The 72,089-nt window shown below is 38.8% G+C and overlaps 1 protein-coding gene and 5 non-coding genes across 6 annotated transcripts; 5 read left to right on the top strand and 1 right to left on the bottom strand.

Moving 5' to 3' along the window:
* The first annotated feature begins 2,551 nt into the window (after positions 1–2,551).
* Positions 2,552–2,659, top strand: LOC148563935 (small nucleolar RNA R71). The gene has a single exon (XR_015884568.1). It is a non-coding gene; the product is annotated as a small nucleolar RNA R71 (small nucleolar RNA).
* A 6,295-nt stretch (positions 2,660–8,954) lies between these two features.
* Positions 8,955–9,062, top strand: LOC148563934 (small nucleolar RNA R71). The gene has a single exon (XR_015884490.1). It is a non-coding gene; the product is annotated as a small nucleolar RNA R71 (small nucleolar RNA).
* Positions 9,063–15,012: 5,950 nt separating this feature from the next.
* Positions 15,013–15,120, bottom strand: LOC148563933 (small nucleolar RNA R71). Its single transcript, XR_015883963.1, has one exon. It is a non-coding gene; the product is annotated as a small nucleolar RNA R71 (small nucleolar RNA).
* Positions 15,121–32,326: 17,206 nt separating this feature from the next.
* LOC148563932 (small nucleolar RNA R71) lies at positions 32,327–32,434 on the top strand. The gene has a single exon (XR_015883899.1). It is a non-coding gene; the product is annotated as a small nucleolar RNA R71 (small nucleolar RNA).
* Positions 32,435–41,017: 8,583 nt separating this feature from the next.
* Positions 41,018–42,230, top strand: LOC148563931 (uncharacterized). Its single transcript, XM_088486164.1, has 3 exons — positions 41,018–41,184; positions 41,599–41,689; positions 42,036–42,230. The coding sequence occupies exons 1-3, from the start codon at positions 41,018–41,020 to the stop codon at positions 42,228–42,230; spliced, it is 453 nt and encodes a 150-aa protein (XP_088342290.1).
* Positions 42,231–53,271: 11,041 nt separating this feature from the next.
* On the top strand, positions 53,272–53,379 carry LOC148563930 (small nucleolar RNA R71). The gene has a single exon (XR_015885251.1). It is a non-coding gene; the product is annotated as a small nucleolar RNA R71 (small nucleolar RNA).
* Positions 53,380–72,089: the final 18,710 nt, after the last annotated feature.

Below are 72,089 nucleotides of genomic sequence, written 5' to 3'. Positions count from 1 at the left end.
ACCACTGAGCTATAGACCCTTGAGATGAATCTCTCCATCTCCTATGACTCGGAGGTGGAAGCTTTTGTCTTCCCTTTCCTCTTTCTAGAGGTTTCTCTGGCCTTAGGTGCCATTAATGGTTATGGAAAAACAAAAAAAGCTATGCTTTTACCACACCAAACTTAGAATGTTGCTCGCCCTCGAGCAAAAGAAGAAAGAATAGTAGAAGAAGAAGAAGATATGGAGGGATGTATGTATTCGGCTATATGGGTGGGATTGGGTGGGAAAGAGATTTTGAATTTTGAAGGTAGTTGGGGTGTATGGATGTGAGTGGTGAAGAGGTGATGGGGGAGAGATTAAGGTGATTGGTGAAGGGTTCTTGGGAAAGGATGATATAGGATTATGAGGAGGGAAGGTGAGTGGAGGTATGTGGGGATCCTGTGGGGTCCACAGATCTTGAGGTGTCAAGGATTTACATCCCTGCACCAATTAGGCATGTAAAATGCCTTTGCATGCATTTCTGGCGTTTAGACGCCGAAGTGATGCTTGTTCTGGGCGTTCAACGCCCATGTGCAGCATATTTCTGGCGTTGAACGCCAGCTTCATGCTTGTTTCTGGCCTTCAGCGCCAGCTCCATGCTCTGTTTTGGCGTTGAATGCCAGCCAGATGCTCCTTACTGGCGTTTAAACGCTAGTAAGCCCTTCCTCCAGGGTGTTCAATTTTCAATGCTGTTTTTCATTCTGTTTTTGATTTTTCAGTAGTTTTTGTGACTCCACATGATCATCAACCTAATAAAACATGAAATAACAAAGAGAAACTAAAATAAAAATGATTAAATAACATTGGGTTGCCTCCCAACAAGTGCTTCATAATGTCAATAGCTTGACAATGGGCTCTCATGGAGCCTCACAGATGTTCAGAGCATTGTTGAGACTTTCCAACACCAAACTTAGAGTTTGGATATGGGAGTTCAATACCAAACTTAGAGTTTGGCTGAGGCCTCCCAACACCAAACTTAGAGTTTGACTGTGGGGGTTTTAGTTGACTCTGTACTGAGAGAAGCTTTCTATGCTTCCTCTCCATGGTTACAGAAGGAGATTCTTGAGTTTTAAATACAAGGTTGTCTTTATTAAGTTGAAGGATCAATTCTCCTCTGTCCACATCAATCACAGCTCTTGCTGTGGCTAGGAAGGGTCTTCCAAGGATGATGGATTCATCCTCTTCCTTCCCAGTGTCTAGGATTATGAAATTAGCAGAGATGTAAAGGCCTTCAACCTTTACTAACACGTCCTCTACCTGACCATAAGCCTCTTTTCTTGAATTGTCTACCATCTCTAATGAGATTCTAGCAGCTTGCACCTCAAAGATTCCCAGTTTCTCCATTACAGAGAGTGGCATGAGATTTATTCCTGACCCAAGGTCACATAGAGCCTTCTCAAAGGTCATGGTGCCTATGGTGCAAGGTATTAGAAACTTTCCAGGATCCTGTTTCTTCTGAGGCAATCTCAGTTGATCCAATGCATTTAGTTCATTGGTGAACAGGGGAGGTTCATCTCCCCAAGTCTCATTACCAAATAAATTGGCATTAAGCTTCATGATTGCACCAAGGAACTTGGCAACTTGCTCTTCAGTAACATCCTCATTCTCTTCAGAAGAGGAATACTCATCAGAGCTCATGAATGGCATAAGGAGGTTCAATGGAATCTCTATGGTCTCTAGATGAGTCTCAGATTCCTTTGGTTCCTCAGAGGGAAACTCCTTATTGATCACTGGGATTCACGTTCTCCTCCTCTCTTGTGGGTTCAGCCATGATGGTCAATTCAATGGCCTTGCACTCTCCTTTTGCATTTTCTTCTGTATTTCTTGGGAGAGCACTAGGAGGGGTTTCAGTGATCTTCTTACTCAGTTGGCCCACTTGTGCCTCCAAATTTCTAATGGAGGACCTTATTTCATTCATGAAATTTAGTGTGGCCTTAGATAGATTAGAGACTAAATTTGCTAAGCTAGATGGATTCTGCTCAGAATTCTCTGTCTGTTGCTAAGTGGAGGATGGAAAAGGCTTGCTATTGCTAAACCTGTTTCTTCCACCATTATTAAAGCCTTGTTGAGGCTTTTGTTGATCCTTCCATGAGAGATTTGGGTGATTTCTCCATGAGGGATTATAAGTGTTTCCATAGGGTTCACCCATGTAATTCACCTCTGCTATTGCAGGGTTTTCAGGATCATAAGCTTCTTCTTCAGAAGATGCCTCTTGAGTACTGTTGGATGCAGCTTGCATTCTATTCAGACTCTGAGAAATTATATTGACTTGCTGAGTCAATATTTTATTCTGAGCCAATATGGCATTCAGAGTATCAATTTCAAGAACTCCCTTCTTCTGAGGCGTCCCATTACTCACAGGATTCCTCTTAGAAGTGTACATAAACTGGTTATTAGCAACCATGTCAATGAGTTCTTGAGCTTTTGCTGGTGTTTTCTTTAGGTGAATGGATCCACCTGTAGAAGTATCCAATGACATCTTAGCTAATTCAGACAGACCATCATAGAATATATCCAGGATGGTCCATTCTGAAAGCATGTCAGAAGGGCACTTTTTGGTCAGTTGCTCGTATCTCTCCCAAGCTTCATAGAGGGATTCACCTTCTTTCTGTCTGAAGGTTTGAACATCCACTCTAAGCTTACTGAGCTTTTGAGGAGGAAAGAACTTGGCTAAGAAAGCCGTGACCAGCTTATCCCAAGAGTTCAAGCTATCCTTGGATTGAGAGTCTAACCATATTCTAGCTCTGTCTCTCATAGCAAACGGGAAAAACATCAGCCTGTAGACTTCAGGATCTACTCCATTAGTCTTAACAATGTCACATATCTGCAAGAATTCAGTTAAGAACTGAAAAGGATCTTCAGATGGAAGTCCATAAAACTTGCAGTTCTGCTGCATCAGAGAAACTAATTGAGGTTTCAGCTCAAATTTGTTTGCTCCAATGGCAGGGATGGAGATGCTTCTTCCATGTAAATTGGAATTAGGTGCAGTAAAGTCACCAAGCATTCTCCTTGCATTATTATTATTTTTGGCTACCATCTCCTCTTCCTGTTCGAAAATTCCTGTAAGGTTGTCTCTGGATTGTTGTATTTTAGCTTCTCTTAAGTTTCTTTTCAGAGTCCTTTCAGGTTCAGGGTCTGCTTCAACAAGAGTGTTCTTGTCCTTGCTCCTGCTCATGTGAAAAAAAAGAAGAGGACTAAAGATACCGGGTATCCTCTTTACCACAGTATAGAGGTTCCCTTGTGTGAGTAGAAGAAAAGAAGAATAAGAATGTAGAAGAGAAGAATTCGAACTCAGAGGAGAGGAAGGGGTTCAAATTTTGGGTGAAGAGAAGTGTTAGTAGATGAATAAATAAATAGAAGGAGATAAGGGAGAGGGAATTTCGAAAATTAATTTTTGAAAAGAAGTTGATGATTTTCGAAAATTAAAGGAGAATTAAAATTTAAATTAAAATTTAAACAATTAATTAACTAAAAAGATTTTTTTTTGAAAAAGAGGGAGATATTTTCGAAAATTAAAATCAGAGAGCTGGCGTTGAACGCCAGTTTGCGTCATCTAAACTTGGGCAAAGTATGGACTATTATACATTGCTGGAAAGCCCTGGATGTCTACTTTCCAACGCAATTAGAAGCGCGCCATTTTGAGTTCTGTAGCTCTAGAAAATTCACTTTGAGTGCAGCGAGGTCAGAATCCAACAGCATCAGCAGTCCTTCTTCAACCTCTGAATCTGATTTTTGCTCAAGTCCCTCAATTTCAGCCAGAAAATACCTAAAATCACAGAAAAACACACAAACTCATAGTAAAGTCCAGAAATGTAAATTTAACATAAAAACTAATGAAAACATCCCTAAAAGTAACTAGATCCTACTAAAAACATACTAAAAACAATGTCAAAAAGCGTATAAATTATCCGCTCATCACAACACCAAACTTAAATTGTTGCTTGCCCCAAGCAACTGAAAATCAAATAGGATAAAAAGAAGAGAATATACTATAAATTCCAAACTATCAATGAAACATAGCTTCAATCATATGAGCGGGACTTATAGCTTTTTGCCTCTTGAATAGTTTTGACATCTCACTTTATCCATTGAGGTTCAGAATGATTGGCATTTATAGGAACTCAGAGTTCAGATAGTGTTATTGATTCTCCTAGTTCAGTATGATGATTCTTGAACACAGCTATTTTATGAGTCTTGGCCGTGGCCCTAAGCACTTTGTTTTCCAGTATTACCACCGGATACATAAATGCCACAGACACATAATTGGGTGAACCTTTTCAGATTGTGACTCAGCTTTGCTAAAGTCCCCAATTAGAGGTGTCCAGGGTTCTTAAGCACACTCTTTTTTTGCTTTGGACCTTGACTTTAACCGCTTAGTCTCAAGTTTTCACTTGACACCTACACGCCACAAGCACATGGTTAGGGACAGCTTGGTTTAGCCGCTTAGACCAGGATTTTATTCCTTTAGGCCCTCCTATCCACTGATGCTCAAAGCCTTGGGATTCTTTTTATTTGCCCTTGCCTTTTGGTTTTAAGGGTTATTGGCTTTTTGCTCTTGCCTCTTGGTTTTAAGAGCTTTTGGCTTTTTCTGCTTGCTTTTTTTTTCTATATAATTTTATTTTATTTTATTTTTTTTTTCTGCAAGCTTTGTTCTTTGCTGCTTTTTCTTGCTTCAAGAATCATTTTTATGATTTTTCAGATTATCAAATAACATGTCTCCTAGTCATCATTCTTTCAAGAGCCAACATATTTAACATTCTTAAACAACAACTTCAAAAGACATATGCACTGTTCAAGCATACATTCAGAAAACAAGAAGCATTGTCACCACATCAATATAATTAAGCTAAGTTCAAGGATAAATTCGAAACTCATGTACTTCTTGTTCTTTTGAATTAAAACATTTTTCATTTAAGAGAGGTGATGGATTCATAGGACATTCATAACTTTAAGACATAGTTACTAACTACTAATGATCATGTAATGAAGACACAAACATAGATAAGCACATAACATAGAAAACAAAAAGCAGAAGAAATAAGAACAAGGAATGAATCCACCTTAGTGATGGTGGCGTTTCCTTCTTGAGGAACCAATGATGTCCTTGAGCTCTTCTATGTCTCTTCCTTGTCTTTGTTGCTCCTCCCTCATTACTTTTTGATCTTCTCTTATTTCATGAAGGATGATGGAGTGCTCTTGATGTTCCACCCTTAGTTGTACCATATTAGAACTCAATTCTCCTAGGGAGGTGTTGATTTGCTCCCAATAGTTTTGTGGAGGAAAATGCATTTGAGGCATCTCCGGGATCTCATGGTGATGAGCTTCATACGCCTCTTGAGGTCCATGAATGGGCTCTCTTGCTTGCTCCATCTTTTTCTTAGTGATGGGCTTGTCCTCTTTAATGAGGATATCTCCCTCTATGTCAATCCCAGCCGAATTGCATAGGTGGCAAATGAGGTGAGGAAAGGCTAACCTTGCCATAGTGGAGGACTTGTTAGCCACCTTGTAGAGTTCTTGAGGTATAATCTCATGAATTTCCACCTCTTCTCCAATCATGATGCTATGGATCATGATGGCCCGGTCTATAGTAACTTCAGACCGGTTGCTAGTGGAAATGATTGAGCATTGAATGAACTCCAACCATCCTCTAGCTACAGGCTTAAGGTCCAGTCTTCTTAGTTGAACCGGTTTGCCTTTTGAGTCAATTTTCCATTGAGCTCCTTCTACACATATGTCCATAAGGACTTGGTCCAACCTTTGATCAAAGTTGACTCTCCTTGTATAGGGGCGTGCGTTCTCTTCCATGTTTGGCAAGTTGAACGCCAACCTCATATTTTCCGGACTAAAATCTAAGTATTTCCCCCGAACCATTGTAACATAGTTCTTTGGATCCGGGTTCTTACTTTGATCATGGTTCTTGGTTATCCATGCATTGGCATAGAACTCTTGAACCATTAGGATGCCGACTTGTTGGATGGGATTTGTTAGAACTTCCCAACCTCTTCTTTGAATTTCATGTCGGATCTCCGGATACTCATTTCTTTTGAGTTTGAAAGGGACCTCAGGGATCACCTTCTTTTTGGCCACAACATCATAGAAGTGGTCTTGATGGGCTTTGGAGATGAACCTTTCCATCTCTCGTGACTCGGAGGTGGAAGCTTTTGTCTTCCCTTTTCCTTTTCTAGAGGATTCTCCGGTCTTAGGTGCCATCAATGGTAATGGAAAAACAAAAAGCTTATGCTTTTACCACACCAAACTTAGAATTTTGCTCGCCCTCGAGAAAGAGAAGAAAGAATAGATGAAGAAGAAGAAGAAATGGAGGAGAGGGAGAAGGGGTTGTGTTTCGGCCAAGAAGAGAAGAGAGGGTTGTGTTATGTGAAAATGAGGAAGAATGGCGGGTTATATATAGGGATGGGAGGGGGGTGGAGGTTCGGCCATTTAGGGTGGGTTTGGGTGGGAAATTGATTTTGAATTTTAAAGGTAGGTGGAGTTTATGAGGTAGGTTTATGGGGATGAGTGGATGGATGTGAGTGGTGAGGAGGTGATGGGGAAGAGAGATTGAGGTGATTGGTGAAGGGTTTTGGGGAAGAGTGTTTATGGGATTTTGTGAAAGAGAGTGGTGAGGGGTGAGAAGAAGTGAGTGGAGGTAGGTGGGTATTCTGTGGGGTCCACAGATCTTAAGGTGATCCTATGGAGTCCACAGATCCTGAGATGATCCTGTGGGGTCCACAGATCCTGAGGTGTTCAAGGATTTACAACCTTGCACCAAATTAGGCATGTAAAATGCCCTTGCACACAACTCTGGGTGTTCAACGCCAGGTTGGTGCCCATTTTGGGCGTTCAACGCCCATTTGTTGCCCATTTCTGGCGTTGAATGCCAGAACCATGCTTGTTCTGGGCGTTCAGCGCCAGCTCCTCTCCAGGGTGCAATTCTGGCGTTCAGCACCCAGATGATGCCCATTTTGGGCGTTCAGCACCCAGATACAGCCCATTTTGGGCGTTCAGCGCCAGAACCATGCTCTGTTCTGGCGTTGAACGCCAGGCAGATGCTTCCTCCAGGGTGTGATTTTTCTTCTGCTGTTTTTGATTCCGTTTTCAATTTTTATATTTATTTTGTGACTCCTCATGATCATGAACCTACAAAGACATATAACTAAGAAAAAATATAGTTAGATAAATAAAAATTGGGTTGCCTCCCAACAAGCGCTTCTTTAATGTCAATAGCTTGACAGTGGGCTCTCATGGAGCCTTACAGATGTTCAGAGCATTGTTGAGGCTCTCCAACACCAAACTTAGAGTTTGGATATGGGAGTTCAACACCAAACTTAGAGTTTGGTTGTGGCCTCCCAACACTAAACTTAGAGTTTGACTGTGGGGGCTTTGTTTGACTCTGCTTTGAGAGAAGCTTTTTCTGCTTCCTCTCTATGGATGCAGAGAGAGATCCTTGAGTTGTAAGCACAAGGTTGTCCTTATTTAATTGAAGGATCAATTCTCCTCTGTCCACATCAATCACAGCTCTTGCTGTGGCTAAGAAAGGTCTTCCTAGGATGATGGATTCATCCTCTTCCTTTCCAGTATCTAGGACTATGAAATCAGCAGGGATGTAAAGGCCTTCAACCTTTACTAACACGTCCTCTACTTGTCTATAAGCCTGTTTTCTTGAGTTGTCTGCCATCTCTAATGAGATTTTAGCAGCTTGCACCCCATAGATTTCCAGTTTCTCTATTACAGAGAGGGGCATGAGGTTTATCCCTGAACCAAGGTCACACAGAGCCTTAAAGATCATGGTGCCTATGGTACAAGGTATTATGAACTTTCCAGGATCCTGTCTCTTCTGAGGCAATGTCAGTTGATCCAGATCACTTAGTTCATTGGTTGAACAAGGGAGGTTCATCTTCCCAAGTTTCAATACCAAATAATTTGGCATTTAGCTTCATGATTGCACCAAGGAACTTGGCAGCTTGCTCTTTAGTAACATCCTCATTCTCTTCAGAAGAGGAATACTCATCAGAGCTCATGAATGGCATAAGGAGGTTCAATGGAATCTCTATGGTCTCTAGATAAGCCTCAGAGTCCTTTGGTTCCTTAGAGGGAAGCTCCTTATTGATCACTGGACGTCCCAGGAGGTCTTCCTCCTTGGGATTCACATCCTCTCCTTCCCTTACAGGTTCGGCCATGGTAATAAATTCAATGGCCTTGCACTCTCCTTTTGGATTCTCTTCTGTATTGCTTGGGAGAGTACTAGGAGGGATTTCAGTGATCCTTTTACTCAGCTGGCCTACTTGTGCTTCCAAATTTCTAATGGAAGATCTTGTTTCATTCATGAAACTCACAGTGGCCTTAGATAGATCAGAGACTAAATTTGCTAAGCTAGAGGTACTTTATTCAGAGTTCTCTGTCTGTTGCTGAGTGGATGATGGAAAAGGCTTGCTATTGCTAAACCTGTTTCTTCCACCATTATTAAAGCCTTGTTGAGGCCTTTGATCCTTCCATGAGAGATTTGGGTGATTTCTCCATGATGGATTATAGGTGTTTCCATAAGGTTCACCTAAGTAATTCACCTCTGCTATTGCAGGGTTCTCAGGATTATAAGCTTCTTCCTCAGAAGATGCCTCTTGAGTACTGTTGGATGCAGCTTGCATTCCATTCAGACTCTGAGAAATCATATTGACTTGCTGAGTCAATATTTTGTTCTGAGCCAATATGGCATTCAGAGTATCAACTTCAAGAACTCCCTTCTTCATAGGCGTCCCATTACTCACAGGATTCCTCTCAGAAGTGTACATGAACTGGTTATTAGCAACCATGTCAATGAGTTCTTGAGCTTTTGCAGACGTTTTCTTTAGGTGAATGGATCCACCTGCAGAAGTATCCAATGACATCTTTGATAGCTCAGATAAACCATCATAGAAGATATCCAGGATGGTCCATTCTGAAAGCATGTCAGAAGGACACTTTTTGGTCAGCTGCTTGTATCTTTCCCAAGCTTCATAGAGGGATTCACCTTCTTTCTGTCTGAAGGTTTGAACATCAGCTCTAAGCTTGCTCAGCTTTTGAGGAGGAAAGAACTTGGCTAAGAAAGCCGTGACCAGCTTATCTCAAGAGTTCAGGCTGTCTTTGGGTTGAGAGTCCAACCACACTCTAGCTCTGTCTCTTACAGCAAAAGGGAAAAGCATGAGCCTGTAGACTTCAGGATCTACTCTATTAGTCTTAACAGTATCACAGATCTGCAAGAATTCAGTTAAGAACTGAAAAAGATCTTTAGATGAAAGTCCATGAAACTTGCAGTTCTGCCGCATCAGAGAAATTAGCTGAGGTTTTAACTCAAAATTTTTTGCTCCAGTGGTAGGAATGGAGATGCTTCTTCCATGTAAATTGGATTTAGGTGCAGTAAAGTCACCAAGCATTCTCCTTGCATTATTGTTGTTGGGTTCGGCTGCCATCTCCTTTACTTGTTCAAAATTTTCAATAAGGTTGTCTCTGGATTGTTGTAATTTAGCTTCTCTTAGTTTTCTTTTCAGAGTCCTTTCAGGTTCTGGATCAGCTTCAACAAGAATGCCTCTTTCTTTGTCCCTTCTCATAAGAAAGAGAAGAGAAAAAGAAAAGAAGAGGAATCCTCTATGTCACAGTAAAGAGGTTCCTTATCGTTAGTAGAAGAAGAGAAGAAGAAAAATTCGAACACAGATAGAAGAGGGGGTTCGAATTTGGTGAGTGATGTGAGGAAGAGATGTTAGTAGATGAATAAATAAATAGAATAAGATGAGAGAGGGAGAGGATTTTCGAAAATAATTTTTTGAAAAAGAGTTAGTGATTTTCGAAAATAGTTTTTGAAAAAGGTTAGTAGTTTTCGAAAATTAAGATTTAAAAATTTAAATAATTAGTTAATTAAAAAGAAATTTTGAAAAAGAGGGAGATATTTTCGAAAATTGGAGAGAGAGAGTTAGTTAGGTAGTTTTGAAAAAGATAAGAAACAAACAAAAAGTTAGTTAGTTAGTTGAAACAAATTTTGAAAAGATAAGAAGTTAGGAAGTTTAGAAAAAGTATTTTGAAATCAAATTTTTGAAAAAGATAAGATAAGAAGATATTTTTGAAAAGATATGATAGAAATTAGTTTTTAAAAAAGATTTGAATTTTAAAATCACAATTAATGACTTGATTCACAAGAAATCATAAGATATGATTCTAGAACTTAAAGTTTGAATCTTTCTTAACAAGCAAGTAACAAACTTGAAATTTTTGAATCAAAACATTAATTGTTATTGTTATTTTCAAAAATTTGATATAAAAATAAGAAAAATATTTTTGAAAAATATTTTAGGAATTTTTGAAAATAACTAAGAAATTTGAAAAAGATTTGATTTTTGAAAAAGATTTTGAGAAAGATAAGATTTTTAAATTGAAAATTTGATTTGACTCATAAAAAAAAACAACTTGATTTTTAAAAATTTTTGAAAAAGTCAAATCTAATTTTCGAAATTTATGAGAGAAAAGAGGGAAAGATATATATTTTTTTTATTTTTGAATTTTTATGATGAGAGAGAAAAACAAGAAAAATGATGCAATGCATGAAAGTTATGGATCAAAACAATGAATGCATGCAAGAATGCTATGAATGTCAAGATGAACACCAAGAACACTATGAAGATCATGATGAACATCAAGAACACATTTTTGAAAAATTTTTAATGCAAAGAAAACATGCAAGACACCAAACTTAGAATTCTTTAATGCTTAGACATAAAGAATTCAGGAATGCATATGAAAAACAAGAAAAGACACAAAACATGCAAATGCAAAGATCAAACAAGAAGACTTACCAAGAACAACTTGAAGATCATGAAGAACACTATGAATGCATGAATTTTCGAAAAATGCAAAATGGATATGCAATTGACACCAAACTTATAACATGACACATGACTCAAACAAGAAACATGAAAAATATTTTTGATTTTTTATGATTTTATGATTTTTTTGTATTTTCTTTTAATTTTTTCGAAAATCATTTTGAAAAAAGAAAAATAAGGATTCCAAAATTTTTAATATGAATTCCAGGAATCTTATGCTCCTTAGTCTAAAGCTCTAATCAAAGGTTCAGGCATGGCTTAATAGCCAGCCAAGCTTTAGTATGTAATCCAGACATGACACGCCTAACATGCCCTACAGTTGTGGCTTTACAGCCAACCAGGCTTCAACATGCTTTATGAAACACTAGAATTCATTCTTAAAAATTCTGAAGAAAAATATATTTTTGAAAACATTTTTATTTTAAAATTTTTTTTTGAAAACAAAGGAAAAATTTTTGAAAGATTTTTGAAAAATTTTTGAAAATAAAACAAAAAGAAAATTACCTAATCTGAGCAACAAGATGAACCGTCAGTTGTCCAAACTCGAACAATCCCCGGCAACGGCGCCAAAAACTTGGTGGACGAAATTATGATTACACTTTGATTATGTAAAATTCATTGCTCTTTCTTTCCCTGGCAATGGCACCAAAAACATGATGCCAATACCATGGTTCACAACTTCGCACAACTAACCAGCAAGTGCACTGGGTCGTCCAAGTAATACCTTACGTGAGTAAGGGTCGAATCCCACGGAGATTGTTGGTATGAAGCAAGCTATGGTCACCTTGTAAATCTCTGTCAGGCGGATATAAAATAGTAATGGGATTTTCGAAATTAATTAATAAAATAAGGATAGAAATACTTATGTAAATCATTGGTGAGAATTTCAGATAAGCGTGTAGAGATGCTTTTGTTCCTCTGAACTTCTGCTTTCCTGCTGTCTTCATCCAATCCATCTTACTCCTTTCTATGGCTGGCTTTATGTAAGGATGTCACTGGTGCCAATGGCTACTTTCGATCTCTCTCGGGAAAATGGTCCAAATGCTCTGTCACAGCACGGCTAATCGTCTGGAGGCATCACCCTTGTCGTTGGTTGCATCCTATTCCTCTCTGTGAAAATGGTCCGATGCGCTGTCACTGCATGGATAATCATCTTGGAGGTTCTCGATCATACTGGAATAGGATTTACTATCCTTTTGCGTCTGTCACTACGCCCAGCACTCACGAGTTTTGAGTTCGTCACAGTCATTCAATCTCAGAGTCCTACTCGGAATACCACGGACAAGGTTTAGACTTTTCGGACTCTCATGAATGCCGCCATCAATCTAGCTTATACCACGAAGATTCTGATTAAGAGATCTAAGAGATACTCATTCAATCTAATGTAGAACGGAAGTGGTTGTCAGGCACGCGTTCATAGGGAATGATGATGATTGTCACGTTCATCACATTCAGGTTGAAGTGCAAATGAATATCTTAGAAGCGAAATAAGATGAATTGAATAGGAAAACAGTAGTACTTTGCATTAATCTTTGAGGAACAGCAGAGCTCCACACCTTAATCTATGGAGTGTAAAAACTCTACCGTTGAAAATACATAAGTGAAAGGTCCAGGCATGGCCGAGAGGCCAGCCCCCAAAACGTGATCAATAGTCTCCTAAGATGAACAATGGATTAAAAGTGAGACCAAAGATCCCTAATACAATAGTAAAAAGTCCTATTTATAATAAACTAGCCACTAGGGTTTACAGAAGTAAGTAATTGATACATAAATCCACTTCCGGGGCCGACTTGGTGTGTGCTTGGGCTGAGCTTGAATGTTACACGTCCAGAGGCTCTTTCTGGAGTTGAACGCCAGCTTTTGTGCCATTTTGGGCGTTGAACTCCACTTTGCAACTTGTTTCTGGCGCTGGACGCCAGAATTGGGCAGAGAGCTGGCGTTGAACGCCAGTTTGCATCGTCTAAATTTGAGCAAAGTATGGACTATTATACATTGCTAGAAAGCCCTGGATGTCTACTTTCCAACGCAATTGGAAGCGCACCATTTCGAGTTCTGTAGCTCCACAAAATCCACTTTGAGTGCAGGGAGGTCAGAATCCAACAGCATCAGCAGTCCTTCTTCAACCTCTGAATCTGACTTTTGCTCAAGTCCCTCAATTTCATCCAGAAAATACCTGAAATCACAGAAAAACACACAAACTCATAGTAAAGTCCAGAAATGTGAATTTAACATAAAAACTAATGAAAATATCCCTAAAAGTAACTAGATCCTACTAAAAACATACTAAAAACAATGTCAAAAAGCGTATAAATTATCCGCTCATCAGCGCCGTTGCCAGAGATTGTTCAAGTTTGGACAACTGACGGTTCATCTTGTTGCTCAGATTAGGTAATTTTATTTTAATTTTAATCTTTTTGTTTTTATTATTCTTATTTTCGAAAAATATACAAAAAAAATTAATAAAATCATAAAACCAAAAATAATTTGATGTTTCTTGCTTGAATCTAGTGTCAAGTCATAAGTTTGGTGTCAATTGCATGTTTATCTCTTTCTTGCATTTTTTGAAAATTCATGCATTGCATTCTTCATGATCTTCAAGTTGTTCTTGGTAAATCTTCTTGTTTGATCTTCATATTTTCTTGTTTTGTGTCTTTTCTTGTTTCTCATATGCATTTTTGAATTATTAATGTCTCAACATTGAAAATTTCTAAGTTTGGTATCTTGCATGTTTTTCTTTTCTAAAAAAAATTTTCAAAAATAAGTTCTTGGTGTTCATCTTGACATTCAAAGTGTTCCTGGTATTCATCTTAACATTCAAAGTGTTCTTGCATGCATCAATTGTTTTGATCCAAAATTTTCATGCATTAAGTATTTTTCATGTTTTTCTCTTCCATCATTAAAAATTCAAAAATAAAAAAAATATCTTTCCCTTATTCTCTCATAAATTTTCGAAAAGTTGAGTTGATTTTTTCAAAACTTTTTAAAATTTAGTTGTTTCTTATGAGTCAAGTCAAATTTTCAATTTAAAAACCTTATCTTTTTCAAATCTTTTTCAAAAATCAAATTTTTTTAAATTTCTTTTTCAAAATAAGTTTCAATCACATCTTTTTCAAAATCAATTTCAAAATCTTTTCTAACTTCTTTTCTAACTTCTTATCTTTTCAAAAATTGATTTTCAAATCTTTTTCAATTAACTACTTGACTTTTTGTTTGATTTTAAAAGTTTACTATTTCAATCATATCTTTTTCAAAACTACCTAACTAATTCTCTCTCTAATTTTTGAAAATCACCTTCCTCTTTTTCAAAATTCCTTTTTAATTAACTAATTATTTTTAATTTTAATTTTATTTCTTTTCTTATTTTCAAATTTTAACTTTTAATTTAAATTAAAAACAAAAATATTTTTCTTTTCTTTTCAATAATTTTCGAAAATTCTTCTCTCTCATCTCCTTCTAATTATTTATTTATTTACTAACACTCTTCTTCATCTAAGAATTCGAACCCACTCCTCTCCCCTGTGTTTGGATTCTTATCTTTCTCTTTTTGCTACTCACATAAAGGAATCTCTATACTGTGACATAGAGGATTCCTCTTTTCTGTTCTCCTCTTTTTTATATGAGCAGGAACAAGGATAAGAACATTCTTGTTGAAGCTGATCCGGAACCTGAAAGAACTCTGAAGAGGAAGCTAAGGGAAGCTAAAGCACAACTCTCTGGAGAAAATCTGACTGAAAATTTTGAAAAAGAAGGAGACATGGCCAAAAATAATAACAACGCAAGGAAGATGCTTGGTGACTTTACTGCACCAAATTCCAATTTACATGGAAGAAGCATCTCAATCCCTGCCATTGGAGCAAACAATTTTGAGCTAAAGCCTCAATTAGTTTCTCTGATGCAACAGAACTGCAAGTTTCATGGACTTCCATCAGAAGATCCTTTTCAGTTCTTAACTGAATTCTTGCAAATCTGTGATACTGTTAAGACCAATGGGGTTGATCCCGAGGTCTACAGACTTATGCTTTTCCTGTTTGCTATAAGAGACAGAGCTAGAATATGGTTGGACTCTCAACCTAAAGATAGCCTGAACTCTTGGGATAAGCTAGTCACGGCTTTCTTAGTCAAGTTCTTTCCTCCTCAAAAGCTTAGCAAGCTTAGAGTGAATGTTCAAACCTTCAAACAGAAAGAAGGTGAATCCCTCTATGAAGCTTGGGAGAAATACAAAGAACTGACCAAAAAGTGTCCTTCTGACATGCTTTCAGAATGAACCATCCTGGATATATTCTATGATGGTTTGTCTGAGTTATCAAATATGTCATTGGACCACTCTGCAGGTGGATCCATTCACCTAAAAAAAATGCCTGCAGAAGCTCAGGAACTCATTGACATGGTTGCTAATAACCAGTTCATGTACACTTCTGAGAGGAATCCTATAAGTAATGGGACGCCTCAAAGGAAGGGAGTTCTTGAAATTGATACGCTGAATGCAATATTGGCTCAGAACAAAATATTGACTCAGCAAGTCAATATGATCTCTCAGAGTCTGAATGGATTGAAGGAATCATCCAACAGTACTAAAGAGGCATCTTCTGAAGAAGAAGCTTATGATCCTGAGAACCCTGCAATAGCAGACGTGAATTACATGGGTGAACCCTATGGAAACACCTATAATCCCTCATGGAGAAATCATCCAAATTTCTCATGGAAGGATCAACAAAAGCCTCAACAAGGCTTTAATAATGGTGGAAGAAACAGGTTTAGCAATAGCAAACCTTTTCCATCATCCACTCAGCAACAGACAGAGAATTCTGAGCAGAACCCATCTAGCTTAGCAAATATAGTCTCTGATCTATCTAAGGCCACTGTGAGTTTCATGATTGAAACAATGTCCTCCATTATAAATTTGGAGGCACAAGTGGACCAGCTGAGTAAAAGGGTCACTGAAACTCCTCCTAGTACTCTCCCAAGCAATACAGAAGAAAATCCAAAGAGAGAGTGCAAGGCCATTGATTTGACCATCATGGCCGAACCTACAAGGAAGGGAGAGGACGTGAATCCTAGTGAGGAATACCTCCTGGGACGTTCAGTGACCAATAGGGAGTATCCCCTTGAGGAACCAAAGGAATCTGAGGCTCATCTAGAGACCATAGAGATTCCATTAAACCTCCTTCTGCCCTTCATGAGCTCTGATGAGTATTCTTCTTTTAAAGAGAATGAAGAAGTTACTGAAGAGCAAGTTGCTAAGTACCTTGGTGCAATCATGAAGTTAAATGCCAAATTATTTGGTAATGAGACTTGGAAAGATGAACCTCCCTTGCTCACCAATGAACTGAATGCATTGGATAGGCAGAAATTACCTCAAAAGAAACAGGATCCTGGTAAATTCTTAATTCCCTGTAACATAGGCACCATGACCTTTGAGAAAGCTCTGTGTGACCTGGGGTCAGGAATAAACTTAATGCCACTCTCTGTAATGGAGAAACTTGGGATCCTTGAGGTGCAAACTGCCAAAATCTCATTAGAGATGGCAGACAACTCAAGAAAACAGGCTTATGGATTAGTAGAGGACGTGTTAGTAAAGGTTGAAGGCCTTTACATCCCTACTGATTTCATAATCCTAGACACTGGAAAGGATGAGGATGAATCCATCATCCTTGGAAGACTCTTCCTAGCCACAGCAAGAGCTGTGATTGATGTGGACAGAGGAGAATTGGTCCTTCAACTGAATGAGGACAACCTTGTGTTTAAAACTCAAGGATCTCCTTCTGTAACCATGGAGAGGAAGCATGAAAAGCTTCTCTCACTGCTGAGTCAACCAAAGCCCCCACAGTCAAACTCTAAGTTTGGTGTTGAACCCCCACATTCAAACTCTAAGTTTGGTGTTGGGAGGTTCCAACCTTGCTCAGAATATCTGTGAGGCTCCATGAGAGCTCACTGTCAAGCTATTGACATTAAAGAAGCGCTTGTTGGGAGGCAATCCAATGATATTTAATCATATCTATTTTATTTTCTTTTTGTTATTTCGTGTTTTATTAGGTTGATGATCATGTGATGTCACAAAAACTACTGAAAAAAATAAAAAATAGAATGAAAAATAGCATTAAAAATAGCACACCCTGGAGGAGGAGCATTCTGGCATTTAAACGCCAGAAACAAGCATCTGTCTGGCGTTTAACGCCAAAACAGGCAGCAGTCTGGTGTTAAATGCCAGGATTGCACAGCAAGGGCATTTTACACGCCTAATTAGAGCAGGGATGTTAAGTCCTTGCCCCATTGGATCTGTGGACCCTACAGGATCCCCACCTACCACACCTCTTCTTCTCTCCTCCTCACACCTTCTCATAACACTCTTCCCCAAAATAACCTCCATCAATCACCTCTATTACTCCTCCAAAACCATCATACAACCCACCTATACCCACCCACTCAAATTCAACCCATCACTCCTTCCTTCTCACACATCATAACCACCAAAAACCCCCTTGGCCGAATACACATTCTCCCTCCATCTCCTCCATTTTCTTCTTCTTCTACTACTTTCTTTCTTCTTTTGCTCGGGGATGAGCAAACCTTCTAAGTTTGGTGTGGTAAAAGCGTTGCTTTTTGTTTTTCTATAACCATTTATGACACCTAAGGCCAAAGAAACCTCTAGAAAGAGGAGAGGGAAGGCAAAGGCTTCCACCTCTGAGTCATAGGAGATGGAGAGATTCATCTCAAAAGCTCATCACCAAGAAAAGGATGGAGCAAACAAGAGATCATGGACCTCAACAAGAGCATGAAGAAATCCCTAACCATGAAATCCCTGAGATGCCTCAGGGGATACACTTTCCTCCACAGAATTATTGGGAGCAAATCAATACCTCCCTAGGAGAATTAAGTTCCAACATGGGACAACTAAGGATGGAGTACCAAGAGCACTCCATCATCCTCCATGAGATTACAGAAGATCAAAGAGCTATGAGGGAGGAGCAACAAAGACAAGGAAGAGACATAGAGGAGCTCAAGAGCACCATTGGTTCTTCAAGAAGAGGAAGACGCCACCCTCACTAAGGTGGACTCATTCCTTAATCTCCTTGTCTATTTATTTTACTATCTTTCGATTTTTTGAGCTTTATGTTTTATTTATGTTTGTGTCTTTACTACATGATCACTAGTGTCTAAGTGTCTATGCCTTAAAGTTGTGAATGTCCTATAAATCCATCACCTTTCTTAAATGAAAAATGTTTTAATTACAAAAGAACAAGAAGTACATGGTTTCGAATTCATCCTTGAAACTAGTTTAATTATTTTGATGTGGTGACAATACTTTTTATTTTCTAAATGAATGCTTGAACAGTGCATATGTCTTTTGATATTGTGGTTTATGAATGTTAAATATGTTGGCTCTTGAAGAATAAGGAAAAAGGAGAAATGTTATTTGAAGATCTGAAAAATCATAAAAATGATTCTTGAAGCAAGAAAAAGCAGTGAATACAAAAGCTTGCGGAAAAAAATGAGAAAAATAGCAAAAAAAAAGAAAAAGAAAAAGCAAGCAGAAAAAGCCAAAAGCTCTTTAAACCAAAAGGCAAGAGAAAAAAGCCAATAGCCCTTAAAACCAAAAGGAAAGGGTAATAAAAAGGATCCAAGGCTTTGAGCATCAGTGGATAGGAGGGCCTAAAGGAATAAAACCCTGGCCTAAGCGGCTAAACCAAGCTGTCCCTAACCATGTAGTTGTGGCGTGAAGGTGTCAAGTGAAAACTTGAGACTGAGCGGTCAAAGTCAAGGTCCAAAGCAAAAATAGAGTGTGCTTAAGAACCCTGGACACCTCTAATTGGGGACTTTAGCAAAGCTAAGTTACAATCTGAAAAAGTTCACCCAATTATGTGTCTGTGGCATTTATGTATCCGGTGGTAATACTGGAAAATAAAGTGCTTAGGGCCACGGCCAAGACTCATTAAGTAACTGTGTTCAAGAATCAACATACTGAACTAGGAGAATCAATAACACTATCTGAACTCTAAGTTCCTATAGATGCCAATCATTCTGAACTTCAATGGATAAAGTGAGATGCCAAAACTATTCAAGAGGCAAAAAGCTACAAGTCCCGCTCATCTGATTGGAGCTAAGTTTCATTGATATTTTAGAATTATAGTATATTCTCTTCTTTTTATCCTATTTGATTTTCAGTTGCTTGGGGACAAGCAACAATTTAAGTTTGGTGTTGTGATTAGCGGAAAATTTATACGCTTTTTGGCATTGTTTTTACATAGTTTTTAGTATAATTTAGTTAGTTTTTAGTATATTTTTATTAGTTTTTAAATAAAAATCACATTTCTGGACTTTACTATGAGTTTGTGTATTTTTCTGTGATTTCAGGTAATTTCTGGCTGAAATTGAGGGACTTGAGCAAAAATCAGATTCAGAGGTTGAAGAAGGACTGCAGATGTTGTTGGATTCTGACCTCCCTGCACTCAAAGTGAATTTTCTAGAGCTACAGAACTCTAAATGGCGCGCTCTTAATTGCGTTGGAAAGTAGACATCCAGGGCTTTCCAGCAATATATAATAGTCTATTCTTTGCCCGAGTTTAGGTGACGCAAACTGGCGTTCAACGCCAGTTCCATGTTGCATTCTGGAGTTAAACACCAGAAACAGGTTGCAAAGTGGAGTTAAACGCCAGAAACAGGTTACAAACTGGTGTTCAACTCCAAGAGAAGCCTCTACACGTGTAAAGCTCAATGCTCAGCCCAAGCACACACCAAGTGGGCCCCAGAAATGGATTTCTGCATCATTTACTCATTTCTGTAAACCCTAGTAACTAGTTTAGTATAAATAGGACTTTTTACTATTGTATTTACATCTTCGGATCAGATCTTTGATCAGTTTTATGCTATCTTATACCTTTATGGGGGCTGGCCATTCGGCCATGCCTGAACCTTCATCACTTATGTACTTTCAACGGTAGAGTTTCTACACACCATAGATTAAGGTGTGGAACTCTGATGTTCTTCATGAATTAATGCGAAGTACTACTGCTTTTTCTATTCAATTAAAGCTTATTCCTATTCTAAGATATTCATTCGCACCCAAGAACATGATGAATGTGATGATTATGTGATGTTCATCACCATTCTCACCTATGAACACGTGCCTGACAACCACTTCTGTTCTACATGAAGAAGAGATAGAATGAGTATCTCTTAGATATCTAATACAGGGGACCGAGTCCGAGATATTAGAGTCTTCGTGGTATAAGTTAGAACCCATGGATGGCCATTCTTGAGATCCGGAAAGTCTAAACCTTGTCTGTGGTATTCCGAGTAGGATCTGAGAAAGGATAGCTGTGACGAGCTTCAAACTCGCGAGTGCTGGGCGTAGTGACAGACGCAAAAGGATAGTAAATCCTATTCCAGTATGATCAAGAACCGACAGATGATTAGCCATGCAGTGACAGTGCATTGGACCATTTTTACAGAGAGGACGGGATTTAGCCATTGACAACGGTGATGTCCAACATACAGCTTGCCATGGAAGGGAGTAGGAATGATTGGATGAAGACAACAGGAAAGCAGATGTTCAGGAGGAACAAAAGCATCTCTATACGCTTATCTGAAATTCTCACCAATGAATTACATAAGTATCTCTATCTTAGTTTATATTTTAATTATGCTTTTATTATCAATTCACCATAACCATTTGAATCTACCTGACTGAGATTTACAAGGTGACCATAGCTTGCTTCAAGCCGACAATCTCCATGGGATCGACCCTTACTCACGTAAGGTTTATTACTTGGACGACCCAGTACACTTGCTGGTTAGTTGTGCGAAGTTGTGACAAAGTATGATTCACGTTTGAGAGCACCAAGTCTTTGGCGCCATTGTTGATGATCACAATTTCGTGCACCAGCTGCCTTGCTGATTAAGCTGCATTGTTTTGTCTGAGGTTGCCTAATTCATAGGAAAACTTTGCTTGATATACATGCTGATATATGAATTCACATGAGTTTTTTGGCTGCCATTTACTATCCGGGAACATCCGTTTTACTACCGGAATGCTGTCTAAATTTCTAGAAATTGTGTTGTTTTCGAACTCGTTACCTAGAATTGCACTTGGCACTTTTAAATTGAGATTCACTTGACTTCCACCAATTTCAATTTTTAGGTTACTTTGGTTGCCATTTCCGTGTTTATTTTTGTTTCCCGTCACATGCATTGGAATGGTTAGTTCAAGAATTTGTTTGTCGGATTTCTGTGACAAATAATATCTTGCCTAACTCATCTATGTGAACCTTCATGTGCTTTCACTGCCAAGTTAAATCAAATGCTTTTGTGACTCATACTAAGTTTACCATTTGACTTTAACTTGCATTTTCCTGAATATGGTTCATTCACTTGCAATATTTGGTGCATTCCACTGGTGTAACCCTTTTTGATTCAAAATGGTTTTCAACTTGGTTTGGGTTACACTAGTGCATATTTCACTCTTTCAACACCAATTACTGCAATCTTAGTGACCATGACATTGTTGATGACTTGTTTTCCATTATATGCTTTGATGTAATTTCATATTTCATCATCAATGACTTGCATCATCCTCATGATTGTGGGTATGCTTGTTCTTTATATAATTATTTGAGCTTCTCTTGGTTGAGCCCAATAATTGTCATGCCACTAACATATGACTTAGTTTTCTAACTTTTGACCTTGTTAGCATTCTAACTCTCTTTTTACTTTTCTCACTAACACTTATGTTCTTTTGGGCATGATGACTATGGCTGCCTAACAAACAAGCACTCTGTTCTCATTGCACGATTTCTTGGCTGTAGTTGATTCGAATTCTGTATTTTGTCTGCTTGCATTCCAAGTTTTCATTCTTTTGACTCACTTCATGAATATGTCAATCCTCTTGCCTTTTGTTTATGCTTAATGACTTACTTTGTTTTCCTCTACGTGTCTTAATTGTTTGTATCCTGTATATCTCTTTTACAGGATGGCCGACAAAGGAAAAGCCAAGGTCACTTCAAGAAAGAGGAAGAAACCTTAAGCCTTCACTCTTTTTCCTTACCACGACTATGCCAAGAACCCTCTTAATGAGGAGGACAAGGCTAACCAGCAGCTGCTGCCTACAGATGCATATAGGTTCCCTAACCTATACTGCGAGCTCCACTTCCCGACATACCGGAAGAAGAATCTAAATATAGAAAAGAAACTGGCTATCCCAACTGACTCAATGCGAGCCATTCAGACACGTGTTCAGGGGATGGCATAGGTTTTATTGATAGGTAGCTAGGCAGGGTGAACTCATCATGAGTCAAGGAATTTTATAGTAACTTCTTCAGACACACCCTTGATTTAGTCCACCTGCAAGACGGTCAGATATTAGTTACGGAGGTAGCTATTGAGGATAGACTCCAATGTCTGCCTAGGACCGGTAACACAGATGCCATTGAGCAGGCAGAGGTGGCGATACATTGTATGACATTTGATTATGATGCTCTGAGGGATGTTATTGCCACCCCAGATGCCCCTTGGGTGATGGATGCTAACAACAAGAAGTCTAAGGGGATGCATTTTACAAATCTTTCGAGGGAGGCTAGGACATGGCAGCAGATCTTTGCCTATTATGTCATGCCGACCACCCACTTTACTGAAATTCCAGTGGACATGCTTGTCCCGATCGGATGTGTTATGGAGGAAAAGGAGGTATACTTCCTCCGATTGATCAGGAGATACATGTGGCGAGCACATGTCCGTGGCATACTTCCATTTCCCACTTTGGTCACCGAGATGATTCAGCTGGCAGGTGCCCCATGGGAGGCAGATGATGAGACACCACCCCCCGACTACGGAAAGGAGGAAGTGATTTCGTGGGGGTCATGGGTGCATGAGAAACCCGCATCCCGGCGCCGTTCCAGAGCCAGAGCAGTAGCGACACCTGGCCCTTCTTCATCCACAGCCGCAGCAGGTCCATCAGCACCAACAGCACCGGCACCACCACCAGCACCCCAGCTGACGTATCTCTTAGTACAGCATCTGATCCGCTTCATAGAGCGTAGTGAGCGCCGCATCATGCTTTGCCTGGACAGAGTGGATCAGATGTTTGTGGCACTGGGCGTTGAGTTGCCCCCTTTTCCCAACTTTTTCGCATCTGAGGAGGAGGAGCACGAGGAGGAGCCAGCTCAAACAGATACACCTTTACAGACACAGGCCGTCCCAGAGGCTTAGCAGCCCCTTGAGGAGCCACAGCCTCAGCCCCAGTAGCCAGATGCGACTCTTGACCCCCATTCTGAGCCCGAGCAGTAGCATCGAGGACGATGCTTCATTTTAAGTGTGGGGAGGTCATCGTCGTCACCGTCGGTGGATAGCGATTTTCGGGTGAATGATAAACCACTATTTTATGGTTTATCTTGTGCTTAATTGAGTGGATTTTATCAACTCTTTACCCACTTATTCATACTATTTGCATGGTTTTACATTTGCCTTCCTAATTTTGCGGTATGATTGAAAACATGCTTCTTTGATCTTATATTTGCTAATTATTAATCCTCTCTTATTACCATTAGATGCCTTGATATGTGTGTTAAGTGCTTTCAAAGATTACAGGGCAGGAATGGCTCAGAGGATGGAAAGGAAGCATGCAAAAGTGGAAGGAATACAAGAAGTTGGAGAAACTGCTAAGCTGTCCAGCCTGACCTCTTCGCACTCAAACGGCTATAACTTTAGCTACAAAGGTCCAAACGACGCGGTTCTAGTTGTGTTAAAAAGCTAACGTCCGGGGCTTCGATTTGATATATAATTTGCCATAGCTGCCTCAAAGTTAGATGACGCAAACGCGTGAATGACGCGTCCACGTCGCATCTGCGAACCTCAACCCGCGCAGCCGTATGGACGACGCCTCCGCGTCACTTGCCGGCAACCTGGACGTAACAGAAATCACAGGGGGCAATTTCTGGGCTGCTTTTGACCCAATTTTCAGCCCAGAACACACAGATTAGAGGCTATAAAGTGGGGGAATGCATCCATTCATAATAGAGCCTCCAATTAGTTAGTTTTCATGATTTAGATTTAGTTTAGAGAGAGGTTCTCTCCTCTCTCTTCTCTCTTTAGGATTAGGATTTAGAATTAGGATTTTATTCACTTTCCGGATTATCTCTTTAGCAGGTACAATATTCCTTTTCATTTACTTTTGCAATTTGATTTATGAATTCTTCCATGTTACAGACATTTTTATTCCAATAGATTTATTTTTCTCCTTTTGGTCTTGGTTAAAAAATCAGTAACTCAGGAGTTATCAAACTCAAACATGATTGATAATTGTTATCTTGTTAATTAAATTGAACTTCAATAATCCCAATCTTTTCTTAGGAAATAAATAGGATTTGAAGATCAAACCAGTTAATCCCTTGACCTTCCTTTATCTTAGTAAAGGTTAACAAAGTGGAATTAAGATTCAATTCTCATCATCATTGATAAGGATAACTAGGATAGGACCTCTAATTTACTCGCCATTTAAATTGCTTGTTCTTCATTTACTTTAATTGCTATATAAACTATTCACTCCTCATTCTCAAAACCCCAATTTACAATCTCCATAACCAATAATAAGAACATACTTCCCTACAGTTCCTTGAGAAGACGACCTGAGGTTTGAATACTTCGGTTATCAATTTATTTAAGGGGTTTGTTACTTGTGACAACCAAAACATTTGTATGAAAGGACTTTGAAAGGTTTAGAGACTATACTTGCAACGAGGATTTATCCGCAAATTTCTAGACCACGCAAAAGTTCCTCTCGTCAAAATGGCGCCATTGCCGGGGAACTGCTAACGTGTGCCTTATTATTCGTTATTGTAAATATTTTTCTTTTACTTATTTATTTACTTCTGTTTTTCCTTTTTAATTTTATTTGCTACTATGAACTCTCACCCCTCTCGCTTTGAGTTTGGTTCTAACTTTGTTGAAGGAAATAGAAGTTACAGCAGGAATATGCATCAAGGTCAGACCAATCAAGGATGGATGGAGCCAAGAGGATCTAATCAACCCTTTAGGTAACAACACCCTCCAAGATATCACGGACAACAACCATTCTACAATGCATACCCAGCTGAAAGATATGATGGACAACCTTGTGACTACCAACAAGTCCCAGCCCGTGCCTATAGACCAACCTGTCAACATAACCTCGAACCACCACACTCACAAGCTTCTCTTCACTATTCGCCATCGTATGATCCTTTCCTACCCCAGTTCCAATCCAATCACCCACAAGCACCACCACTTCCCTATGTTTCATGTCCAAATCCATCACCCCGAGAATCAGAGGTTCGCTTTAAGGCAACAGTAAATAAACTTTAAACAACCATTCGACAACTGGAGCAAGCAGTAATTCAATTAGCTTCTAGATGCGCGAACATTCAAGGACCAACCACAGCCCCATATGGACAATCTAACGAAGAGCGTAGCATGAAGGAAATACTAGAAACTCCAATGGACAAGACAAAGAATGAATTCATACTAGAACAAGTAGAAGAAGTTGTCAATACGCAAGAAGAAGAGTTGGTTAAAGATTTAGGAGACGCTGAACCTCCAAGGGAATTCAGAGCTGAAGAGAACTCTGTCAAGGACATTACAGTTGATGCTAAGGAGGACAGTACACAATCCCCAAGGCAAGTCGTTTATGAAGAACTAGACGGAATAACCCAAGACACAAATTCCCTTGATGGTGATAGTCACAAGTCAAGTTCTCTTAGTAATGAACTTGCATCCGTAAGTGAATTCTCTGAGATCGAAGAATCTTCCCCAAATGAATACGAAGATGATGCAGAGGTAGATTTCTCTCAACCTCCAATCTGTGACTCGAGTGATGAGAAAGACACAGAAGACTTTGACCAGGACACAGATGTATTTGAAGAATCTTGCAAAGAAGTGGAGGAATTCACAGAAGAGCACAAGGGAGTAGAACTTACAGAACCACCGAAAACACCTATCCCAAGGCCATTACCACCCAATACAAGCTTCAAGTGGGTACAATCCTTATCTTTAATCTTTACTTTTCCACTTGAATATGGTTTGCCTGAAACAGATGGCCAGCTTAGAGCTCTCTGCGGTTTTAAGAGTAAGAGGGAAATGGCTCGCACTCAGAGATGGTGCACAAGGTTCAATAAGGTTCCAAGCTTCAACTCGAAGTGCACAGATTGGTATCACGTTCAATCGAATGGATCTCGGAAAACGTTTGGTCATCTTGGTGAGAATCTAATTTCCAAACCGCCCGGATGGAAAAGTATAGATCAAAATGAAGGCGGATTTAGAACCAAAGTTTGGGATCCTGGAAAATATTCTGATATTCATCACCCCGGGAGCCTGAAAATATGTTTGAAGCTGCTCAGAAGCTTTACATGCCTAGTTTCGGACCCCGGAGGCTGTTGGCATTCCAAACATTGGTAGAGATTTCTGGATGAATTTAAATGCAAGCCACCATAACAGAAAGCTCATCTAATGTCCAACTTAAGGACTTTAACTAAAAGTGCTAGGTGGGAGATAATCCACCATGGTATGATCGTTCCTTTTGCAATTTTAATTTTATTTAGTTTTGTTTGTTTTTGAATTTTATTTTTACTTTATTGAACCTGGAATCATGCATAGCATTCACATTAAGCATTGCATTCTGCATACTGCATTCTGCATTCTTCAAAAAAAAAATTGCAGGTATTGGGAGAGAATAATGAACAGAAAGTTACGCAGGAGCAGCGCTGGAGGCGTGCCAATGGCACAAATCGTCCCACGCGACCGCGTTGCTGACGCGACCGCGTCATATGGGAATAATGGCTTCCCACGCGACCGCGTGCCCCACGCGGCCGCGTGACCAGGATTTCGACGTCAAAGTGGTGCACACTCGAAAGTTGTGCGAGAGTGGTGCTGGATTGGTACTGAACGCATAATCCTTCTGGTGCACGAAATTGTGATCCCTGGTATTGGCTCCAAAAACTTAGTGCTCTAATCTTAATTCATAATTTGTCACAACTTCGATACAACTAACCAGCAAGTGCACTGGGTCGTCCAAGTAATAAAACCTTACGTGAGTAAGGGTCGATCCCACGTAGATTGTTGGTATGAAGCAAGCTATGGTCATCTTGTAAATCTCAGTCAGGCAGATATCAAATGGTTATGGAGTTTTCGAATAACAATAATAAATAAACAGAAAATAAAGATACGAATACTTATGCAAATCATTGGAGAGAAATTCAGATAAGCGTATAGAGATGCTTTCGTTCCTCTAAACCTTTGCTTTCCTACTGTCTTCATCCAATCATTCCTACTCCTTTCTATGGCATGCTTTATATAGGGCATCACCGTTGTCAATGGCTACATCCCATCCTCTCTGTGAAAAAGGTCCAAATTCTCTGTCACGGCATGACTAATCATCTGGAGGTTCTCGATCATACTGGAATAGGATTCACCCTCCTTTTGCGTCTGTTACTACGCCCAGCACTCGTGAGTTTGAAGTTCGTCACAGCCATCCCTTCCCAGATCCTACTCAGAATACCACACACAAGGTTTAGACTTTTTGGATCTCAGGAATGGCCATCCATGGGTTCTAACTTATACCACGAAGATTCTAATATCTCGGACTCGGTCCTTTGTATTAGATATCTAAGAGATACTCATTCTAGCTTGTTTGCATGAAGAACGGAAGTGTTTGTTAGGCACGTGTTCATAAGTGAGAATGATGATGAGCGTCACATAATCATCACATTCATCATGTTCTTGGGTGCGAATAGATATCTTAGAAGCGGAATAAGTTGAATTGAATATAAAATAGTAGTACTTTGCATTAAATCATGAGGAACAGTAGAGCTCCACACCTTAATCTATGGAGTGCAGAAACTCTACCATTGAAAAATACATAAGTGAAAGGTTCAGGCATGGCCGAATGGCCAGCCCCCATGATCTAAGAACTAGATGTCCCAAGATGTCTAATACAATAGTAAAAAGTCCTATTTATACTAAACTAGTTACTAGGGTTTACAGAAGTAAGTAATTGATGCATAAATCCAGTTCCGGGGCCCACTTGGTGTGTGCTTGGGCTAAGCTTGAAGTTTACACGTGCAGAGGCCTCTTTTGGAGTTGAACGCCAAGTTGTAACGTGTTTTTATTGTTCAACTCTGGTTCGTGACGTGTTTCTGGCGTTTAACTCCAGACTGCAGCGTAGAACTGGCGTTCAACGCCCTTTTGCATCATCTAAACTCGGGCAAAGTATGGACAATTATATATTGTTGGAAAGCCCTGAATGTCTACTTTCCAAAGCTGTTAAGAGCGCGCCATTTTGAGTTCTGTAGCTCCAGAAAATCCACTTTGAGTGCAGGGAGGTCAAAATCCAACAGCATCAGCAGTCCTTCTTCAACCTCTGAATCTGATTTTTGCTCAAGTCCCTCAATTTCAGCCAGAAAATACCTGAAATCATAGAAAATTATACAAACTCATAGTAAAGTCCAGAAATGTGACTTTAACATAAAAACTAATAAAAACATCCCTAAAAGTAACTAGATCCTACTAAAAACAATGCCAAAAAAGCGTATAAATTATCCGCTCATCACAACACCAAACTTAAATTGTTGCTTGTCCCCAAGCAACTGAAAATCAAATAAGATAAAAAGAAGAGAATATACTATAAATTCCAAAATATCAATGAAACATAGCCCCAATCAGATGAGCGGGACTTGTAGCTTTTTGCCTCTTGAATAGTTTTAGCATCTCACTTTATCCATTGAGGTTCAGAATGATTGGCATCTATAGGAACTCAGAGTTCAGATAGTGTTATTGATTCTCCTAGTTCAGTATGTTGATTCTTGAATACAGCTACTTTATGAGTCTTGGCCATGGCCCTAAGCACTTTGTTTTCCAGTATTACCACTGGATACATAAATGCCACAGACACATAACTGGGTGAACCTTTTTAGATTGTGACTCAGCTTTGCTAAAGTCTCCAATTAGAGGTGTCCAGGGTTCTTAAGCACACTCTTTTTTTGCTTTGGGCCTTGACTTTAACCGCTCAGTCTCAAGTTTTTACTTGACACCTTCACGCCACAAGCACATGGTTAGGGACAGCTTGGTTTAGCCGCTTAGGCCAGTATTTTATTCCTTTAGGCCCTCCTATCCACTGATGCTCAAAGCCTTGGATCCTTTTTATTTACCCTTGCCTTTTGGTTTTAAGGGTTATTGGCTTTTTCTGCTTGCTTTTTCTTTTTCTATTTTTTTTCGCCATTTTTTTTTCTGCAAGCTTTGTATTCACTGCTTTTTCTTGCTTCAAGAATCATTTTTATGATTTTTCAGATTATCAAATAACATGTCTCCTTGTCATCATTCTTTCAAGAGCCAACATATTTAACATTCATAAACAACAACTTCAAAAGACATATGCACTGTTCAAGCATTCATTCAGAAAACAAAAAGTATTGTCACCACATCAAAATAATTAAACTAGTTTCAAGGATGAATTCGAAACCATGTACTTCTTGTTCTTTTGTTTTGAAAACATTTTTCATTTAAGAGAGGTGATGGATTCATATTCACTACTTTAAGGCATAGACACTTAGACATTAATGATCATGTAATAAAGACATAAACATAGATAAACATTTAACATAAGAAAACGAAAAACAGAAAATTTGAGAACAAGGAATGAGTCCACCTTAGTGATGGTGGCGTTTTCTCCTTGAGGAACCAATGATGTCCTTGAGCTCTTCTATGTCTCTTCCTTGACTTTGTTGTTCCTCCCTCATTGCTCTTTGATCTTCTCTAATTTCATGAAGGATGATGGAGTGCTCTTGATGTTCCACCCTTAGTTGCTCCCAATAATTGTGTGGAGGAAAATGTATCCCCTGAGGTATCTCAGGGATCTCTTGATTTGCAGTCAAATGTTCTACCACTGAGCTATAGACCCTTGAGATGAATCTCTCCATCTCCTATGACTCGGAGGTGGAAGCTTTTGTCTTCCCTTTCCTCTTTCTAGAGGTTTCTCTGGCCTTAGGTGCCATTAATGGTTATGGAAAAACAAAAAAAGCTATGCTTTTACCACACCAAACTTAGAATGTTGCTCGCCCTCGAGCAAAATAAGAAAGAATAGTAGAAGAAGAAGAAGATATGGAGGGATGTATGTATTCGGCTATATGGGTGGGAAAGAGATTTTGAATTTTGAAGGTAGTTGGGGTGTATGGATGTGAGTGGTGAAGAGGTGATGGGGGAGAGATTGAGGTGATTGGTGAAGGGTTCTTGGGAAAGGATGATATAGGATTATGAGGAGGGAAGGTGAGTGGAGGTATGTGGGGATCCTGTGGGGTCCACAGATCTTGAGGTGTCAAGGATTTACATCCCTGCACCAATTAGGCATGTAAAATGCCTTTCCATGCATTTCTGGCGTTTAGACACCGAAGTGATGCTTGTTCTGGGCGTTCAACGCCCATGTGCAGCATATTTCTGGCGTTGAACGCCAGCTTCATGCTTGTTTCTGGCCTTCAGCGCCAGCTCCATGCTCTGTTTTGGCGTTGAACGCCAGCCAGATGCTCCTTACTGGCGTTTAAATGCCAGTAAGCCCTTCCTCCAGGGTGTTCTATTTTCAATGCTGTTTTTCATTCTATTTTTGATTTTTCAGTAGTTTTTGTGACTCCACATGATCATCAACCTAATAAAACATGAAATAACAAAGAAAAACTAAAATAAAAATGATTAAATAACATTGGGTTGCCTCCCAACAAGCGCTTCTTAATGTCAATAGCTTGACAGTGGGCTCTCATGGAGCCTCACAGATGTTCAGAGCATTGTTGAGACTTTCCAACACCAAACTTAGAGTTTGGATATGGGAGTTCAATACCAAACTTAGAGTTTGGCTGAGGCCTCCCAACACCAAACTTAGAGTTTGACTGTGGGGGCTTTAGTTGACTCTGTACTGAGAGAAGCTTTCTATGCTTCCTCTCCATGGTTACAGAAGGAGATTCTTGAGTTTTAAATACAAGGTTGTCTTTATTAAGTTGAAGGATCAATTCTCCTCTGTCCACATCAATCACAGCTCTTGCTGTGGCTAGGAAGGGTCTTCCAAGGATGATGGATTCATCCTCTTCCTTCCCAGTGTCTAGGATTATGAAATTAGAAGAGATGTAAAGGCCTTCAACCTTTACTAACACGTCCTCTACCTGACCATAAGCCTCTTTTCTTGAATTGTCTACCATCTCTAATGAGATTCTAGCAGCTTGCACCTCAAAGATTCCCAGTTTCTCCATTACAGAGAGTGGCATGAGGTTTATTCCTGACCCAAGGTCACATAGAGCCTTCTCAAAGGTCATGGTGCCTATGGTGCAAGGTATTAGGAACTTTCCAGGATCCTGTTTCTTCTGAGGCAATCTCAGTTGATCCAATGCATTTAGTTCATTGGTGAACAGGGGAGGTTCATCTCCCCAAGTCTCATTACCAAATAAATTGGCATTCAGCTTCATGATTGCACCAAGGAACTTGGCAACTTACTCTTCAGTATCCTTATTCTCTTCAGAAGAGGAATACTCATCAGAGCTCATGAATGGCATAAGGAGGTTCAATGGAATCTCTATGGTCTCTAGATGAGTCTCAGATTCCTTTGGTTTCTCAGAGGGAAACTCCTTATTGATCACTAGACGTCCCAGGAGGTCTTCCTCACTGGGATTCACGTTCTCCTCCTCTCTTGTGGGTTCGGCCATGATGGTCAACTCAATGGCCTTGCACTCTCCTTTTGCATTTTCTTCTGTATTTCTTGGGAGAGCACTAGGAGGGGTTTCAGTGATCTTCTTACTCAGTTGGCCCACTTATGCCTCCAAATTTCTAATGGAGGACCTTGTTTCATTCATGAAATTTAGTGTGGCCTTAGATAGATTAGAGACTAAATTTGCTAAGCTAGATGGATTCTGCTCAGAATTCTCTGTCTGTTGCTAAGTGGATGATGGAAAAGGCTTGCTATTGCTAAACCTGTTTCTTCCACCATTATTAAAGCCTTGTTGAGGCTTTTGTTGATCCTTCCATGAGAGATTTGGGTGATTTCTCCATGAGGGATTATAAGTGTTTCCATAGGGTTCACCCATGTAATTCACCTCTGCTATTGCAGGGTTTTCAGGATCATAAGCTTCTTCTTCAGAAGATGCCTCTTGAGTACTGTTGGATGCAGCTTGCATTCCGTTCAGACTCTGAGAAATCATATTGACTTGCTGAGTCAATATTTTATTCTGAGCCAATATGGCATTCAGAGTATCAATTTCAAGAACTCCCTTCTTCTGAGGCGTCCCATTACTCACAGGATTCCTCTTAGAAGTGTACATAAACTGGTTATTAGCAACCATGTCAATGAGTTCTTGAGCTTCTGCTGGTGTTTTCCTTAGGTGAATGGATCCACCTGCAGAAGTATCCAATGACATCTTAGCTAATTCAGATAGACCATCATAGAATATATCCAGGATGGTCCATTCTGAAAGCATGTCAGAAGGGCACTTTTTGGTCAGTTGCTTGTATCTCTCCCAAGCTTCATAGAGGGATTCACCTTCTTTCTGTCTGAAGGTTTGAACATCCACTCTAAGCTTACTGAGCTTTTGAGGAGGAAAGAACTTGGCTAAGAAAGCCGTGACCAGCTTATCCCAAGAGTTCAAGCTATCCTTGGGTTGAGAGTCCAACCATATTCTAGCTCTGTCTCTCATAGCAAACGGGAAAAACATGAGCCTGTAGACTTCAGGATCTACTCCACTAGTCTTAACAGTGTCACATATCTGCAAGAATTCAGTTAAGAACTGAAAAGGATCTTCAGATGGAAGTCCATAAAACTTACAGTTCTGCTGCATCAATGAAACTAATTGAGGTTTCAGCTCAAATTTGTTTGCTCCAATGGCAGGGATGGAGATGCTTCTTCCATGTAAATTGGAATTAGGTGCAGTAAAGTCACCAAGCATTCTCCTTGCATTATTATTATTTTTGGCTACCATCTCCTCTTCCTGTTCGAAAATTCCTGTAAGGTTGTCTCTGGATTGTTGTATTTTAGCTTCTCTTAAGTTTCTTTTCAGAGTCCTTTCAGGTTCAGGGTCTGCTTCAACAAGAGTGTTCTTGTCCTTGCTCCTGCTCATGTGAAAAAAAAGAAGAGGACTAAAGATACCGGGTATCCTCTTTACCACAGTATAGAGGTTCCCTTGTGTGAGTAGAAGAAAAGAAGAATAAGAATGTAGAAGAGAAGAATTCGAACTCAGAGGAGAGGAAGGGGTTCAAATTTTGGGTGAAGAGAAGTGTTAGTAGATGAATAAATAAATAGAAGGAGATGAGGGAGAGGGAATTTTGAAAATTAATTTTTGAAAAGAGGTTGATGATTTTCGAAAATTAAAGGAGAATTAAAATTAAAATTAAAATTTAAACAATTAATTAACTAAAAAGATTTTTTTTGAAAAAGAGGGAGATATTTTCGAAAATTAGAGAGGGATAGTTAGTTAGGTAGTTTTGAAAGAGATAAGAAACAAACAAAAAGTTAATTAGTTAGTTGAAACAAATTTTGAAAATCAATTTTTAAAAGATAAGAAGATAAGAAGTTAGAAAAGATATTTGAAAAAGATATGATATGAAAAGGTATGATTAAAAAGATATGATTTTGAAAAAGATAAGATAAAAAGATATTTTTGAAAAGATATGATTGAAATTAGTTTTGAAAAAGATTTGATTTTTAAAATCACAATTAATGACTTGATTCACAAGAAATCACAAGATATGATTCTAGAACTTAAAGTTTGAATCTTTCTTAACAAGTAAGTAACAAACTTGAAATTTTTGAATCAAAACATTAATTGTTGATGATATTTTCGAAAATATGATATAAAATTAAGAAAAAGATTTTTGAAAAATATTTTTAGAATTTTCGAAAAGAAATAAGAAAAATGAAAAAAAGATATGATTTTTGAAAAAGATTTTGAAAAAGATAAGATTTTTAAACTGAAAATTTGATTTGACTCATAAGAAACAACTAAATTTTAAAAAGATTTGAAAAAGTCAACTCAAATTTTCGAATTTATGAGAAGAAAAAGGGAAAGATATTTTTTTATTTTTGAATTTTTAATGATGAAAGAGAAAAACATGAAAAAGATTCAATGCATGAAAATTTTGGATTAAAACCTGTGATGCATGCAAGAACACTATGAATGTCAAGATGAACACCAAGAACTTATTTTTGAAAATTTTCAAGAAAAAAAGACATGCAAGACACCAAACTTAAAAATTTTTAATATTTAGACACTAATGTTTCAAGAATGCATATGAAAAACAAGAAAAGACACAAAACAAGAAAATATGAAGATCAAACAAGAAGACTGGCCAAGAACAACTTGAAGATCATGAAGAATGCAATGCATGAAATTTTCGAAAATAATTTTTAGAAAATTAAAAAGATGCAATTAACACCAAACTTAAAACTTGACTCAAGACTCAAACAAGAAACACAAAAAATATTTTTGATTTTATGATTTTGTAAATTTTTTTGTATTTTTCGAGAATTAATTGGGAAAACGAAAAAGAAGAAAATATATATTTTTTTTCGAAAATTTATTTTAAGAGAAATGAAAACAAAGAAAAATTTTTGAAAAAGTTTTTGAAAACCAAATAAAAGTTGAAACAAGAAGAAAATTACCTAATCTGAGCAACAAGATGAACCGTCAGTTGTCCAAACTCAAACAATCCCTGGCAACAGTGCCAAAAACTTGCCAAAAACTTGGTGCTCTAATCTTAATTCATAATTTGTCACAACTTCGATACAACTAACCAGCAAGTACACTGGGTCGTCCAAGTAATAAAACCTTACGTGAGTAAGGGTCGATCCCACGGAGATTGTTGGTATGAAGCAAGCTATGGTCATCTTGTAAATCTCAGTCAGGCGGATATCAAATGGTTATGGAGTTTTCGAATAATAATAATAAATAAACAGAAAATAAAGATAGGAATACTTATGCAAATCATTGGTGAGAAATTCAGATAAGCGTATAGAGATGCTTTCGTTCCTCTGAAACTCTGCTTTCCTGCTGTCTTCATCCAATCATTCCTACTCCTTTCCATTGCAAGCTTTATATAGGGCATCACCGTTGTCAATGGCTACATCCTATCCTCTCTATGAAAAAGGTCCAAATGCTCTGTCACGGCACGGCTAATCATCTGGAGGTTCTCGATCATACTGGAATAGGATTCACCCTCCTTTTGCGTCTATCACTAAGCCCAGCACTCGCGAGTTTGAAGTTCATCACAGCCATCCCTTCCCAAATCCTACTCGGAATACCACATACAAGGTTTAGACATTTCGGATCTCAGGAATGGCCATCCATGGGTTCTAACTTATACCACGAAGATTCTAATATCTCGGACTCCGTCCTCTGTATTAGATATCTAAGAGATACTCATTCTAGCTTGTTTGCATGTAGAACGGAAGTGTTTGTCAGGCACGCGTTCATAAGTGAGAATGATGATGAGCGTCACATAATCATCACATTCATCATGTTCTTGGGTGCGAATGGATATCTTAGAAGCGGAATAAGTTGAATTGAATATAAAACATTAGTACTTTGCATTAAATCATAAGGAACAATAGAGCTCCACACCTTAATCTATGGAGTGCAGAAACTCTACCGTTGAAAAATACAAAAGTGAAAGGTTCAGGCATGGCCGAATGGCCAGCCTCCATGATCTAAGAACTAGACGTCCCAAGATGTCTAATACAATAGTAAAAAGTCCTATTTATACTAAACTAGTTACTAGGGTTTACAGAAGTAAGTAATTGATGCATAAATCCACTTCCGGGGCCCACTTGGTGTGTGCTTGGATTGAGCTTGAAGTTTACACGTGCAGAGGCCTCTTTTGGAATTGAACGCCAAGTTGTAACGTGTTTTTGGCGTTCAACTCTGGTTCGTGACGTGTTTCTAGCGTTTAACTCCAGACTGCAGCGTAGAACTGGCGTGCAACGCCCTTTTGCGTCGTCTAAACTCGGGCAAAGTATGGACTATTATATATTGCTGGAAAGCCCTGGATGTTTACTTTTCAACGCCGTTGAGAGCGCGCCATGTGGAGTTCTGTAACTCTAGAAAATCTAGTTTGAGTGCAGGGAGGTCAGAATCCAACAGCATCAGCAGTCCTTCTTCAACCTCTGAATCTGATTTTTGCTCAAGTCCCTCAATTTCAGCCAGAAAATACCTGAAATCACAGAAAAACACACAAACTCATAGTAAAGTCCAGAAATATGAATTTAACATAAAAACTAATAAAAACATCCCTAAAAGTAACTAGATCCTACTAAAAACATACTAAAAACAATGCCAAAAAAGCGTATAAATTATCCGCTCATCACATTCCCATGCGGTCCCGTGACCCACGCGACCGTGTCATATCCTTCTATAGCCCACTCACGCGATCGCATGCCCCACGCAATCACGTCACTTAAAATTTGGCAATTAATGATTTTGAACAGAGAGTTGTGCGAGTGCGAGGCTGCCCTCGCGCCAGTCGCATAAAATGGGTCACGCGACCGCGTGACCGACGCGACCGCGTCAATCAGTTTAAGCGCAATTCACGCGACCGCGTGCCCCAGGCGGCCGCGTCGCTCGCGTCGCACAACTCATTCAAAATATCTTATATCTTTCTTTTCCAAATCCTTATTTTTTCTCTTTTCTTATTTCTTTCTGTTCCGAGGGTTACCTGAAACTGGAGGTCGATCTCGGTTGAGATCCTCTGTACGGATCAGTACCGACGTGTCCGGCTGGTAGGAGACAACCGGAGCTGTCATGTCCGACTTGTTGGACTAGTTGTACTGCAGATCCTTCGTCACCGGAGGGTGGGGGTACCTGCAAGAGACTCCGATGCTTAAGTTAGCATGGGTATTAAACAGGTGTTATGTAGAATCAGAGTATGAGTTATACCTGGGTGTTCCAGTGTATTTATAATGGTGAGATGTGACCTTTGGATAAGATAAGTTAGTTATCTTATCTTATCTTTATCTTTTGGGTTGAGGTCAGCGTATCTTCAACGGAACCGCCCTTCTCTTCGTAGGCCTGAACGACCTTTGGATTTGGGTCGTATTCCTTGAATTGGGCCCTTTTTGGGCTTTCCTATCGATTTGGCTGAGTTCTTCGTAAAGAAGTCGGTCTGCTTGACCTAAAGAGGTCGGTCGCTTTATCGTCGATCACCCCAGGTCGGATATCTCGACCCAGGGTATGAACAGTGCCCCTGCTTGAGCTCGGTCTTCTTTGTTGAGGTCGAGTCCTTGACTTCGGTCCTTCTTGTAGCGAAGCCGAACTCAAGCATCTTGTCGACTCCTTTTTGTAGCAGCTTTTGAATGTAGAACGTTTTTCCTCAACAAGCGCGCGCTTTTGTATTAGCGCTTTTTTGGGAATACAAGCGGTTTTAATATCCGCATTTAATTGGCATTTAATTGCCCCGTTTCCCCTAACATCTCTATTTTTGAATTTTGCATTCAAGAAACGGTTTCTCTCCTTCGCCCTTTTTATAACTTCTTCGCACTTATTCATTTTCTGCCTTTCACTCAGATTTCAACTTTTCTTGCGACGTCGCTTGGTGATTTCTCTGAAGCTTCTGTTTTCGCCTGGAGTTTTGTGGTTTCGCGTTTCTCTCTGTGATACTACTTTTGTTCGTGCTTTTTTGCTCGTGAGAGGGCAATTCCAGATTTCGTCTTCCATCCTCAATTTCCCTGAAGCTTGCGACTTTTTCCAGGTTGGTATTAGCTTTCTTGTTTCTTTCATAGCTTCGTCTTCAGTTTTTTAGTGAAGCTTTGATTTTGCATGTTTGAAAGTTTGAATCTTTTTCGTGGTCTTGTATTTGCTTGTCACTGCAATGTGTTTTCCCTGACTTTCTTTTATGCATTCTCTTGGCATTTCCGTCGAGGCTTTCTAGGGTTTTGTTGTTGCTTCTGGTTGTTTCCTGTCTGATATTGATAGAGAATCTGCATCTGTTCCTCGCTTTGTTTAGAGATTTCTTTTTGATTCTGACAAAGTTTGCACCTTTGATGATTTCTACTTGGCGTGTTCGATGTTAGTGCTTGCTCTTTGCTGATGATTTTTTGCTTGATTTCGAAAAAGTTTGCGCCTTTGCTGTTTTTCCGCTGATAAACTGTAAGAGGGTGGACCTTTTGCATTTTTTGCTTCCTTTATTTTCTTTCTGGATTTTATTTTGATGAGTACCGGGATGTAGGTTGTAGAAATAACTTAAAGACCTTGCTTTGTTTACTGCCTCCAAGGGATGCCCCAAGACCTTTGTCTTGAGTCTTGGGGTTTTCTCTTTTTGTTTATCTGCCCGTCGAGATGTTTTGCCCTCTATCCGAGATGTTTTTAAGTAATCCATTCTTCTTTTCTCTTTGTAGGATTTAGTTGACCTCATGTCTTCCCGAAATAACGTTGTAGAGATGCCTTCCCAGGTTCCCGCGGGTATGGCCGATTGGGTAGACTCCATGGTTCTCATATGTGTCTCGCTGGTTGATTCTGAATTTTGTGCTCAGCTTAGGCAGTTTCATAGTGTCTGTAGTAATTCTGGTAATGAGAAGAACTATGAACTTGTCTCTCCCTCTTCTGACGAGAGAGTCTGCTTTTCAACTCGGGTTGTTGATGGTCGCCCTTTCTTTTATGCTTATGATTTTTTCTTTGGTCAGCTGGGTATCACCCTTCCTTTTACCAAATTTGAAACCGACCTGTTATGGTCTTGTAATGTTGCCCCTTCTCATCTTCACCCCAATTCCTGGGGTTTTATTAAAATTTTTCAATTGCTGTGCAATGGTTTTGGTATTCTTGCTTCCCAATCTCTCTTTTTCTATCTTTTTGTCTTGACTAAGCCCGGTGTGGTAAAAAAGAAGTCAGCTTGGGTCTCCTTTCGTTCTACCTAGAGAAAGAAGGTTTTTTCCATGTTTGACGAGTCGTTCCATGATTTTAAAAACTACTTTTTCAAGGTCCGAGCTGTTGAAGGAGCTCGGCCCTTTTTTCTGGATGAAAATGACGAACCTGCTTTTCCCTTGGAATGGCAAAAAGACGTGAGGGTCTCCAGGTATTCGTGGGAGATGTTGGATGATGCTGAGCGAGCCTTTGTGACTATCTTGGAAGAACGCTGAGGTCAACCTCCCATCTCGACACAAAGAAATTTCTAACCAATCCTTCTCTTCTTCAAACTGAACTGGGTATCTTTGTGTTTTCTTTATTATCCATGTATGTTGCTTGTAGTTGTCTTTCCGACTTGTTCAACTTGTAACTGATTTTCTATTTTATTTGCAGAGGCAATGAAGAATAGTGAATCCATGAAAGCTTTTAAGAGGGCGCAGAGGGCGACTGCTGCCAGAAATGTTGCTGTCAAGGCGGCTGGGGAAGGATCCTCCCAAGTGCGCGAGAAGCCATCAGTGCAGAGTTCCGCCGGGGTGAAGAAGATGATCCCTACACCCCGAGTTCGTTTGGTAGATCCTCACGTCACCTCTGCTGCTCCTTCTATTGCTCCTCCCAATAAAAAACAAAAGACTGCTGAGCCCTTTGACCTCGATGCTCCTTATTTTAATGCTATTGAATTTGTGGATCAACAAATCGGTCCCTACGACGCTCTCTCCATGGACGATGTGTCCATCCTCCATCACTTGGAGTTTATGGCCCGAAATCATGTGAAGATGGCGTATATGTCAGCTGCCATATATCAGACTGCTCAGAATCTCCCTCTCCACGCTACTAAGGCGTTTATGGAGGAGGCGAAACAAGAGTTTGATCGGATGAAGGAGTTAAAAGAGGAGCTTGAGATGAAGGTAGCCAAGCTGGAGAAGGACTTGAAGAATGAGGAGGCGAGTTCTCAGTCATTGGCGGCTTCTTTGAGGTTGGCTGAGGATGCAGTCCTGATGCACAAGGAGAGTTACCTTTCATCTTATCGGGAGGTGATGCGCCTGAGGGGGGAGCTTGACAGTGTTCGGGAAGATTATGCTGAGCTCCAAAGTCATCTCGTTGGCAGCGTGACTGCTGTTTATGAGAAATTGAGGGAGCAAGTTCAGGTCATTGCTCCCGAGGCCGACCTCACCCTTTTCAGCCTGGATAATATAGTCAGGGATGGCAAGATTGTCCCTGATGATGAGGGTGATGATGATGATGTTGTTGCTCCCCCTGTGTCCTCTACCAAAGTGCCGACCTCTTCGGTTCCTCCTGGTGTGCCCGACTCGGATTACCAGATCCTGAATCGGGAGGATGGAACTGTGGATGCTGTGCCGATCCAGACTCGCCCTCCTTCTCCTTGTCCTGATGCTGCCAAGAAGGCTCCTGACGCTTGCTGGTGCATGAAATTATGATCTCAGGCAACGGTGCCAGAAACTCTGTACGCACGTCTTAATAAATCGTTTTTCATTCACAACTTCGATACAACTAACCAGCAAGTGCACTGGATCGTCCAAGTAATAAACCTTATGCGAGTAAGGGTCGATCCCACGGAGATTGTTGGTATGAAGCAAGCTATGGTCATCTTGTAAATCTCAGTCAGGCGGATATAGAATGGTTATGGAGTTTTCGAATATTAATAGTAAAGTAGGGATAGAAATACTTATGTAAATCCTTGGTGAGAATTTCAGATAAATGCATGGAGATGCTTTCGTCCCTCTAAACCTCTGCTTTCCTGCTATCTTCATCCAATCAGTCTTACTCCTTTCTATGGCTGGCTTTATGTAAGGACATCACCGTTGTCAATGGCTACTTTTAATCCTCTCTGAAAAATGGTCAGATGCGCTGTCACTGCATGGCTAATCGTCTGGAGGCATCACCCACTACAAAAAAATGATATAAAACGGCATTAATAATATGGCGGTTCTATAATATTGCCATAATATTTGAGTATTTTGACGTTTATGATTATTGCCGTAATTCATTGGTAGTTAACGGCGTTTTTTTTTGCTTCTGGCAGTTTTAAATGCCATTATCAATTTGTATAAAATGCTCAACCCTAAATTAACCCATCATTACTGTGTTGAACTTGAAATGCTGCCAGTGTGAGAAAAATCTTGAAGCTCTGCCACTACGATCTCCTCTGTCACGATCTCTCCTCCGACGACTCCTCTCTCCAGTGACGGTCTCCTCCGGCAACGTCTCCTCCAGCGGCGTCTCCTCCAGCAACGACCTCCTTCTGCGACCTCTGCTCCAATGACGGTCTCCTTCGGCGACGTCTCCTCTTGCGACTTCTCCTCCAGCGACGTCTCTTCCAGCGGCTTCTCCTCCAGCGACGATCTCCTCCTGTGGCATTCTCCTACGCTGGCAATCTCGTCAATCGAGCTATTGAGCTGCGAGTTTCTCTTCCGGCAGACTCACGAGTAGGTTCTTCTCTCTCTTTGCCTTTGTTCTCTTGAAAATATTTCATTCTAATCGATGGTTTTAGGCTTGCCTTAGATTAGATGAACAAATTTAATTAAAATTGGTTTGAATCTCAGTATAGTAGTCAAAATGTTTCTCGTTCTTTATTCTCAGCATGTATGTGCTCTATTTTGTTGTTCAATTTCCATAAAAGAAAAGAGGAAAACACTCTTTGTAATTATTATATTCTTGTGATTTGCTATAAAATTATACCATTGCTTTGCTTTTCTGGATGAGTTATGATTTGAGTACGACATAATACTCTTAAAATTAACTTTCTAAGAGATTATATTTAGTTTATTGAACTATAGCAATTTCTCATGTTAGTATACTCATCTTTGTCAGGGCTTTGTCCTGTCTGATCCAAAAAATAGGATGTTCCTTTGCAGTTTCCTCATTGTGATATCATTGGTTTGTGGTGCTTATTTAGTTGGCAATGCATTCACCACCAAGGAGTATAAACAAGTAAGTACGAATTTCTATTCCAAACTTCTAACTCTGAAATATGAATTGCTAGACAGAAAGAGAGAAGATTGTTATAGCTTAACTTTTTGTTGTATCTTACACATTATGTCTCTGAAAAGTCTCAAAATAAAATTTTAGTCATTGCTGTCTTATACTCTATCTCTAGTGTTTCTATCCTTCAATCTTTCTATGATGGCTTCATTCATGTACTAATAGATAGTCATAATCTCCATGGATGCAAATATCATTTATTTTTATTATATAGAGTCTTCTCTCTTTTCTCCCCTGTCTGCTGCACTTTGAAGTTTGAACCCAACTCCTATATGTTTTCTTCTTCTTCTCCTAGGCGAAGGACACCTTCAAAGTTCTCTTCAAATCTGAAGGGAAGGGAAACTTCAGAACAGTGAGCTTCAAGTTCAAAGCAATTGCACCAAGAACAAGACTCACATTCTACAGCTCCTTTTACCATACCAGAATTGATGATTATGGATCTCTCTGTGGCCCTGTTCTTGACCAGGTTATAGTGTTCCCTGTCACCTAAGTTATTAAACCATTAATGTAGTACTTAGTAACTATGATTTTTGCAAGTTACTTGAGCCTGTCTTCTGTATAATTGCATGAGACCACTCTTTTACTCTAGTTTGCTGAGCACAAGACACCAATTTTAATTTCTGTTCATTAAAAAATTTGGCTCAAGAGTTTGAAGAACAAATTTTTAATCATGGGAGTTGAATGTTCATGAAATGATTAAGTAGTATATTTTAGTTTTTGATTGTTACCATGTGTTATTGGAAATCATGAGTTTCAATAAGCATGCATTTGTTTCATGCCAACATTCTGATCAATGCAACTTTTTCCCCTTCTTTTTTCTTTATTTGTTTGTTCCAGGTTTTGGGGTTGTAGGTTCTTGTAGTATAGGAAAAAAAAGGTAGATTTCATGGAATTGGCTACTGGAAGTTACCTTCTAAAGTTGTCGACGTGGTATGCAGTACAGGAGATTTTTGCAGCATGGTTATTGTAACATGGTTATTGGCTACTGGAAGTTACCTACTGAAGTTATTGTAAAATGGTTTTGTACCTGCAGGGTGAGGAGATTTTTGCAGCAGCTATTAGTGAAGTAAAAGAAGAGACAGGACTGAGTATCTAAGTAAATGTGACCAGTTTTTTTTATTGATCATAAGTTCATAACAACTGTTTCATATGGTCCATCTTTTTTTTTCTGTTTAGATTGATACAGAATTTGTAGAAATACTAGCATTCAGGTGTGAATCTTCTAACTTTTGTATGGAATTTAATCCTGATATATCGTTGTAACATTGTATTTATGAATTGTAATAACTAATTTAAAAACACAATATGTATGTATGATTTTCACTGAAATTCTAACTCTATTTTCGATATATTAAGCACAAAAGAGGCATATTAATGATTTTCTTAGGAGGAATTTGAATTTTCAGTGATTGAACAAAAATCATTAATCACCATCACCAAGTCCTGTTTTTCTATTTTTCAGGGAAGTGCAGAATTCATTCTTTGGGAAATCAGATTTGTCATTTCTTTGCATCTTGCGCCATCTTTCTGTTGAGATAAAAAAGCAAGAATTGGAAATTGAAGCAGCTCAGGTACTTTTGTTTGACGATTTCACATCATTCTTCTGTTTATTTTGTTCACCCAACGTAACTTTTCAGCAACTGATACTATAAGTATGAGATGATAGAAGGAGAAATATCCAAAAGATGAACCTAGTGGTGCTAATAAGTTATTTTCTTAATATACAGAAAGAAGAATTAGGATTTGACCACCAGGAGGTAGCCATGCCATCTGTGCCTCCACCAAATAAGGTAAGTTACATGGTTATTTATATTAATTAAGATTTAAGAATGAAAATGTATTGCTGATTTCAGATTATTAATTGTTTCTAGCTTTTGTCAATGGAGGAGCTGCGGGAGAGACGCCTTACTGACCCTCGTCTTCCAAAGTAAGATTTTGGGGGGGTGCAATGTGTTGTTAAAGAATATGTATAAGATTCTATTTAGAGAACATTCATGTATCTAAAGCTAAGGATCTCTGATGACTAAGTTTGTTGCTTCAGAACTTACCGGAACAAAATTGCTACAACTAAATTCACCCCTTGACCAATAGAGATACGGTTCTGTGAACCTACAACTTCAACAAATCAGACCAAATCTCCTCCCAGGTAATACTTTGCAGGGGAAAAGAAGGGTAGATCAATTCTTTGCCTTTTTTAATACTTGTTTAAATGTTTTATGCAGTTTGAATTTTTGGTTTAGAGCAAAGGGAAAACTTTCAGATGATCAGGCCTTGCATAGGTACATTATCTTGTATCAGCTTTTTATTTCTTTTACTCTACATGTTAATGTTGTTATTGCCTAAAGTATTGTACTTATCTCAGTATGCCAAACCATATTCAATTCCGGAAGTGAAGACTACTCACAACAAAAAGAAGAAAAGTACGCGGATTTAATTAAAAGTTTGAAATCTAGCATGGACAACTTGAATAAGGAGGTAACATTTTAGGCACTATTATTTGTAACTACTCTTTCTTCATTCATCTATACTTCTAAATATAGTAAATTTATTTTCTAGTATCATGCGAAAGGTAATATGGATAGCATTTGCATTTTCCTTATATTCGAGTTGTGACTTTTATTGTTGTGTCTGGTGTAAATGTGATCTAAATTGTGTCTTCTTATTGCAGTTGGAAAAGATGAAAAAAAAGAATTAAACTCCATGAAGTAAATAACTCATTTGCATTGATTGCCGTGAAACATGTCTTTTTCTTTGTTTAGATTCTTATGAATTTTATCCGTTGCTCAGGCTAATCAAGAATGGGGAAATATATTCCCTGTGTTCAAGGAAATATCTGTCACTGACAATGCATTAGAAAGGGTTCTTGCTTTGGAGATTGAGCTTGCCGAAGCATTGCAGGCCAAGAAGAAATCAAGCATGCAATTTCAGAGGTACACCTTTCTTTTGGAGCAGTAATTAGATTTTGGTACATATAGATGCTAATTTTGGAAGCACTTCACTTAAATTTACCATTTTCTTTGTTCTCGGTTAAAATTTGATGACTGGTTAGAATCTAAATTCTGATGCATCATCTTTTTTACTCTTTGAAATGAAGTTATGATCTTTTTCTTGTTTTAGCTATCAATTGCATTTTAAAACAAGTACTTTGCTGATTGAATTAAATAATCTCCAAAAGATATTAACACTGTTGTTTTGCACAATTAATTAATGTAGAAGAGTTTTATACTAACATCTAATTAAGAGTCACTTTTATCTACGTGGCAGTTCCTAACTTAATGGAGCAAATCATAATCCCACTACGTACTTATTCCAAATTAAAAGTTCCTTATGAATAATTGCTTGGTTTATATTCTTATTTATTTCATCGGCATACTAATTTCTTATAGTGTTTGATTTTGTACGTTACAGATTCAAGTGTCCTTTTGGTGAATGAAGCAATGCAATTAAGTACGTACCATGAGGAGGATATATGTAGTGGTCTTATTTGTTTATTTTATTTGTTAGTTTGACTCCACTTACATTTGTTAAAATATGTACTTAGTCATACAATATTACATCTTCTTAACTAGATGAAAGAGATGCCAACTACTCATAATGATAGTAACTTTACTCAAGAATTTCACAAGCTTTTCGAAATGATTGAATTATTAGTAACACCTTAGATTTGAACAATTTAAAATTCATTGCTACAAGTAAAAACAAATTCAGTTAAGAATGCCTTATTTTTCACGGTTGAATTAGATTATTGTATGGCATGGGAAGCAATGTCACAAAGTTGGAATAATGGTTTCTTAAATTTAATACACATTAACGGTTCATATCTAAATTGAGTCTCTGTTTTTATTATTAGCAGCAATTGAACTTGAGATTAACTAAGGGTTACAAATAGTACAGCAGCTTGTTTTATATACTGATATGACAAATCTGGAATTGGTTAAGGGACATTTTTCTACTGCATGCAGGTTCTGGATTTTAGCCTTCATCCTCAAGAACTCAAGTCTGTGTCTTATAACACAACATACCACTCAATTAGGCAAGTTTCTTCCATCTTTTATTCCCTCTGATTCTTTTTAGCTATCACTGTTGCTTTTTGGTACATCTTTGATCAATTGACATTGGTCCAAGTAACATAAATAACATATAAATGAAAATGGAGAGAATATTATTGACTGTTGATAACTCAATGTAACTCGTCCAGTAGGTTGAAAATGACACCAAGTAGTGTTTTAATTAAGCTCTCTGCTGTTTCTGGAGATGCTTCAACAATGCATACTATGCAAGAGTTGGAGGAGTAAGCACATACGAATTTAATTCCCTCTGGTTTGTTGCAGGGAACAGCGTCGGTGGTCCTCGCTGGACTTGTTGCCACTACAAAAAAAAGAAGTATAAAAGAGAAAGGAAGTCCCAATCTCTCAGATCTAAAATTCCATCCGAAGACGCGAAGTTCCACCGAGTTTGCTGTCGCAGAAGGAGGAAACTTTTGGCCTCCAAATCTTATTCATCATCACTTAGCTAAGCTACTTGTCTTGTATATTCATATTCTAAGTAGTAAAAACAGCACTTGTTAGATGGTTTAAATACATTATTAGTCTTGACTGATTAGTGTTTATTGCAATGCTTGTATTTTGGTAAGTTTAGTAAGACAAGCTTTTGTATAGGAGTTATTACTTTTGATTTTCAATAATAAAAAATTATATATTATATTAATATTTTGTTTTTGAGTTATATAATATTTCATTTATGGATTATGATTTTTTGCTATTGTGAAATTTTAATCACAAAATTATTTATTTAACGCGATAAAAATGACGGTAAAAATTGTTAAAAACAACGATAAAAAATGTCACTGTCAGGGTAAAATGGCGATTCAAAAATGCCATTTTAACCAACCAAAACGCTACTGTCAAGGTAAAAATGGCGGTTCAAAAATGCCATTTTAACCAACCAAAACGCCACTCTGTCAGAGTAATAATGGCGGTTTAAACCGCCGTTTTAACCTATCCAAAAACCGCCATTTTAACCTTGGAAATAACGGCGGTTTAAACTGTCGTTTTAACCAACCAAAACGACACTCTGTCAGGGTAATAATGGCGGTTCAAACCGCCATTTTAACCAATCAAAAAACCACCATTTTAACCCTGGAAATAACGGCGGTTTGAACCGCCGTTTTAACCTATTCAAAAACCGCCGTTTTAACCCAGGGAATTGTGGCGGTTTTCAGAAAACCGCCGTAATAACCAGAATGGCGCCCAAAATTACGTCACTTTACGAAACCGCCATTATTGGTAATAATGGCGGTTAAAACCGCCTTAAATACAAAAAAAACCGCCATTTTTACCAAAATTTTTTGTAGTGACCCTTGTCAATGGCTACATCCTATCCTCTTGTGAAAATGGTCCAAATGCTCTGTCACAGCACGGCTAATCATCTGAGGTTCTCGATCGTACTGGAATAGGATTCACCCTCCTTTTGCGTCTGTCACTACGCCCAGCACTCGCGAGTTTGAAGTTCGTCACAGTCATTCAATCCCAGAGTCCTACTCGGAATACCACAGACAAGGTTTAGACTTTCCGGACTCTCATGAATGCTGCCATCAATCTTGCTTATACCACGAAGATTTTGATTAAGAGATCCAAGAGATACTCATTCAATCTAAGGTAGAATGGAAGTGGTTGTCAGGCACGCGTTCATAGGGAATGATGATGATTGTCACGTTCATCACATTCAGGTTGAAGTGCGAATAAATATCTTAGAAGTGGAATAAGTTGAATTGAATAGAAAAACAGTAGTACTTTGCATTAATCTTTGAGGAACAGCAGAACTCCACACCTTAATCTATGGAGTGTAGAAACTCTACCGTTGAAAATACATAAGTGAAAGGTTCAGGCATGGCCGAATGGCCAGCCCCCATGATCTAAGAACGAGACGTCCCAAGATGTTCAAAGATGTCTAATACAATAGTAAAAAGTCCTATTTATAATAAACTAGCTACTAGGGTTTACAGAAGTAAGTAAATGATGCATAAATCCACTTCCGGGGACCACTTGGTGTGTGCTTGGGCTGAGCTTGAATGTTACACGTGCAGAGGCTCTTTCTGGAGTTGAACATCAGGTTGTAATGTATTTCTGGCGTTCAACTCTGCTTTGTGACTTGTTTCTGGCGTTTAACTCCAGACAGCAGCGTAGAACTGGCGTTCAACGCCCTTTTACGTTATCTAAACTCGTTCAAAGTATGGACTATTATACATTGCTGGAAAGCCCGAGATGTCTACTTTCCAACGCAATTGGAAGCACGCCATTTTGAGTTCTGTAGCTCCAGAAAATCCACTTTGAGTGCAGGGAGGTCAGAATCCAACAGCATCAGCAGTCCTTCTTCAACCTCTGAATCTGATTTTTGCTCAAGTCCCTCAATTTCAGCCAGAAAATACCTGAAATCACAGAAAAACACAAACTCATAGTAAAGTCCAGAAATATGAATTTAACATAAAAACTAATAAAAACATCCCTAAAAGTAACTAGATTCTACTAAAAACATACTAAAAATAATGCCAAAAAGCGTATAAATTATTCGCTCATCACAACACCAAACTTAAATTGTTGCTTGTCCCCAAGCAACTGAAAATTAAATAGGATAAAAAGAAGAGAATATACTATAAATTCCAAACTATCAATGAAACATAGCTCCAATCAGATGAGTGGGACTTGTAGCTTTTTGCCTCTTGAATAGTTTTGGCATCTCACTTTATCCATTGAAGTTCAGAATGATTGGCTTGTATAGGAACTCAGAGTTCAGATAGTGTTATTGATTCTCCTAGTTCAGTATGATGATTCTTGAACACAGCCATTTTATGAGTCTTGGCCGTGGCCCTAAGCACTTTGTTTTCCAGTATTACCACCTGATATATAAATGCCACAGACACATAATTGGGTGAACCTTTTCAGATTGTGACTCAGCTTTGCTAAAGTCCCCAATTAGAGGTGTCCAGGGTTCTTAAGCACACTCTTTTTTTTTTTTGGACCATGACTTTAACCGCTCAGTCTCAAGTTTTAACTTGACACCTTCACGCCACAAGCACATGGTTAGGGACAGCTTGGTTTAGCCGCTTAGACCAGGATTTTATTCCTTTAGGCCCTCCTATCCACTGATGCTCAAAGCCTTGGGATCCTTTTTATTTGCCCTTGCCTTTTGGTTTTAAGGGTTATTGGCTTTTTGCTCTTGCCTCTTAGTTTTAAGAGCTTTTGGCTTTTTCTGCTTGCTTTTTCTTTTTCTTTCTATTTTTTTCGCCTATTTTTTTCTCTTTTTTTTCTGCAAGCTTTGTTCTTTGCTACTTTTTCTTGCTTCAAGAATCATTTTTATGATTTTTCAGATTATCAAATAACATGTCTCCTTATTATCATTCTTTCAAGAGCCAACATATTTAACATTCTTAAACAACAACTTCAAAAGACATATGCACTATTCAAGCATTCATTCAGAAAACAAGAAGCATTGTCACCACATCAATATAATTAAACTAAGTTCAAGGATAAATTCGAAACTCATGTACTTCTTATTCTTTTGAATTAAAACAGTTTTCATTTAAGAGAGGTGATGGATTCATAGGACATTCATAACTTTAAGACAAAGTTACTAAATACTAATGATTATGTAATGAAGACACAAACATAGATAAGCACTTAACATAGAGAACGAAAAACAGAGAAAGTAAGAACAAAGAATGAGTCCACCTTAGTGATGGGTGCGTTTCCTTCTTGAGGAACCAATGATGTCCTTGAGCTCTTCTATGTCTCTTCCTTGTCTTTGTTGCTCCTCCCTCATTGCTTTTTGATCTTCTCTAATTTCATGAAGGATGATGGAGTGCTCTTGATGTTCCACCCTTAATTGCCCCATGTTGGAACTTAATTCTCCTAGGGAGGTGTTGATTTGCTCCCAATAATTTTGTGGAGGAAAATGCATTTGAGGCATCTCCGGGATCTCATGGTGATGAGCTTCATGCGCCTCTTGAGCTCCATGAATGGGCTCTCTTGCTTGCTCCATCCTTTTCTTAGTGATGGTCTTCTCTTCCTCAATGGGAATGTCTCCTTCTATGAAAGCTCCGGCTGAGTAACATAGATGGCAAATAAGATGAGGAAAAGCTAGCCTTGCCATGGGGGAGGACTTTTCGGCTATTTTGTAGAGTTCAAGGGAGATGATTTCATGAACTTCTACTTCCTCTCCAATCATGATGCTATGAATCATGATGGCCTGATCCACAGTAACTTCGGATCGGTTGCTAGTAGGGATGATGGAGCGTTGTATGAACTCTAACCATCCTCTAGCTACAGGCTTGAGGTCCAGTCTTCTTAGTTGAACCGGCTTGCCTTTGGAGTCAATCTTCCATTGAGCTCCTTCCACACATATGTCCATGAGGACTTGGTCCAACCTTTGATTAAAGTTGACACTTCTAGTGTAGGGGCGTGCATCTCCTTGCATCATAGGCAAGTTAAACGCCAACCTCACATTTTCCGGACTAAAATCTAAGTATTTCCCCCGAACCATGGTGAGATAATTCTTTGGGTCCGGGTTCTTACTTTGATCATGGTTCCTAGTGATCCATGCATTGGCATAGAACTCTTGAACCATTAGGATGCCAACTTGTTGGATGGGTTTTGTTAGAACTTTCCAACCTCTTCTTTGGATTTCATGTCGGATATCCGGATACTCATTTCTCCTGAGTTTGAAAGGGACCTCGGGGATCACCTTCTTCTTGACCACAACATCATAGAAGTGGTCTTGATGAGCTTTGGAGATGAATCTTTCCATCTTCCATGACTCGGAGGTGGAAGCTTTTGTCTTCCCTTTCCCTTTTCTAGAGGATTCTCCGGTCTTGGGTGCCATCAATGGTAATGGAAAAACAAAAAGCTTATGCTTTTACCACACCAAACTTAGAATATTGCTCGCCCTCGAGCAAGAGAAAAAAGAATAGATGAAGAAGAAGAAGAAATGGAGGAGAGGGAGAGAGGTGTATTCGGCCAAGAAGAGAAGAGAGGGTTGTGTTGTGTGAAAATGAGAAAGAATGGAGGGCTTTATATAGGGAAGGGAGGAGGGGTTAGGTTCGGCCATTTAGGGTGGGTTGGGTGGGAAATTGATTTTGAATTTTGAAGGTAGGTGGAGTTTATGAGGTAGGTTTATGGGGAAGAGTGGATGGATGTGAGTGGTGAAGTGGTGATAGGGAAGAGAGATTGAGGTGATTGGTGAAGAGTTTTGGGGAAGAGTGTTTATGGATTGTGTGAAAGAAGGGTGAGAAGAAGTGAGTGGAGGTAGGTGGGGATCCTGTGGGGTCCACAGATCCTGAGGTGTTTAAGGATTTACAACCTTGCACCAAATTAGGCATGTAAAATGCCTTTGCACACAACTCTGGGCGTTCAGCGCCAGATTGGTGCTTGTTCTGGGTGTTGAACGCCCATTTGTTGCCCATTTCTGGCGTTGAACGCCAGAACCATGCTTGTTCTGGGCGTTCAGCGCCAGCTCTTCTCCAAGGTGCAATTCTGGCGTTCAAACACCCAGATGCTGCCCATTTTGGGCGTTCAGCGCCAGAACCATGCTCTGTTCTGGCGTTGAACACCAGCCAGGTGCTTCTTACTGGCGTTTAAACGCTAGTAAGGTCTTCCTCCAGGGTGTGATTTTTCTTCTGCTGTTTTTGATTCCGTTTTTGATTTTTATTTATTTTGTGACTCCACATGATCATGAACCTAATAAAACATGAAAGAACAAGAAAAATAGAATTAGATAAATAAGAATTGGGTTGCCTCCCAACAAGCGCTTCTTTAATGTCAGTAGCTTGACAGTGGGCTCCCATGGAGCCTCACATATGTTCAGAGCATTGTTGAGACTCCCCAACACCAAACTTAGAGTTTGGATATGGGAGTTCAACACCAAACTTAGAGTTTGGTTGTGGCCTCCCAACACCAAACTTGAAGTCTGACTGTGGGGACTCTGGTTGACTCTGTAGTGAGAGAAGCTTTTTATGCTTCCTCTCCATGTTTACAGAAGGGTAACCTTGAGTTGTGAACACAAGGGAGTCCTCATTCAATTGAAGGACTAATTCACCTCTGTCAACATCAATCACAGCTCTTGCTGTGGCTAGGAAGGGTCTTCCAAGGATGATGAATTCATCCTCATCCTTCCCAGTATCAAGGACTATGAAATCAGCAGGGATGTAAAGGCCTTCAACCTTTACTAACACATCCTCTACTTGTCCATAAGCCTGTTTTCTTGAATTGTCTGCCATCTCTAATGAGATTTTAGCAGTTTGTACCCCATAGATTCCCAGTTTCTCTATTACAGAGAGGGCATGAGGTTTATCCCTGAACCAAGGTCACACAGAGCCTTTTCAAAGATCATGTTGCCTATGGTACAAGGTATTACGAACTTTCCAGGATTCTATTTCTTCTGAGGCAATGTCAGTTGATCCAGATCACTTAGTTCATTGGTGAACAAGGGAGGTTCATCTTCCCAAGTCTCAATACCAAATAATTTGGCATTTAGCTTCATGATTGCACCAAGAAACTTGGCAGTTTGCTCTTCAGTAACATCGTCATTCTCTTCAGAAGAGGAATACTCATCAGAGCTCATGAATGGCATAAGAAGGTTTAATGGAATCTCTATGGTCCCTAGATGAGTCTCAGATTCCTTTAGTTCCTCAAAGGGAAGCTCCTTATTGATCACTGGACGTCCCAGGAGGTCTTCCTCCTTGGGATTCACGTCCTCTCCTTCCTTCACAGGTTCGACCATGGTGATCAATTCAATGGCCTTGCACTCTCCTTTTGGATTTTCTTCTGTATTGCTTGGGAGAGTACTAGGAGGGATTTCAGTGATCCTTTTACTCAGCTGGCCCACTTGTGCCTCCAAATTTCTAATGGATGACCTTGTTTCATTCATGAAACTCACAGTGGCCTTAGATAGATCAGAGACTAAGTTTGATAAATTAGAGGTATTTTGTTCAGAGTTCTCTGTCTGTTGCTGAGTGGATGATGGAAAAGGTTTACTATTGTTAAACCTATTTCTTCCACCATTATTAAAGCCTTGTTGAGGCTTTTGATCCTTCTATGAGAAATTTGGGTGATTTCTCCATGATGGGTTAAGGTGTTTCCATAAGGTTCACCCATATAATTTACCTCTGCTATTGCAGGGTTTTCAGGATCTCTAGCTTCTTCTTCAGAAGATGCCTCTTGAGTACTGTTGGATGCAGCTTGCATTTCATTCAGACTCTGAGAAATTATATTGACTTGCTGAGTCAATATTTTGTTCTGAGCCAATATGGCATTCAGAGTATCAATTTCAAGAACTCCCTTCTTCATAGGCGTCCCATTACTCACAGGATTCCTTTCAGAAGTGTACATGAACTGGTTATTAGCAACCATGTCAATGAGTTCTTGAGCTTCTGCAGGCATTTTCTTTAGGTGAATGGATCCACCTGCAGAAGTATCCAATGACATCTTAGCTAACTCAGACAGACCATCATAGAATATATCCAGGATGATCCATTATGAAAGCATGTCAGAAGGACACTTTTTGGTCAGTCCTTTATATCTCTCCCAAGCTTCATAGAGTGATTCACCTTCTTTCTGTCTGAAGGTCTGAACATCCACTCTAAGCTTACTCAGCTTTTGAGGAGGAAAGAACTTGGCTAAGAAAGCCTTGACCAGCTTATCCCAAGAGTTCAGGCTATCCTTAGGTTGAGAGTCCAACCATACTCTAGCTCTATCTCTTACAGCAAAAGGGAAAAGCATGAGCCTGTAGACTTCAGGATCTACTCCAATAGTCTTAACAGTATCACATATCTGCAAGAATTCAGTTAAGAACTGAAAAGGATCTTCAGATGGAAGTCCATGAAACTTGCAGTTCTGCTGCATCAGAGAAACTAATTGAGGTTTCAGCTCAAAGTTGTTTGCTCCAATGGCAGGAATGGAGATGCTTCTTCCATGTAAATTGGAATTTGGTGCAGTAAAGTCACCAAGCATTCTCCTTGCATTATTGTTGTTGGGTTCGGCTGCCATCTCCTTTACTTGTTCGAAATTTTCAATAAGGTTGTCTCTGGATTGTTGTAATTTAACTTCTCTTAGTTTCCTCTTCAGAGTCCTTTCAGGTTCTGGATCAGCTTCAACAAGAATGCCTTTTTCCTTGTTCCTGCTCATAAGAAAGAGAAGAGAACAAGAAAAGAAGAGGAATCCTCTATGTCACAGTAAAGAGGTTCGTTATTGTTAGTAGAAGAAGAAAAGGAATAGGGGTGAAGAAGAATGAAGAATCCAAACACAAGGGTAAGGATAGGAGCAGTGATGTGAGATGAAGAGAAGTGTTAGTAGATGAATAAATAATTAGAAGGAGATGAGGGAGAAGGATTTTCGAAAATTATTTTTGAAAAAGGGTTAGTGATTTTTGAAAATAGTTTTTGAAAAAGGTTAGTAGTTTTCGAAAATTAAAATCAAAAATTAAAATAATTAGTTAATTAAAAAGAAATTTTGAAAAAGGGGGGAGATATTTTCGAAAATTAGAGAGAGAGAGTTAGTTAGGTGGTTTTGAAAAAGAAAAGAAACAAACAAAAAGTTAGTTAGTTAGTTGAAACAAATTTGAAAATCAATTTTGAAAAGATAAGAAGATAAGAAGTTAGAAAAGATATTTTAAAATCAAATTTTGAAAAAAGATAAGATAAGAAGATATTTTTGAAAAGATATGATTGAAATTAGTTTTGAAAAAGATTTAATTTTTAAAATCACAATTAATGACTTGATTCACAAGAAATCACAAGATATGATTCTAGAACTTAAAGTTTGAATCTTTCTTAACAAGCAAGTAACAAACTTGAATTTTTTGAATCAAAATATTAATTGATGATGTTATTTTCGAAAATTATGAGATAAAGATAAGAAAAAGATTTTTTTGAAAAATATTTTTAAAATTTTCGAAAATAACTAAGAAAAATGAAAAAGATTTGATTTTTGAAAAAGATTTTGAAAAAGATAAGATTTTTAAATTGAAAATTTGATTTGACTCTTAAAAACAACTAGATTTTAAAAATTTTTTAAAAGTCAAATCTAATTTTCGAAATTTTAAGAGAGAAAAAGGGAAAGATATTTTTTTTTTTATTTTTTTTTGAATTTTTATGATGAGAGAGAAAAAAATTAAAACATCATTTTCATGTTTTTCTCTTTTCTTTTTGGATCAAAACAAGGAATGCATGCAAGAATGTTATGAATGTCAAGATGAACACCAAGAACACTTTCAATGTCAAGATGAACATCAAGAACTTATTTTTGAAAATTTTTATATGCAAAGAAAACATGCAAGACACCAAACTTAGAAATCTTTCATGTTTAGACACTATGAATGCAAAAATGCATATGAAAAATAAGAAAAGACACAAAACAAGAAAACATCAAGATCAAACAAGAAGATTTATCAAGAACAACTTGAAGATCATGAAGAACACCATGAATGCATGATTTTTTTCGAAAAATGCAACATGAACATGCAATTGACACCAAACTTATAACATGACACATGACTCAAACAAGAAACATGAAATATTTTTTATTTTTATGATTTTATGATTTTTTTTTTGGATTTTTCGAAAATTATTTGAAAAATAAAAATAAGGATTCCAAAATTTTTAATATGAATTCCAGGAATCTTATGCTCTTTAAACTAAAGCTCCAATCAAAGGGTCAGGCATGGCTTAATAGCCAGCCAAGCTTTAGCATGTAACTCAGACATGACACGCCTGACATTCCCTACCCAGAAGGATTAGGCATGGCTTTACAGCCAGCCAGACTTCAACATGCTTCATGAAACACTAGAATTCATTCTTAAAAATTCTGAAGAAAACATATATTTTTTTGAAAACATTTTTTTTATTTTAAAATTTTTTCGAAAACAAAGGAGAAATTTTTGAAAGATTTTTTTTTTGAAAAAATTTTGAAAAGAAAACAAAAAGAAAATTACGTAATCTGAGCAACAAGATGAACCGTCAGTTGTCCAAACTCGAACAATCCCCGGCAACGGCGCCAAAAACTTGGTGCACGAAATTGTGATCTCAGGCAACGGCGCCAGAAACTCTGTACGCACGTCTTAATAAATCATTTTTCATTCACAACTTCGATACAACTAACCAGCAAGTGCACTGGGTCGTCCAAGTAATAAACCTTACGCGAGTAAGGGTCGATCCCACGGAGATTGTTGGTATGAAGTAAGCTATGGTCATCTTGTAAATCTCAGTCAGGCGGATATAGAATGGTTATGGAGTTTTCGAATATTAATAGTAAAGTAGGGATAGAAATACTTATGTAAATCCTTGGTGAGAATTTCAGATAAATGCATGGAGATGCTTTCGTCCCTCTAAACCTCTGCTTTCCTGCTGTCTTCATCCAATCAGTCTTACTCCTTTCTATGGCTGGCTTTATGTAAGGACATCACCGTTGTCAATGGCTACTTTTAATCCTCTCTGGAAAATGGTCCAATGCGCTGTCACTGCATGGCTAATCGTCTGGAGGCATCACCCTTGTCAATGGCTGCATCCTATCCTCTTGTGAAAATGGTCCAAATGCTCTGTCACAGCACGGCTAATCATCTGAGGTTCTCGATCGTACTGGAATAGGATTCACCCTCCTTTTGCGTCTGTCACTACGCCCAGCACTCGCGAATTTGAAGTTCGTCACAGTCATTCAATCCCAGAGTCCTACTCGGAATACCACAGACAAGGTTTAGACTTTCCGAACTCTCATGAATGCTGCCATCAATCTAGCTTATACCACGAAGATTCTGATTAAGAGATCCAAGAGATACTCATTCAATCTAAGGTAGAACGGAAGTGGTTGTCAGGCACGCGTTCATAGGGAATGATGATGATTGTCACGTTCATCACATTCAGGTTGAAGTGCGAATGAATATCTTAGAAGCGGAATAAGTTGAATTGAATAGAAAAACTGTAGTACTTTGCATTAATCTTTGAGGAACAGCAAAGCTCCACACCTTAATCTATGGAGTGTAGAAACTCTACCGTTGAAAATACATAAGTGAAAGGTTCAGGCATGGCTGAATGGCTAGCCCCCATGATCTAAGAACGAGACATCCCAAGATGTTCAAAGATGTCTAATACAATAGTAAAAAGTCCTATTTATAATAAACTAGCTACTAGGGTTTACAGAAGTAAGTAAATGATGCATAAATCCACTTCCGGGGCCCACTTGGTGTGTGCTTGGGCTGAGCTTGAATGTTACACGTGCAGAGGCTCTTTCTGGAGTTGAACGCCAGGTTGTAACGTATTTCTGGCATTCAACTCTGGTTTGTGACTTGTTTCTGGCGTTTAACTCCAGACAGCAGCATAGAACTGGCGTTCAACGCCCTTTTACGTTATCTAAACTCGTTCAAAGTATAGACTATTATATATTGAGGGAAAGCCCTGGATGTCTACTTTCTAACGCAATTGGAAGCGCGCCATTTTGAGTTCTGTAGCTCCAGAAAATCCACTTTGAGTGCTGGGAGGTCAGAATCCAACAGCATCAGCAGTCCTTCTTCAACCTCTGAATCTGATTTTTGCTCAAGTCTCTCAATTTCAGCCAGAAAATACCTGAAATCACAGAAATGTGAATTTAACATAAAAACTAATAAAAACATCCCTAAAAGTAACTAGATTCTACTAAAAACATACTAAAAACAATGCCAAAAAGCGTATAAATTATCCGCTCATCACTTGCTGATCTCTTCTTGAAAATTTTTGTAGTTGTCCCGGCTTGTGGGATCTTTTAGAACTTTTTTATTTATTTGCTGACGCTTCTTAGCAAATTTTTATGAGGAACAAAAAGTATCTTGTTATCTCTTCGTGGTAGGTTTTGGTGGCCTTCCATGCCTTATAACTTTATTGAGTAAAAGTAGTTGTTTGACTTGACATCTTTTTTATTTTTCTATTGATGTTCGAAATCTTGCTGCTCGACCTCCTTGGATTACTTTGCTTTATTTGCTTGTATCTTGGATCCTTTGAGGCTGTGATTGTATAGATTCAACTTGTATTTCGGTTTTCTGTATTTGTGACCGATTCCTTTGCATTGGTCCCCTTCTAAGTTATTTTGGTAATCCTCTTTTTTGGATCTTTGTTAGGTCTCTTTCAGGAATTACTTTGATAACTTTTTCGATAGTAGGAGTCCGACTTGGTTATATCGGTCTCCTTTAAGTTATTTTTTATAGTCCTCTTTCTTGGATCTTTGTCAGATCTCTTTTAGGGACTACTTTGATAACTTTTCAGTAGTAGGAGTTTGACTTGGTTATATCGGTCTCCTTTAAGTTATTTTTTGTAGTCCTCTTTCTTGGATCTTTGTCAGATCTCTTTTAGGGACTACTTTGATAACTTTTCAGTAGTAGGAGTCCGACTTGGTTATATCGGTCTCCTTTAAGTTATTTTTTTGTAGTCCTCTTTCTTGGATCTTTGTCAGATCTCTTTTAGGGACTACTTTGATAACTTTTCAGTAGTAGGAGTTCGACTTGGTTATATCGGTCTCCTTTAAGTTAGTTTTTGTAGTCCTCTTTCTTGGATCTTTGTCAGATCTCTTTTAGGGACTACTTTGATAACTTTTCAGTAGTAGGAGTCCGACTTGGTTATATCGGTCTCCTTTAAGTTATTTTTTGTAGTCTTCTTTCTTGGATCTTTGTCAGATCTCTTTTAGGGACTACTTTGATAACTTTTCAGTTTTGGGCTGACTTTGTTATGTCGGGCCCTTCTAAGTTAAAGTAATCCTCTTTAATAGGGTTGGCCAGACCTCTTTCCAGGGTTTACTTATAACTTGGGTTGACTTGGTTCGACATCTTAACGTTTGACCAGTCTTTAAGTTATTATTTTAGCGATCCGTAAGACCTCGTCAGGTTCTTTTTTAGATCACTTTCGATAACTTCTTACATTATTATGTGTTCATCTCTGCCGATTTGTAGAAAGTGGTTGTCATCTCTAGATCGTCCTTTAGGTGAATCGCGTTTTCACCTTTATCGAACGGTTTGTCTTTATCGTGATCGTGCAGTGAAATTGTTTTTCACTTTCTGCCGATCTGTTGCTTTATAATCGGACGATGAATACTTCAGATTAATGATTCTTGAAATCTTTGTAGAATATCTAAAATGTATTTTATTTAAAGGAAAAGTGCAAATATATACATATGGGATTGTCTGAGTCTCAACTCGGTGCCTCATTAAAAAACCTTTTCAGGAAAAAGAGTGCATCCAATGATGAGATCTTTTATCTCTTCTAACTGTAGTACCTTCTTAGGTTGCAGGTGTGCCATGACCTGGGAAGCTCTCGTCCATCGAGTTCAGACAGTTTGTAGTAGCCTTTTCCAAGTACTTCTATAACTCGGTAAGGTCCTTTCCAGTTTGCTGCCAGCTTTCCTTCTCCTGGTCGAGTTGTTTCGATATCATTTCGGATTAGGATGAGATCATTCTCTGCAAAACTTCTCAGCACTACCTTTTGATTATATCTGGAAGCCATTCGGCACTTTAGAGCTTCTTCCCTGATCCGAGCTCTTTCCTGGATTTCAGGTAACAAGTCGAGTTCTTCTCTCTGAAGTTGGGAGTTTGCTTCCTCATTGTAGTGAACTACTCTAGGCGACCCTTCCTCAATCTCTACTGGGATCATTGCCTCTATTCTGTATGCTAATCGGAAGGGAGATTCCTTCGTAGTGGAATGTGGCGTTGTTCGATATGCCCATAGGACTTGTGGAAGCTCTTCTGCCCAGGCTCCTTTTGCATCTTGTAATCTCCGTTTTAATCCGGCCAGTATGACTTTCTTAGCGGCTTCGGCCTGTCCGTTGGCTTGTGGGTGTTCAACGGAGGTGTACTGGTGCTTTATATTCAAGTCTGCTACTAGTTTCCTGAATCCTGCATCTGTGAATTGAGTGCCATTGTCTGTGGTTATTGAATATGGAACCCCAAACCTCGTGACAATGTTTCTATATAAGAATTTCCGGCTTCTTTGAGCGGTGGCATTGGCTAGGGGCTCTGCCACGATCCACTTTGTAAAGTAATCTACCCCTACTATGAGGAATTTGACTTGTCCTGATCCCTGTGGGAAGGGGCCGAGAAGATCGATTCCCCATTTTGCAAATGGCCAAGGCGAGGTCACGCTGATGAGCTCTTCTGGCGGGGCGATGTGAAAGTTGGCATGTTTCTGACATGGTGGACATGTCTTTACAAATTCTGTGGCTTCCTTCTGTAGAGTTGGCCAATAAAATCCCGCCCGGAGTACTTTTTTGGCGAGAGCTCGTGCTCCGAGATGATTGCCACAAATGCCGCCGTGTATTTCTTCTAGCACTTCCTTTGTGTTGGAGGTCGGCACGCATTTTAGTAAAGGTATAGAGATTCCTCTTTTGTACAAGATGTTGTTTATGATGGTGTAGTACTGTGCTTCCCTTTTTAACCTCTTTGCCTCCTTTTCTTCTGTGGGGAGCGTTCCTGTTTTGAGGTAGTTGGTTATGGGGGTCATCCATCCTTGGTCCTGACTTGTTATAGTCATGACTTTTTCCTCTTCCAAGATTGACGGGTTCTGCAACATTTCCTGGATGAGGCTTCTATTGTTGCCCCCTAGTTTGGTGCTGGCTAGTTTTGAGAGTGCATCAGCTCGGCCATTTTGTTCACGGGGTATGTAGCAGATCTTATACTCCCCGATTTGTCCGAGCTGTTCCTTGGTTTTATCCAAATACTTTTTCATGGTGGAATCTTTGGCTTGGTAGCTCCCTGTTATTTGTGATGTGACCACTTGTGAATCGCTGTAAATGTTGAGTTTTTGAGCTCCGACCTCTTTAGCCAGCTTCAAACCAGCTAATAATGCTTCATATTCCGCCTGGTTGTTTGAGGCCGGGAACCCGAACTTGAGGGAGAGCTCAACTTAGGTTCCTTGGTTGCTTTCTATTATCACGCCTGCGCCGCTTCCAGTTTTATTTGAAGAACCATCCACGTAAAGATTCCATTCTGTGGGGGTTTCTAGGGCATCTGTGAATTCTGCGATAAAGTCGGCCAGATACTGTGATTTGATGGCCGTCCGAGCTTCATATTGGAGGTCAAACTCTGACAACTCGACTGCCCATTGTAGAATTCTGCCTGCTAGATCTGTTTTCTGCAATATTCCTTTTATGGGCTGGTTAGTTCGAACCTTAATGGTGTGAGCCTAGAAGTACGGGCGGAGTCGTCGAGATGTTAGGACAAGAGTATAGGCAAATTTTTCTGTTTTCTGGTAGTTCAGCTCGGATCCCTGTAGTGCCTTGCTAATGAAGTAGACAGGTTGTTGCCCATCTTCGTCTTCTCTAACTAGTGCTGAGGCTATTGCCTGGCTCCCTACTGCGAGATATAATATGAGCGGTTCTCCTTCTCGTGGTCGAGATAGGATAGGTGGTCGTCCTAAGAACCCTTTGAAGTCTTGGAAGGCTTGCTCACATTCTGTCGTCCATTCAAATTGTTTTCCCTTTCTTAAAGTAGCATAGAAGGGAAGGGATCTTATCGCAGCTCCTGCTAAGAATCGGGATAGGGCAGCCAGTCTCCCATTGAGTTGTTGTACTTCTTTGACACAGGTTGGGCTCTTCATGTTGAGTATGGCTTGACATTTGTCTGGATTTGCTTTAATTCCCCTTTGTGTGAGCATGAAACCTAAGAATTTTCCTGCTTCTACTGCGAAAGTGCATTTTGCGGGATTGAGTCGCATGTTGTGCTTCCTTATGGTGTCGAACACTTGAGCCAGGTCGGATAATAATGTATCTTCGTTTTGTGTCTTTATCAACATGTCGTCCACATAAACTTCCATGATTTTTCCGATGTGATCTGAGAAGACTTTATTCATTAGCCTTTGATAAGTAGCTCCTGCGTTCTTGAGACCGAAAGGCATCACGATGTAGCAGTAGTTTGCCTTTGGTATTAAGAACGAGGTCTTTTCCTGATATGGTGGATACATGGGGATTTGGTTGTATCCCGAATATGCGTCCATAAATGAGAGGTATCTGTATCCGGAGGAAGCATCTACCAGAGCGTCGATGCTTCGGAGTGGGTATGGATCTTTTGGGCAGGCTTTGTTGAGGTCGGTGTAATCGGTGCACATTCGCCACTTCCCATTTGATTTTTTCACCAAGACGACGTTAGCTAGCCATAGTGGGTACTTGACTTCTCTTATAAATCCTGCCTCCAGTAGTGCTTGTACTTGTTCTTCCACAGCTTTGGATCGTTCTGGCCCGAGTTTCCTTTGTCTCTGATGCACCGGCCGAGATCCTGGGTAGACCGCCAACTTGTGGCACATTAGCTTAGGGTCTATGCCTGGCATGTCTGCGGCTTTCCATGCGAAGAGATCGACATTATCTCGTAAGAATTGTATCAGTAATTCTTTTGAGTCTCCTCTTAGGATCGTGCCAATATTGGTCGTTTTGTCCGAGGTGTCTCCAATTTGAATCTTCTCTATCTCGCCTTCTGGTTGCGGACGGAGTTCTTCTCGTTGCTAGACTCTGCCCAGTTCAATTGTATGAAACTCTTCTCCTTTTCCTCTGAGGTTTAGGCTTTCGTTATAACAGCGAAGTGCCATATTTTGGTCAGCTTTTATCGTAGCTATCCCTTTCAGAGTTGGGAATTTCATACATAGGTGTGGGGTCGAGACTATTGCGCCGAGTTGGTTGAGTGTTGTCCGACCTATGAGAGCATTGTAAGCTGAACTTACATCGACTACGATGTAATCTATTTTGAGGGTCCTGGATTGGTCCCCTTTTCCGAAGGTTGTATGTAGTGGTATGTATCCTAGTGGTCGAACCGGGGTATCTCCTAACCCGAACAGACTGTTTGGATATGCTTTAAGTTCTTTTGCTTCTAAGCCGAGTTTATCAAAAGCTGTTTTGAATAAGATGTCGGCAGAACTCCCTTGGTCTATTAAGGTGAGGTGTAGGTTGGTGTTTGCCAATATGATGGTGATAACCATGGGATCGTCATGTCCTGTGATGACGCCAGACGCGTCTTCCTTAGTGAATGTTATCGCTGGGATGTTGAGCGCTTCTTCCTCTCCTTCGACATGATATACTTCTTTGAGATATCTTTTGCGAGAGGATTTGGAGATCCCTCCTGCTACGAATCCGCCATGTATCATGTGGACATGCCTTTCTGGTGTCCGAGGTGATCGTTCAGTTCGTTCGTCATCCTCGTCCCTTCGTCTTTTTCTTTGGTCATCATCTCGGGTAGCCAGAAATCGATCTAATCTTCCTTCTCTCACTAATTTTTCTATGATATTCTTTAAGTCGAAGCACTCGTTGGTGGAGTGCCCTTGAACTCAATGGTATTCACAATATTTCTTCCGGTTTCCCCCTCCCCTTTTGCCTTTGAGTGGTCGCGCTGGGGGGATTTTCTCTGTATGGCAGACTTCTTTGTACACGTCGACCAGGGATACCCTGAGAGGGGTGTAATTATGGTACTTTTTTATTTTCTCCCCCTGTCGATCTTCTTTCTTTTTGGATTCCTTGTCTTTATCCCGGTAGGGGTTCCCAGATTTTGAGGTTTCTCCCAACCGAGCGTTTTCTTCCATGTTGATGTATTTTTCTGCTCGCTCCTGTACTTTGTCTAATGAGGTAGGGTACTTCTTTGATATAGATTGGCTAAATGGTCCCTCTCGTAGGCCATTGATGAGTCCCATGATGGCAGCCTCTGTTGGTAAGCTTTGTATGTCCATACATGTTTTGTTGAATCTTTCCATGTAGTTGCGGAGGCTCTCCCGATCTCCTTGCTTGATCCCTAGTAGACTGGGGGCGTGCTTGGCTTTATCTTTCTGGATGGAGAATCTGGCCAGGAACTTTTTGGCCAGGTCATCGAAGTTTGAGATGGAATTTGGAGGTAAGTTGTCGAACCATCGGATTGCTGTCTTCGTGAGAGTTGTTGGGAAAGCTTTGCAGCGAACAGCGTCTGAGGCGTCGGTAAGGTACATTCTGCTTCTGAAATTGCTAAGATGGTGGTTGGGGTCTGTGGCACCGTCATATAAAGTCATATCTGGGAGTTTCAAGTCCTTTGGGATTTTGGTTTTCATGATCTCCCTAGTGAATGGATCCTGTTCTTTGCGTGAGCTTTCCTCAGAAGTGATCCGAGGGGCCTTCGATTTGAGATCGGCTTCTAATTGCTGTAATTTTTCTTCCAATTCTCGGCGTCGCTGTACCTCTCTTTGTAGATCCTTTCTGATTTCTCGTTATTGTTGGGTTTCTTCTTCAAGCTGTTTCAAGCGATCTTGAAGAGCTTATATTGCTCCCGGTTTAGATGTATTTTTGTCTCCATTGGATTCTAGGGTGTCTTTTAGTGGGGTGTCCGCATTTTTGTGCGGCGTTCTATTTCTAAATCTGAATCGTGGTTGTTGTCACGGTTGTCCGCCATGGTGATGGGATGACTTCCAGGTTCCCCGGCAACGGCGCCAATGTTCCGAGGGTTACCTGAAACTGGAGGTCGATCTCGGTTGAGATCCTCTGTACGGATCGGTACCGACGTGTCTGGCTGGTAGGAGACGACCGGAGCTGTCGTGTTCGACTTGTTGGACTGGTTATACTACTGATCCTTCGTCACCGAAGGGTGGGGGGTACCTGCAAGAGACTCCGATGCTTAAGTTAGCATGGGTATTAAACAGGTGTTATGTAGAATCAGAGTATGAGTTATACCTGGGTGTTCCAGGGTATTTATAATGGTGAGATTTGACCTTTGGATAAGATAAGTTAGTTATCTTATCTTATCTTTATCTTTTGGGTTGAGGTCAGCGTATCTTCAACGGAACCGCCCTTCTCTCTGTAGGCCTGAACGACCTTTGGATTTGGGTCGTATTCCTTGAATTGGGCCCTTTTTGGGCTTTCCTGTCGATTTGGCCGAGTTCTTCGTAAAGAAGTCGGTCCGCTTGACCCAAAGAGGTCAGTCGCTTTATCGTCGATCACCCCAGGTCGGATATCTCGACCCAGGGTATGAACACTTTCTTCTTCCTTTCTTATTTTTTTCTCTTCCATTCTATTTTATTTAATTTATTTGCATACTTTCATTCATTGCATATTTTTTATTTTACCATTGGTGCTCAAATATTTCTATTCCACTGTTACATCTTTTCTGGTATTTTCTTGGTGCTTAGTGACTTGTTTAATTCTGATTGAGTAATATTATTTAAATCAATGTCAATTTTTTATATCTGTATTACTTTTGCATTGATATGAATTTATATTATCTCTCCTTCCTCACTCTCTTCGCCATTGTTGCAAATTTTGTACCATTGGTATGCCATGTGCTTCTATTGTTTTTCTCACGTACATGTTGAAGCTTCCATGTAATTGAGACCCTTATTATCTGGCATTAACACCCATATTTTATTTATTTTCTATCTTTAATTTTGGGTTACTTTTTTTCTTTTTCTCTTCTTCAGGATGGCCACCAAAGAAGGGAAAGGAAAAACTTCTAAAAGGGGAGACAAACAAGTCCATCTGCACAATCCTTGAAGGAAAGCATCATTTGGAACAACCCGTCCACCTGCACATCTCAGCATGCACCGAGGATGGTGCAATCTTTAAGTGTGGGGAGGTCGATACCGATCTCCATGGGTTAGTATTTTCTTATCAACACCAATATTTTATTTTCCTTGTTAGTTGTTACATTTGCATGTTTGATTGCATATTTATTTGATTTTATGCATTCAGTTACTACTTGGTTGAAGTAATATTTTCTTTTCTAAGAAATTTTTATAGTATTTCACTAATTGAAAAATTTTTATGTTAAAACTTGTTTGAAGTTGTATTTGGAACATGGTTTTTAAGCCAAAGAACACACAACCTGTGAGATTTTGAGCTTATTTACATGGTTACATTATTTAACCATAATTTTTTATTCTTGTGTGTTTTCTTCTCTATAATTACAATCTTTGCTTTGTTCCATTCTATATGTCCATTATTTAGTGTATTTACATGCTTGCATATGATTGAGGCCATTACTTGTTATTAACTCACTTATCCCAAATAAGCCTACCTTTTACATCACCCTTGTTAGCCACCTTGAGCCTTTTTATCCCCATTTATTTTGTTCTATAACCACATCACTAGCCTTAAGCAGAAAAATAATTAAAAACCCCAATTGAATCTTTGGTTAGCTTAAGATAGAGATTGCGCATCAACTAAGTGTGGGGAAATTGTGGGAACATGGGTTAATAAGGGAATGTGTTATGTTTTTACTTTGATAAAATATTGGGAATTTGGGTACCTACTCATGTGAGACTAGAAAAATAAAAAATCCATGTGCATTGATAAGTTATGTTTATTTTTCTATTTAAAAAAAAAACAAAAAAATAAAAAAAATAAAAAAAAGAAAAGAAAAAGATATATATATATATATATATATATATATATATATATATATATATATATATATATATATATATTCAATAAGTAAATAAATAAGGGGACAAAATTAGTCCAATGTTAAGTTAATGAAAAAATCAATACATATGTGATAAAATTAAAGAAAAGTTGATACACGAGTATGTAATGCAAAAGTAAGAATTTTGGGTAGCTAGGCATGATTCTAGAGTTATATAGAGTATATGTATATTAGGTGAGAGCTTAGGTTAGTCAAAGATTCATATTATAGCTCACTTGGCCATACATATATCCTCACCCTTACCTTAGCCCCATTACAACCCTGAAAAGACCTCATGATGTTTGCATTAATATACTAAATATTTGTTGATTGGTTAGATGAAGAACAAAGTTTAGAAAGCATGACTAGAGAAGAGTAGAGTGATTAACCCTAGACACTTGAGAGTTAGAGTGATATACACTACCAGTGAGGGTTCAGTGCTTAATTCTATGTTCCCTGCTTTCACGAGCTATCTTCTTACAAGTTTATTTGCTTTTTATTGTATGATTTGAATTAGTGAAATCTTATTTATGTTTGTCTTGAAGAGCTTATTTACTTTTAACCAAGAAGGAAGAAACATTTTGCATGTAGTTGCATTTCATACATTCTATCATTCCTCTTCACTCCTTTATAGCTTCTCTTGAGCTTAGCATGAGGACATGCTAATGTTTAAGTGTGGAGAGGTTGATAAACCACTATTTTATGGTTTATCTTGTGCTCAATTGAGTGGATTTTATCAACTCTTTACCCACTTATACATACTATTTGCATGGTTTTACATTTGCCTTCCTAATTTTGTGCTATGATTGAAAACATGCTTCTTTGATCTTATATTTGCTTATTATTAATCCTCTCTTATTACCATTAGATGCCTTGATATGTGTGTTAAGTGTTTTCAGAGATTACAGGGCAGGAATGGCTCAGAGGATGGAAAGGAAGCATGCAAAAGTGGAAGGAATACAAGAAGTTGGAGAAACTGCTAAGCTGTCCAGCCTGATCTCTTTGCACTCAAACGGCTATAACTTTAGCTACAGAGGTCCAAATGACGTGGTTTTAGTTGTTTTGGAAAGCTAACGTCCGGGGCTTTGATTTGATATATAATTTGCCATAGCTGCCCCGAAGTTAGGTGACGCGAACGCGTGAATGACGCGTCCGCGTCGCATCTGCGAACCTCAACCCGCGCGGCCGCATGGACAACGCCTCCGCGTCACTTGCCCGCAACCTGGACGTAACAGAAATCACAGGGGGCGATTTCTAGGCTGTTTTTGACCCAGTTTTCAGCCCAGAACACACAGATTAGAGGCTATAAAGTGGGGGAATGCATCCATTCATAAGAGAGCCTCCAATTAGTTAGTTTTCATGATTTAGATTTAGTTTAGAGAGAGGTTCTCTCCTCTCTCTTCTCTCTTTAGGATTAGGATTTAGAATTAGGATTTTATTCGCTTTCCGGATTATCTCTTTATCAGGTTCAATATTCCTTTTCATTTACTTTTGCAATTTGATTTATGAATTCTTCCATGTTACAGATTACTCTTTTGAATTAATGTTATTTGAGGTATTTCAGTTTAATCTTGCTTTATTTTATTTCTGTTGCTATTATTCCCATCTGAAGACATTTTTATTCCAGTAGATTTATTTTTCTCCTTTTGGTCTTGGTTAAGAAATCAGTAACTCAGGAGTTATCAAACTCAAACATGATTGATAATTGTTATCTTGTTAATTAAATTGAACTTCAATAATCCCAATCTTTTCTTAGAAAATAAATAGGATTTGAAGATCAAACCAATTAATCCCTTGACCTTCCTTTATCTTAGTAAAGGTTAACAAAGTGGAATTAAGATTCAATTCTCATCATCATTGATAAGGATAACTAGGATAGGACCTATAATTTCTCATACCTTGCCAAAAGTCTATTTACAGTCATTGATTTATTTTACTCGCCATTTAAATTGCTTGTTCTTTATTTACTTTAATTGCTAATTAAACTATTCACTCCTCATTCTCAAAACCCCAATTTACAATCTCCATAACCAATAATAAGAACATACTTCCCTGCAGTTCCTTGAGAAGACGACCCGAGGTTTGAATACTTCGGTTATCAATTTATTTAAGGGGTTTGTTACTTATGACAACCAAAACGTTTGTATGAAAGGACTTTTGAAGGTTTAGAGACTATACTTGCAACGAGAATTTATCCGTAAATTTCTAGACCACGCAAAAGTTCCTCTTGTCAATGAACATTTTCGGACATTTATCTCCTAGTTTATGTTATTTTGCTTTATTTTGCATTTTATTTCTTTTTAGGATTGTTGTACTAGTTTTGCGGATACTTATATTCTCGTTGTTGCATTTTGCACCTTAGATTGGATACATTTCATATTTTTAGTAGATTTTCTTTACATAGTTGTTTTTGCTTGTTTTAGCTTTTTGGTTGTGATTAGGAAAATATTTTGGATTGTTGAAACCTGGTTACCCCTTTTTGGTATATGAAATTTTTTTTTTGAAAAAGGGGTAAACTAAGGATTTTTTTTTTAAATTCTCAATCACAACGTTGCATCAATAAGCTTAGTCAAAATGATGAAATTTTTCAAGAAATTTATTTATAGGGCACCACCCTAATTGATCGAATTTTTTTTAGAACTTGCTTGGATTATACACTGTGGATCATGTTTTGAGCTAAGAACACAAGCTTGTGAGTTTTGAGCCTAATGGTGTGGTTACATCTTATAACCATTTATTTTCCTTCTTGTGTGTAATTGTTCTCTTTCTATGATTGTCATTCTTGATTTGTTTAATTCTATATGTCCATCATTCCTTGTATATATGCACTTATATGATTGGGGCCATTGTTTCATTAGCTCACTTACCCAAATAGCCTTCCTTTTACTCTCCATTGTTAGCTAATTTTGAGCCTATTCTTAACCCAATTGTTTTTTATTTTAGCACATTACAAGCCTAAAGCGAAAAATAATAAAAGTCCCTTGTTTGGATCTTTGATTAGCTTAGGCTAGTGAGAGTGTTTATTATTCAAGTTTTGGGAGAATTGGGAACATTGGTTGGGATGAAAGGGTGTTTTTGTATTTCCATATTTGAGAATTGGGTGCATGCTCATATATAGATTAAATGTATTAACCTTATGCATTGATGTTCTTGTGCATAGTTTGAAAAAAAAAAGGAAGAAAAACAATAAATAAGGGGACAAAATGCCCCAAAGTAAAGTTCAATAAAATCAATGCATAAGTGTTGTAAAATGAAGAGAAAATGCATGAGCATGTGAAAAGTGAAGAATGGGTAGTTAGGGTAGCACTTAATTGTATAGGTTATTATATAGGTTAGGTGGGAAGTCTAGGTTAATCAAAGATTCAAATTTTAGTCCACTTAACCATATATGACCCTACCTTGACCCTAACCCCATTACAACCTTATGGAAAGTCCTCATGATGATTGTATGTATGCATTGGATGATTGTTGATTGTTAGATGAAGAATAAATCTTGGAAAGCATGATTAGGGGAGAATTGAGTGAATCATCCCTTAAACACTTGAGTGATTAGAGCGGATACACATCCGGTGAGGGTTCGATCGCTCAATTACATGCTTTCACTATGGTCATTCTTCTTCATGCAAGTTTGTAAATCTTTTTGATAATTCAATACAATTGTGGGTTTGGTTTGGTTCGAATTGATTCCTATTGCTCTAGTCCTTATGCCTACACATGCTTTCTTTTCTTGGAAGTTTAGTTATTGTGACCAAGTGATTGCATTCGTTTAGATAGGTTACAATTAGGTAGTTTACATTGAATAAATGTTGATACCCTTTGCTTCTTTCTTGATTTTAGCATGAGGACATGCTTAGTTTCAGTGTGGGGAGGTTTGATAAACCCCAATTTTGTGGTTTATCTTGTGCTTATTTTAGGGAATTTTATCACCTTTTCCCACATTTATTCAATGAAATAGCATGGTTTTGTAATTCTCCCTTAATTTGTGCTTAAGTGTAAAAACATGCTTTTTAGGCCCTTAAATTGGTGATTTTATTTCACTTTAATTCTATTCGATGCCTTGATGTGTTTGTTGAGTGATTTCAGGTTTATAAGGCAAGTATTGGATGGAAGAAATGAAGAGGAAAGCATGCAAGTGGAGAATTCATGAAGAAATGAGCAAAACGGAGAATTGAGGGCCACGCACACGCGTCATGCACGCGTACGCGTGCATTGAAGATTCACAAGCCACGCGCACGCGTGCATTGAAGATTCACAAGCCACGCGCACGCGTTAAGCATGCGTACGCGTGAGTAGAGTTTTTGCCAGCGACGTGCACGCGTCAAGCACGCGTACGTGTCAAGCACGCGTACGTGTCAAGCACGTGTATGTGTCGATGTTCGCACGTGACCCACTTAAAGTGAAATCGCTGCGGGCGATTTCTGAGCTGCCCAGGCCCAATTCTAACTCGTTTCTGAGGGTATTTTATGCAGAATTGAAGATTGAGCAAGGGGGAGCACTTAGTTAGTCATGATGAGCTTTTAGTTTGTTTTCTAGAGAGAGAAGCTCCCACTTCTCTCTAGAATTAGGTTAGGATTAGGTTAACTTCTCTTAGATCTAGATTTGATTAATTGATTTAATCTTGTTTCCTCTACAATTCCTTGTTCTAATACTTCACTTCTTCTTGGTTCTTTTGTTAGTTTTACTTTTATGCTTCTTCCATGTTTATGAATGCTCATGTTGGATTTGGTTTGCATTTAATGAAATTTGATGTTTGATGTTCTTTTATTGTTAATTTGAGTTGTGAATTTTACTTTCCTTACAATTGGTAGCTGGTAGATTTATATTTCTTGCACTTTTACTATGCTTTCCTTTTATGCCTTCCAAGTGTTTGATAAAATGCTTGGTTGGATGTTAGAGTAGATTTTGAGCATTCTTGGCTTGGAAAGAGTAATTAGGCAATCTTGAGTCACGAAAACCCAACTTATGTTGGTGATCTAGAGTTGTTAGCTAGTATTGTTTTTGTTAACTCTAATCTCTTGCTAATTCACTTAGTGAGTTGATTAGGACATTTGGATTGAGATTAGCTAGTCTTATTAGACTTTCTTCGAGTGTGAAGATAACATGATACCTTCTTCCATCGTCAGGGATGACGTAATAAGATAAATTCTTGTTTATTATTGTGACATGATTAACTAGTCTTGTTTGACGTTCTCCCTATGTGAAGATGACATGATACCTTCTTTCATTTGTTGGAGTTGACTAAATAAGATGAATCAATCATTGTGTGACTAGGATAGAAAGTCTATATTCTCAAACCTTGCCATGAATGTCTCTCTCTTTATTACTTACTTTCTTTAGTCACTTACTTGATTTACTCTTCTTGTCATTTAAATTCTTGCGCATTTAATTTCTTGCCCCTTTTATCAATCAAACCCATTGTTCTTCATAGCCAATAATTGACCACTTCATTGCAATTCCTTGTGAAACGACCCGAGGTTTAAATACTTCAGTTAATTTTTATTGGGGTTTGTACTTGTTACAAGTCAAATTTTTTATGTGAGAATTGTTTGTTGGTTTAGAACTATACTTCCAACGAGAATTCATTTGAGGAAATTCTAAACCATCAACTAAAATTCTCACTATCATGGACTCCTCCTGAAGGTGGAATTTTGGGATTTCCATGCTCAATCCCCTTAATAAAAGCTTGGCTTAAGGGCAATTACAACTCTTGGATTCAACAATTAAGGCCCAAGACTAATTATCCATGTCATCAAAAGCCCTAACCATACTCAGAAGCATTGAAGATGTAGAAGATTAATTATTAAATTCTCTCAAGAAGCAAAAGAAAATTGGTCATTTAGATTTGATTTGAATTATTTGTTTTTAAATTTGAATAAGAGTCATTAAGTAGTTATCTTGTTTTTCTCTCCGGAAGATAAGTGATTATCCTATCTTTCTCTTTGAGATATAAGAT

Source organism: Arachis ipaensis, chromosome B5, assembly GCF_059453495.1.
Source record: "Arachis ipaensis isolate K30076 ecotype BB chromosome B5, ASM5945349v1, whole genome shotgun sequence".
NCBI classification, from domain to species: Eukaryota; Viridiplantae; Streptophyta; class Magnoliopsida; order Fabales; family Fabaceae; genus Arachis; species Arachis ipaensis.
Note: the sequence above shows the minus strand (reverse complement) of the source record. Positions and strands in the feature narration are given on the sequence as shown.

What these genes read in the sequence shown, in the direction of transcription:
- LOC148563931 (XM_088486164.1), top strand. Translation starts at nt 41,018, where the DNA reads ATGACGGTCTCCTTCGGCGACGTCTCCTCTTGCGACTTCTCCTCCAGC. An exon ending in CTCTTCCGGCAGACTCACGA is followed by an intron (nt 41,185 to 41,598) that starts GTAGGTTCTTCT and finishes TCCAAAAAATAG; the next exon opens with GATGTTCCTTTGCAGTTTCC. An exon ending in CCACCAAGGAGTATAAACAA is followed by an intron (nt 41,690 to 42,035) that starts GTAAGTACGAAT and finishes TTCTTCTCCTAG; the next exon opens with GCGAAGGACACCTTCAAAGT.